The following is a 70,393-nucleotide window of genomic DNA, read 5'->3' on the forward strand; positions in this document are numbered from 1 at the left end:
GCTATGAGATATGCAAAAACGTTAGCTAGTAACTAGCTAACGTTTGCATATTCACTCACTCACGGAGCTCACGCATGGGCTCCGGAGCCTCAATTCGCGGCCAGGTGACTGGCGACACCACCCTCCGGAAGCTTCTAAGCCAGGTGAGACCAACGAGACGCCTGCAAACTGCATCCCAAGGCCCAGCCCCACGGCCTCACGCCTCTCTAGGTTAGGCCCCGCGAGCCCCGCCCCGCCCCGCCCCCGGCACTTCCAGGCCCCGCCCCATGCAGTTCAGGCCCCGCCCCTCAGGCCCCGCCCCTTCCGCCGCCCGAGCCCGGAGCGTGCGCGCACCGAGACGCCTTGCGGGAGCGAGCGCGTCAGGGAACCCGCGGGCCGAGAAGCGCAGCGGGTTCGGAGACTAGCGCCCGCGGCGCAGGTAAGGCCGGGCCGGGGCGGTGAAAGGTTTAAAGTGTTGCCGGGGAGCGGAGGGAGGGAGGGAGCGAGCGAGAGTCTGGGCCTTCGAGGGTCGCTGCTCCTGTGGGCACGGGACAGGGGAGCGGGCGTGTCGGGAGGCGGGTGGCCCGGGTGGGTGGGGGTTAGAGTTAGGCATGGTGTTGGGGGAGGGGCTGTGGGCGCGGAGGTGCGGTTTAGCGGGGCGGGACCCGGGCCTCGGGCTTGTGAGAGGCCGGCTAGGGAGGGGTTTGCAGTTTGGAGCCGGCGGTTGCTCCGGAAGGAGTCTGGGGTTTGGCTTCTGAGTTGGGGAGGGTCCAGGAGGGAAGGTTATCCCAGGTGCCGAGGAAAGGCCGTTGGGAGAGGCCTTCCCGGTCTAGTAAAGATGGACCTCTTTGGTCCAGGACGCCGCAAGACTTAGAAGTCCTTGGCTTCCGGTTTTCAACCCTTTGGAAGCTGCCTGCTTTTTGTATTTTGAGATCCTCTTCAGAATAGTAGCGGGGCACAGGTTGCCACTCGAATAGATTAAATTTAGCTACACGTTCACTAATTGAAGTGAATTGAAGTGAAGCTAATTGAAGAAGCTAGCTTCACTAATTGAAGTGAAGCTCATTGAAGAAACTTGTGAGCAAGTTGTGAAACAGGTGATCCTCCTGAGAGTCAGGTAAAACACTGGCTTTGCAGCTCTTACCCTCTTCTGTGCCAGTTCTGGCTATAAAGAGGACTTTATTCTGAGCGTCAGGTTGCATCTACACTTCTTTTCTTTTTAAAAGTTTTGTTAAATGCAAATGCCATGTGCTTTCTTACCTGCAGTCAGTTATTTAGGCACCAGGGGTGTTCAGGGTGCGGTAGTTCATCATGTGCTGAAGGGTGATGGGACACAGTTGCTTGGTGATGACGCAGCTGCTTTGAACACTAATCTTTCCACTGTACCTTTATGTAGATCTGACATCTCTTCCAGATAACTTGAAATAATTAGTGCAAACGTGCTTATTTTAGTAGTAGTATTACAAGTCTACTCTTTATCATTTGAGAGTTTCAGGATGAGAAGTCATTACATGAGTACGTGAAGTTATATAAATGCATCCACCTGGAGGTTATTCATTGCAGGATTCCAGGATTGGAAATAACAGTAGAGAGGACCGGGTCCAGCTGTCCTTCATCTTACATAGTTAAGGAAATTGACAGCCTGTGAGGTGAGATTTGCCCAAAGTCACTGAGATGAGGCTAGGAGTTTGGTGTTTCATCTGTTAAATCTGTTGTGTTTTTTTTTTTTTTCTCTCCTTTCTATTTGGTAGAAATCAGAGAGAGAGAATGGTTTTAGCAAATGTTTGTGGAGTGGTTGAATTCAGCCTCCCTGTGGCCCTGTTAACTGTGGCTTCAGCTGTGCACCTGATTCCAGCCATCAGCCTTATGAGATGCTCTCTGAAAAAGTTTTCCTATGTACTTTTCTAAAGGTAGCCAGCAGTGTTTAGTTGTTACAGGAAGGAGAAAAATAGCATTTCATCTACATGGTTATAAGTATCAGCTGGACCAACTAAAGTGGGTTGGCCGCTGACTTTGCTGGCTGTCCTGGTCAGGTGCTTGGATCCTACAGAGTTTATGGGGACTGACAAAGTCATATTAAGATGCTTGCTTTTCCTGATTTAAACTGAGAGTTTATCCAGGAGGTGTTGTATGTAGTGTTAAGAACATGGGTTTGCAGTCATGCAGACTTGAGTTTCAGTCCTACCTCTGGGGTTGGGCAAGTTGCTTATCTATTTTGATCCTAGGTTTTAGTATCTGTGGAATAGATGTAATAACCCTATCTTGTACATTTACAAGAATTAAATCAGGTGTATGAAAGGTCTGGCACTTAACAGGCCCTCATTAAATAACTTAGTGTTACTGTCTGAATTTTACTACTCTGTGGATTTTTAGTGAAATTTCTTTTGTGAAGGAACAACAGCTAAAAAAAAAAATAATAAATTATGTTAGAGTGAGAGATTATTGGCCTGGGAAGTCTAAATTATGGACCGTGATCTAGTTATTTAATCTTTGAGTCTCGTTGTGCTCCTGTGTAAAATGGAGGTGTAAGAAATTCTATAAATTGGGGAGTCACTGTAGAAGTATTCTGAGTAATGAGAGACCTACTGGCTAAGATCTGAAATTCAGATGAGGGTGTAATGGTGGAAGGGAGGGAGAAGAGCTGTTTAGCTGTCGTTAGGGTGTATGGATAAGGTAGAATAGATTTGAGATTGAATATTTTCTGGGCCAGAATATTTTGTGAAAGAGCGTTAGTATCAACAGATCCCTGGGACTTCTGCCTTTCTGTCTCGAGGTCTGACTGCATTTATTTGTCTAGGCTACCCGTGGAACATAAGCAATGGATTCCTTGGACCATATGCTGACGGATCCCTTGGAGCTGGGCCCGTGTGGAGATGGCCACGGCACGCGGATCATGGAGGACTGCCTCCTGGGGGGCACTAGGGTTAGTCTGCCCGAGGACCTTCTGGAGGATGTGAGTAGTGACAGCGGCACCATCTTTTTCTTTCTAGCAGTTCCTCTCAGCCTTTTCCACACTCTGCAAGTTTTCAGTCTTTTGTGCTCCCTTCTTTCTGATTTTCTACATTGCAACCAGAGTGTTTTTTTTATTTTTAAGTTTAAGTCTGTTTAATAGTCTGATTAAGGAAGAAAGTATAAGCTACATTCTGCATGTTTAATAACATGTAACTCTATAATGACATACGCCATATTTTGACAAGATAATTTTCAGCAGTTAGCAAAAGTTTTATATTTAAGGGCAGAATTGTGTATATCTTTACATTAGAATGTTTACCCATGTTGTGAATCATGAAACAAAACGCAAACATATTATCTCTGTCCATAAGGTAACCAACTTGCTAGTCAGTTAATAGTACCTTCCCTGGGATAGCATTAATGGTGTGCTTTTGACCACTTTTCACAGGCAGTCATCATGATTATTATGGTGGCATTTATTTAGTGCTTATTATGTGCAAGGCACTAGGTATGCTGAAACGTGTTTATCCTCTTGTTTATCTTGCCATAGTTCAAACATATGGACAGGCGTAGAGTATCATATGGCGAACATCTGTGCATCATTCGGTTTGGGGAGATAATTTCATTTAGTTATATTTGGTTCAGGTTTTTCTTTCATAATGTGTCAAAAATTGTAGATAAAATTAAAGCCACCATTTTGCCCTTATTCCCTCTCCTACCCAAAGTAACAGGTACTGAACTTGGTGTATTATCTTTCCCATTCATGTTTTCTTTGCATGCTCTTACAAGTAAACCTCTTCGTGTCATTCATTCAGCCAGCAAACACTTGTTTTATTGAAATACCTACTTTATGCCAGAAGCTGAGCTGCCAGGAATCAAGTGGTATGCAGAAACAGGTTTGCAGGGGGAGATCTTGGCCAGGGAGCCAGAGGAGCTTTGGTGCCTGCTTGCTGAGACGCCTGGCAGGTGGCTGGTTTCTGGGTTCTCTCCTGCTTAAACCCTTCGGTGGCTCCCCATTGTCCTTAGGATAAGGTTACAAGTACTTGACATGCTTATAGGTCCCTTGCTCCTCTCTCTGCTGTCTGCTGCTTCCCTTTCCTTCCCTGTTGTTGAGCTAGCCAGACGTTGCCTGAACTCTTTTTTTATTTTTTATTTCATTTATTTATTTTTAAAATTATTTATTTATTTGGCTGCATCGAGTCTTAGTGGTGGCACGCAAGACCTTTGTTTCAGCATGCAGGCTCTTTTGTTGTGGTGCACGGGCTCTAGAACGGGCAGGCTCAGTAGTTGCAGCACGTGGGCTTAGTTGTCTTGTAGCACGTGGGATCTTAGTTCCCTGACCAGGGACTGAACTTGAGCCCGGCAGTGAAGTCCTAACCACTGGACCATCAGGGAATTCCCAACACATCTCTCAAGTTTTTTTTTTTTTTTTTAAGTTTATTTATTTGTTTATTTTATTTTTGGCTGTGTTCGGTGTTTGTTGCTGTGCGTGGGCTTTCTCTAGCTGTGGCGAGCGGGAGCTGCTCTTCCTTACGGAGTGCGGGCTTCTCATTGCGGTGGCTTCTCTCGTTGTGGAGCACGGGCTCTAGGCACGCGGGCTCAGTAGTTGTGGCTTGCAGGCTCTAGAGTGCAGGCTCAGTAGTTGTGGCGTGCGGGCTTAGTTGCTCCGCAACATGTGGGATCTTCCCGGGCCAGGGCTCGAACCCGTGTCCCCTGCATTGGCAGGCGGATTCCTAAGCACTGTGCCACCAGGGAGGCCCTGACCTCTCAAGTTTTGAGAATTGAGTAAAGATCAGAGGAATTTTAGTTTGTTTAAAAAATGTAAAAACTTGGATGATGGTGATTTTTGCACAACTTTGTGATTGTACTTAATGCCACTGAACCATACACTCAAAAATGGACAAAATGGTAGATTTTATGTTATGCATGTGTTATCCACTTATGCACAAAAAACTTAAAAACTTCATTTTTTTTCTTGCTCACTTTTCCTCCTGCTTTTCCTGATTCTCCCAGCCCGAGATCTTCTTTGACGTAGTCAGCTTCTCAACGTGGCAGGAAGTACTGAGCGCCTCGCAGCGCGAGCACCTCCAGCAGTTTCTGCCCCGCTTTCCTGAGGACAGTACTGAGCAGCAGGATGAGCTCATCCTCGCCCTGTTCCGTGGGGAGAACTTCCGCTTCGGAAACCCTCTGCACATCGCCCAGAAGCTTTTCCGAGGTGTGTAGCTCAGCATTCTTGTTTTGAGAGGACTGGAGGGTGGGAACACACCCACTTCTGTGCATACTCCTTTCTTCGTTTTATTCTATTTTTATGTATAGACACTGACTCCAAGTCCTTTCATGCAACACTTTGCTGCCTAGGCCGTTCTTTTTTTTTTTTTAATAAAAATTTTTAACTTACATAGGAAACATATAAATCATAATTGTAATGCTCATTGATGTGTTATATGAACTCAGCTGTGTAACCACCACCCAGATCGAGAAGTAAAACATTATTAGCATCTTAGAGGCACCCTTTATGACTAGTCTTCAAAAATTATTAGAAACAGTTTACCATTTGGTTTATCACATGGATGTATGTGTGTGTGACGCACATACACATATTTTTTCCTGCAGAAAACCTGACACTTTACCACCAAGCACCTCAGTGTGTATGTATCTCTTAGCAAAGACATCCTTCCACATAATCACAGTCTTAAATTCACCCCCAAGGAACTTTACATTGAACAAGTAATAGCCTAGAATATCCCATATTCAGATTTTCTCAGTTGTTCCCAATGTCAGTTGGCCTTTATTTATTTTTAACATCTTCATTGGGGTATAATTGCTTTACAATGGTGTGTTACTTTCTGCTTTATAACAAAGTGAATCAGTTATACATATACATATGTCCCCATATCTCTTCCCTCTTGCGTCTCCCTCCCTCCCACCCTCCCTATCCCACCCCTCCAGTTGGTCACAAAGCACCGAGCTGATCTCCCTGTGCTATGTAGCTGCTTCCCACTAGCTGTCTACTTTACATTTGGTAGTGGCTATATGTCCATGCCACTCTCTCGCCTCGTCACAGCTTACCCTTCCCCCTCCCCATATCGTCAAGTCCATTCTCTAGTAGGTCTGTGTCTTTATTCCTGTCTTACCCCTGGGTTCTTCATGACATTTTTTTTTTCTTAGAGTCCATATATATGTGTTAGCATACGGTATTTGTCTTTCTCTTTCTGACTTACTTCACTCTGTATGACAGACTCTAGGTCTATCCACCTCATTACAAATAGCTCAATTTCGTTTCTTTTTATGGCTGGGTAGTATTCCATTGTATATATGTGCCACTTCTTTATCCATTCATCTGATGATGGGCTCTTAGGTTGTTTCCATCTCCGGGCTATTGTAAATAGAGCTGCAATGAACATTTTGGTACATGACTCTTCGAATTATGGTTTTCTCAGGGTATATGCCCAGTAGTGGGATTGCTGGGTCATATGGTAGTTCTATAAGGAACCTCCATACTGTTCTCCATAGTGGCTGTACCAATTCACATTCCCACCAGCAGTGCAAGAGGGTCCTCTTTTCTCCACACCCTCTCCAGCATTTATTGTTTGCAGATTTTTTGATGATGGCCATTCTGACTGGTGTGAGGTGATACCTCATTGTAGTTTTGATTTGCATTTCTCTAATGATTAATGATGTTGAGCATCCTTTCATGTGTTTGTTGGCAATCTGTATGTCTTCTTTGGAGAAATGTCTGTTTAGGTCTTCTGCCCATTTTTGGATTGGGTTGTTTGTTTTTTTGATATTGAGCTGCATGAGCTGCTTGTAAATTTTGGAGATTAATCCTTTGTCAGTTGCTTCATTTGCAAATATTTTCTCCCATTCTGAGGATTGTCTTTTCATCTTGTTTATGGTTTCATTTGCTGTGCAAAAGCTTTTAAGTTTCATTGGGTCCCATTTGTTTATTTTTGTTTTTATTTCCATTTCTCTAGGAGATGGGTCAAAAAGGACCTTGCTGTGATTTATATCATAGAGTGTTCTGCCTATGTTTTCCTCTAAGAGTTTGATAGTGTCTGGCCTTACATTTAGGTCTTTAATCCATTTTGAGTTTATTTTTGTGTATGGTGTTAGGGAGTGTTCTAATTTCATACTTTTACATATAGCTGTCCAGTTTTCCCAGCACCACTCAGTTGGCTTTTAAATAGTTGGCTTTTAAATCCAGGATCCACTCAAGATTCATGTGTTGTGTTTGGATCTTCTGTCTCTCAGTTCCCTGAATCTAGGGCCCTCTGCCTTTTTTTCCTTGTCTTTCAAAATACACTTGTGAAGAGCCCAGGACACTTGAATTGTAAAATGTCTTGCTTTCTGGGGAGTTGTTGTCTTGCTTCGTCATAATTAGTTTTGGGTTAAACATTTTGCCAAGAAAGGAGATGGGAAATGTCATTTCTTTCTCATGCCTCCACTCAGGGGATATGTGATGTCAGTCTTGCATTGTTGGTAGGGAGGCTTTTGATCACTTGGCTCTGTGGTATCTGCCAGAGCTACTGACTGTAAGGGCACCTTTTTCCCCCTATAATTAAGAAGCAATCTGTAGGGTGATATTTAGGGTGATATTTAGGGACCATGTGATAATCTTATTTTCCAAAAACATTTGTTTTACCCAGCGGTTTTAGCATCCACTGACCCTTGCCTGAACCGGTCATTACATTGGGGATTCCAGAATGGTTTGGGGCCACTTTTCAGTCACAGTTTGCTCTCTGTCCAGTGGAGAGGAGGAGAGGATGCTTCTTCCCTTCCCACTTTCTGGGGTGACTTTGCTTTGGCTGGAGGCCCTGAAAGATAGCACATCTTGAGTTTGTGAAACTGGACAGCTTGACAGCTGCAAAAAGACTGGAGGGAATAAGCTTATCATTTCAAACCGCATTATCTTAAGGTTTAAAATGAGCATTCCCTCCTTTGGTGGATCATTAAGGAGGAGTTCCCTTCTGGTTGGCCAGTGTTTTATGTCGCTGAAGCCAGGGTCTCAGGTGGGATAAGCTGGTAGGCCTGGTTGGTAGTAGAGGCCATATCAGGGACTGTGTGTAACGCTGGCACGTTTCCTTCCAAAACAATGTGGTGGTCAGGTAAGGATGCAACCGAGGAATGCAAGACAGAAGTTCTGCAATGTCTGGTGTCATGTTTCAGGTCCCGCAGTGATGAGGACAGTTGCGTTACCACGGTTATTGTGGTTATGTGTCTTGACTGAGCTGGCATTGCTTTCAGTGTGCTTTTATTTTTGCTTATCTTTTCTGGTTCTGTTTTAAAAGCTCACCTTTTCCATAAGTTCCAAGTGCTTGTCGAGCTCCCTTGACTTCTGTTTCCTACAGGAAAGAGTTGTCATGAGCTTCAGCTTCCCACTTGCAGCCTCCCCCCAGCACACTGTAGTCGTTTTCCTCCTGACCTACTTTTGCTTGTCTCGGAGGAAGGATATTTTCCGTCTGTTTAAGGTTAACCTCTGCTCTTGATCCTCTCATGTTTTACGTCCTCCAGGACCTCGTTTCTCAGTGAACCGTTCTACCGTGTGTACTTACTCCACTCCTTTTTCAGCCTGTAGATGTGGTCATGGGTCTCACACTAAAAGAGTCCTTAACCATCTGTCCCCTTCACTGTCCTCTGTCATTTTCCCTTTTCTCCGAACTTCCTGAAAGGCATCCATAGCCGCCGTCCGCTGGTGGCTGTTCCCTATGCCTGCCAACACCTTCGACTTTCTAAATTTTAAATTTCAAACCTACAGAAAAGTTACAAGAATTTATAATTGACACCCGCATACTCCTTACCAGGTTCACCAACTCTGAATATTTTGCCACATTTTTTTCTTGTCAATATTGTACTTATTACCACTATTTTTATTTTTGCTGAACCACTTGAGAGTATTGCAGACCTAAGACTCCTGATTTTTCAGCATTCATCTTTGAAGAACAAGAACATTCTCTTAAGTAACCAGAAATGATCAAATTCAGAAATATGGAAAATACTGTATTTAATTTAAATTCTGTACTTAAATTCTGTATTTCAGTATACAATTTAACAGTGACATATTGTTATCTAATGTGTGGTCCGTATTCCTGTTTTGCTAGTTGTTTCAGTGCTTGCTTCTTCCTCTGCTCCATTTCTTTTCAGTGAATGTGTAATTTGCAAACCAGCATATGGCTTTTCTGTTCTCTCCTTAACCCCTTCTGTAGCATTTGATGCCTTGACCTCCATCGTGAGACTCCCCCCCCTTTGCAGCTGTGGCCCTCCCCGTCCTGGCTTCCTCCTGTGCCTGAGACGCCCTCCCCGCACCCCTCTCTCTGCTGAGCCCTCATCCGCTCGCTATTCCTGCCTCTGCTCCTGCCGTTAGGCCCTCTCTCCCTCCCCGCCTGCCTGCTCTCACCCACCAGCTCTTCTCTGGGGGCTCTCGCCGGGGCTGCTCTAGCCACCATCTCCACACAGCCACCAGCGTGAGCATCTCAAAACTTTGCTTTTCAGAGTGTTTACCAATTGCCTTCACTTGGAATAAAATTCACAGCCTACCAGGCTCTGTTGCCCCCGGTTTACTGACTTCTCCTGGTGCTGCAGTCTCTCTTGCCGCTGCTCTCTGGCCCAGCGCCGCCAATAGAAATGTTACGTGAGCCACACGTTCAATTAAAAAATTTCCAGTACCAGGGCTTCCCTGGTGGCGCAGTGGTTGAGAGTCCGCCTGCCGATGCAGGGGACGCAGGTTCGTGCCCGGTCGGGGAGGATCCCACGTGCTGCGGAGCGGCTGGGCCCGTGAGCCATGGCCGCTGAGCCTGCGCGTCCGGAGCCTGTGCTCCGCAACGGGAGGGGCCACAGTAGTGAGAGGCCCACGTACCGCAAAAAAAAAAAAAAAATTTCCAGTACCCACATTAAGAATAGTAAAAGCAGTTTAATTTTAATAATATATTTTCTTTAAGTTGATGTACTCAAAATGTTATTTATTTTTTAAAATAAATTTATTTATTTAATTAATTTATTTTTGGCTGCATTGGGTCTTCATTGCTGCACACGGGCTTTCTCTAGTTGCAGCAAGCGGGGGCTACTCTTCGTTGCGGTGCATGGGCTTCTCATTGTGGTGGCTTCTCTTGTGGCAGAGCATGGGCTCTAGGCACGTGGGCTTCAGTAGTTGTGGCACGAGGGCTCAGTAGTTGTGGCTCACGGGCTCTAGTGCACAGGCTCAGTAGCGTGGCGCACGGGCTTAGCTGCTCCGTGGCATGTGGGATCTTCCCGGATCAGGGCTTGAACCCATGTCCCCTGCACTGGCAGGCGGATTCTTAACCACTGCGCCACCAGGAAGTCCCTTGAAATGTTTTTGGTTTTTTCTGCGGTACGCGGGTCTCTCACCGCTGTGGCCTCTCCCACTGCGGAGCACAGGCTCCGGACGCTCAGGCCCAGCGGCCATGGCCCACGGGCCCAGCCGCTCTGCGGCATGTGGGATCCCCCGGGACTGGGGCACGAACCCGTGTCCCCTGCATCGGCAGGCGGACCTCAACCACTGCGCCACCAGGGAAGCCCTCAAAATGTTATTTTAAAGGAGCATTTGGCTATCTTGGTGGGGGAAACTAAAGACTGAAGGAGGGTAACTTTGGAGAAGTACAGAGGCAAAGAAGTAGAATTTTCCTCCAATTTCTATGTATCAGCATCAGTCGCATTGAACTCTTGACTCTTTTCTTGAAGGTCAAATTCCTTATTTCCGTGCAACAGGCAGCGTAATGCGGTGGCTAGGAGCAGCTCTGGAGCTGGACTGCCTGGGTTCAGACCCGATTTCCCTTTTTATTAGCTGTGTAACCTTGCGCAAGGTATTTAGTTTCTCCATGCTTCAGGCTGTTCAGTAAAATGAGGATGCAGTAGTACCTTCTTTGTGGGGTGGTTGTGAAGATGAAGTGAGTTAATATATGCACGGCCCTCCTTATATGGTGACAGTTCCGTGTCAGGTCCTGTTCTAAGTGTTTGCTGTTATTCGTTACCTCGGAATATCATTAAAGTGGTTGGAATTAAAAAAAAAAAAGAGGAAACGCCGTGTACTTCAGTGCCTCATTTTAGCCTTCTGAGGTTAGCTTTTCCATCTTTCCCCTTAGTTCACTTTGTAGCAGCCTGCTCAAATCTAATATTCCAAAACGGACCTCTGTCATCGCGGCTCCCGCAACGGTACGAGTTGCCCGTGTCCAGTGATGTAGGTACCACGCTCGCCTTCCTGCCCCAGCGTCCAAACTAACAGCAGGTCTAATCTTTCTCCCTCGAAATATATCTGAAGTCTTTCTACTGCCGTTCACATAACCACTGCTCACTGATCAGATAATATGTGCCAGCCATTCTTCAGGGTTCTGGAGATACAGTCATGACCTTACATTCTACTAGGGGAAAACAAGGTAATAGACAAGCAAGTGTTTGTTGGTATCACGCACTATGAAGAGTGAGGAAGGGTAATGGGACTGGAAGTGACGGGAAGGATCTGGTTCAGAGGTGGTAGTTGGGCAGGGCTTCTCTGTGGAGGTGCGTTTGGACAGAGACTCAATGAAGGTGTGACGAGCAAGCCGTGAAGTACTGGGTGTTAGTAGGAAGCCTTGCAGGCAGAGGGGACTTGAAGGACAAAGCCTTTGCGAAAAGTACGGTACTTCAGGAAACAGCGTGGGCTGCGGCGGAGTGAGCAAAAGGGAAGCTGGTGGAGGATGAGGCCGAGATACGTGGGACCCACAAGGAAGGGCCCTGCAGGCCTCCTGGTGCCTTGGCTCTACCCTGGGTATGGAGGGAGAGGTCCGACCGGGCCACTGTCGTCCCTCTCCTCAATCACTGCAGTGGTTTTCTTCTTCCTCTTTTGCTCTCGGCCGTGTTATTCTCCTGCTTTAAACCCTTCAGCTGATTTCCACTACACTCAGGATGAAGTCCAGACTGTGCTGTGGTTTCTGTGTGGTGTGACGTCTGCCCAGTTTCACAGGTCATCTCGGCCCCTCCTCAGCTAAGTCCCTCTGCTTTCTTCACACCAACATTTCTTCAGGGGTTGGAGTGGGCACATTCTTCCTTGCTTCAGGGCCTGCCTTAGCACATGCTGTTCCTTCTGCCTTTTCCCTATTTTTATTTTTAAAATTCCTACTTGCTTAATTTTCCTCCCAATAAATTTTTTAAAGATATAGAAAAGTTGATAACCAATACGTATGATGCACACCCGTAAACCTTACCTGTGTTTACCAGTTGTTAGCGTCTTCCCACAGTTGCTGTGATCGGGCCTCATTTCATGTCGCCTTCCTTAGGGGATCTTTTCCCGATGTCACTCTTCGCTCTCTTTGGTTGTTTTAGGTTGGTTTCCTGGCAGCACGTCAGAGAGTCGAGTACTGGCTTACGTGCTTTCTGTCTCTCCCCCTGGACCGTAGGCTCCCCTTTCCCCACACTATCCTCCCATCAGTGCAGAGCTGGCCGCCTCTCCAGCCCTTGCTGATGGGTGGCTGACAGATATGCATGGCTGTGCCTGTTCTTTGCAGATGGACACTTCAACCCTGAGGTGGTCAAGTATAGGCAGCTGTGCTTCCGGTCGCAGTACAAACGCTACCTCAACTCCCAGCAGCAGTACTTCCACCGGCTGCTGAAGCAGATCCTGGCCTCGCGGAGCGTAAGTGCCCCTGGGAGCTGCGTGGGACTCACACCTGGTGACCCAAAGGGGCGGATCAGGGGCAAGAACAAAAGATACCACTGAGGAAGGAAGCTGCCCATCAAGCCCCGACACGACCAAGTGCATCCTTCCTTCTTACGATACATTTTAAGATGCATCCTGATTTCAGATACGTTAGAACAGGAACAAAAGAAGGATACATCTTAAAATTGATGAAATACTGTAGCTTCTGTATTTACCCAGAAAAAGAGGCAGCTTTCAGATCCATGGTGGGTTGTGCAGGAGAAGCAGCTTGCACTCAGGTTCATGTTCGGGTGCCTGATGGGTGCCAGGCTCAGCGGCTCTGGGTCTGGACCAGCCTTGGGATGCCTTGGGGCAGAGTAGTTCTGGCTCTTAGTGGTTCTTTAAGCCTCGGTATGGAGATACTTCGGGGTCTGGTGTAAGTATTCATTCTTGATGGAGCAGCACAGCACTCAGATTGGGGATTTTCCATCATAATCAGCACAGGCCCCTTTTATTTGGAAGGAGGGAACTGAGCTTGCTAACAAAGAAGAGAAGAAAGCGTAGACTCGGGGAGCATGTCAGGACAAGCTGTGGCTGAGGCCGTGCCCCCATCCCATCCGATCTCTCCCAGGATCTCCTGGAGATGGCCCGGCGAAGCGGTCCCGCCCTCCCCTCCCGGCAGAAGCGCCCCTCACCATCCCGCACCCCCGAGGAGCGGGAGTGGCGCACCCAGCAGCGCTACCTGAAGGTCCTGCGGGAAGTGAAGGAGGAGTGTGGGGACTCGGCCCTGTCATCGGACGAGGAGGGTATGTGTCCTCCGTGCCCCGCACCATCTGTATCTCATCGGTCCGCACCTGCAGCTGCTTCTCTGGTTGGAGGCCGTGGTAGCCATTTCCCCGTGAGGAAGCCATCCCTGTGGTTTGTCAGGGCGCGTGGTGACGCTCAGCGCCGTTGGGTGGCTGTGACTGCACACCTCGCCGCCCTTGATGCTCAGGCACACGCGGGGCCCTCCCGACAGGTGCTCTGGTCCAGTCGGCTGCTCGAGAGGACCACTGTCCCCGCAGGAGAGTAGTAGTGACTGTGACCTCTGCAGTGTGACCCGCCTCTGTTGAAGTCTCTCCTCCCGGAAGAGCCGTTGCGCTGACTCAAGTGCTGCAGTCCGTCTGGGGAAGGGTCAGGAAGCAGTGGCGGAGCCTGGCCTCCCTCTTGTTGGCTTAGCCTTCTTGAGCCCAAAGAGCCACTTACCCTGGCTCCCCTGCTGGAGGCCACAGGCAGGTTGGATTTACAAGAAAACTTTTCTTTTGCAGATCTCAGCTCGTGGCTCCCGAGCTCTCCAGCGCGCTCTCCTAGCCCTGCGGTGCCCCTCAGGGTGGTGCCCACGCTTTCCACCACGGACATGAAGACTGCAGGTGAGTGGGGCTTGGCGTGGATCTGAGGACTGCCTCGGGGTGGGAGACTGGGTTCTGCCTGCCAGGAAAGCAGAGCCGTGTTCCTTAGAATGAGGAGACCTGGGGAAGCTTTCGTGTAGCTCCACTTCTCCGCAGGTAGGTAGGCCAGCTGGCCTTCTGTCCTTTGTTTTGAAAATTTCTCTTAGGAGCTGACCAGCCGGCATTCTGGCCTCAAGAAAGCAGAATCTTAAAATAACAGTATCAGGACTTCCCTGGCGGTCCAGTGGTTAAGACTCCATGCTTCCACTGTAGGGTCTCGGGTTCGGTCCCTGGTTGGGGAACTAAGATCCCACATGCTGCCCAGCGCAGCCCCAAAACAAACAAAAACGACAACCAAAAAAAAACCCCCAAAATAATCCTAAGGGATAATTCAATAATAGAACAAAAGGGGTAACCAGAGGCACAGCAGTTTCTTGGCATGTCTGTGAAATTAGAGACTATTTTTAGTTGGGATAGGAGTCAAAGAAGAATGTTCAGAAACTTCTAGGTGTTTTAGGAGCAGCTGAGTACCGAGGTCGTTGTTATTGACGAGTGTACAGAAAAGCTGCAGAGTTGAGCCTGTGACTGTTTCAAGATTGTTGGTACTTGAAGTACACAGGTCAGGAGGGAAGCTCAGAAAATATCTTACTTTCAAACATTACCAGTGACCAGAAAGATGTGAATTTGAGCATTGTGGAAGTGAATGACCGTCCATGTGGTTTGGTTCCTTTTCTCTCAGATAAAATAGAACTGGGGGACAGTGACCTGAAGATAATGCTAAAGAAGCACCATGAGAAGCGGAAACACCAACCAGTAAGATTGGAGGGGGTGGTCAGTAGGTTTTCAGTCTAATTCCCCGGATCAGCTATCCTGGGATGATACAGGGAGTCGCTACGTTATTAGTCCCCTTTCCTTATCCTTGTTAGGGGACAGGAGCAGCATGGGAGGCCCAGTAACACTGAAGATGTGTGGAGAAGACAGATGCTTTGACTTTATAAGGCACGCTTACCGCCGTGTCTGATCCAGTCTTTAGGACGACACTGCCGTGTGAATCCTTTCGTCCGTTTAGCAGGGCTTGGAGAGGCCAGGGAGCTTGTCTGACGCCCAATGGCCAGTAAGTGGCAGAGCCAAGCGTCAGAGCCTGTGCTTTTCCCAGGTTTTACGTTTCTGTTCCTTCGCTCCACCAAATGGAGGTAACGCTGAGCCAGAGACCATGGTGGAGGAAGGAAAGTCAGTTCATCAAGGCAGAGTGGTGAGATGGGAAGAGTCTCATGTTGGGGTTAGAACCAAGTTCTGTCTCTCTCTTTTCCACTTACTATGATGTCGGGCAAATCCCTTAACTTCTCTGAATCCCGTTTTCAGTCTTTGTAAAATACCACTTAGCAAGACTGTTTGAAGAGCGTATAAGATAAGGAACACAAAAGAGCTTTATAAACTAAATGCCACACATGAAGGATTGGAACTCAGTTCTCCCCTGCCCCATTATGAAGAGCCATAGTTTTTATCTCTGTACGTTTTAAATTCAACACAATTTCCTCAAGTACACGTAACATCTAGTTTTATCTGTAAATTGGGAAAATCAGCAGTTTTAGCTCCTCTTTTGGACCTCCATAACGAATCTCTGAATATCACATCTAGGATCACCCAGACCTTTTGACGGGGGACCTGACTCTCAATGACATCATGACTCGAGTAAATGCCGGCAGGAAGGGCTCTCTAGCAGGTAAGTGACGTCCTCTGTAGGTGGCCATCGACTGTGGTGTTAGATTACACAGGCCTCTCTACGTATTGCAAAAGGAAAGGAAACCACAGCATCCTTCTTGCTGATAGCCTTTATATCGTTACTGCCTCTTATGGATTTGTAGGTGGAGAGTGAATATAAAATCAGTACAGTGGATCATTGACTCTTTAAAGCACTCATTGAGTTTGGTTTAAAAAAAAAATCAAAACGAAACTATATGTCTTATTACTGAGACTTTTCTTTCTTTTGCTGGTGGGCCTTGGGAAAATAATATACAGATAAGACTCCTCATTTCCTGATGTAGAAAATGCAGTTCTATGACTTGAGTTACTTTTTTTCCCCAGCACTATATGACTTGGCTGTCCTTAAAAAAAAGGTTAAGGAAAAAGAGGAAAGGAAGAAGAAGAAAATAAAAATGATCAAATCAGAGGCAGAGGATCTGGCGGAACCCCTAAGCGGTACTGAAGGTCTCCCAGCCCTCTCACAGGCACCGTCTCCACTGGCCATACCCGCTATCAAGGAGGAGTAAGTGAGCAGTGGGGGTCATGGCTCAGGGCTGTCCCCAGAGCTGGTGCTTCTTGAGAGACCTAGGTCCCAGGGGTCCTGCTGGGGAACATGTATGGTGTGGGCTTTCACTGAGCTTTTTTATGACGCCTTGGAGGCTTGGAGGACCTAAAGCAACCTAGGCATGTGTTCTTGGTTGTTTTGGTGGTTCTTTTTTTTTCTTAATTTATTTATTTTTGACTGCATTAGGTCTTTGTTGCTGCGCGTGGGCTTTCTCTAGTTGCGGCGACCGGCGGCTACTCTTCCTTGCAGTGCGCGGGCTTTTCATCGCGGTGGCTTCTCTTGTTGTGCAGCACGGGCTCTAAGTGCACAGGCTTCAGTAGTTGTGGCGCACGGGCTCAGTAGTTATGGCTCGCGGGCTCTAGAGCACAGGCTCAGTAGCTGTGGCACACGGGCTTAGTTGCTCCACGGCATGTGGGATCTTCCAGGACCAGGGCTTGAACCCGTGTCCGCTGCATTGGCAGGCGGATTCTTAAACCACTAAGCCACCAGGGAAGCCCTTTTTGGTGGTTCTTATATTTTTCTTCCCTCATTAGGCCTCTCGAAGACCTCAAGCCTTGCCTTGGAATCAATGAAATATCTTCCAGCTTCTTCTCTCTTCTCTTGGAGATCTTGTTGCTGGAGGGGCAGGCTAGCCTTCCTATGGTAAGAATTTTGGAAAAGCCAAGTGTGTAGCAGTTTCAGATTGTAGAAATCTTCAGCTCTGGGTTCCCCGCGAAGCTCCACAGCTGACTTGCTTTGTGACTTGAGCAGACTGGACAGACATAGCCAGTTTGTTCTGGCACAGCCTTGGAATCGCTGGCGTGGAATAGAAATCTAACCGGGTTCTGCCTTTACTCTCCCTCAGCTAGAGGAGCGAGTTTTGGACTGGCAGTCGTCTCCAGCCAGCTCCCTCAATAGCTGGTTCTCTGCGGCCCCCAACTGGGCAGAGTTGGTGTTACCAGCCCTGCAGTATCTTGCTGGAGAAAGCCGTGGTAAGGTACTTTGTTCTGTAGGGCCCGGTGTTTACCCCGCTTTGTCTAATTCTCATAGTAGACTGCAGCTTTACTGGTTACATCCGTTGTGGCTTTGCGTGATGCGATGCCATGCCTTGGAGGTCTCTGCTGTCCTGATAGACCATTAACATACAGAAGTTATCTCGGAACTCAGGGGTGTCAGTTATTCTGAGTTTAGTAATCTCTCTGACCTGTGTGGTTTGTTCATGGGATCCATTTCTTGCAGCTTTACCTTCCAGCTTCTCTCCATTTGTTGGCTTCAAAGAGAAAACCCAGCAGTGGAAGTTGCTTGGTGAGTAATGCACGTCACCTACCTGTCTTGGTAGGTTCTCTTTCTCTCATTTTCTCCCCGAGCTTCTTGTGCCTTCCAGTCAGTGTGTGCCAGGGGAATGTTGAAAAAGGCAATATTAAACCTTATTTTGCTCAGTAAAAGAGTCCTTCAAGAAATTCTCGGGGTCTGAGTTCACCCCCGTTGGGGTTGGCTGAGGTGGCATTTGCCCTTCAGTTCTGCCGCACTCCGGGGCTGGCTGAATTGAAATCTGTGGGATGTTTTACAATAGCGCCTACATTTACGTCAGCCATATCTGTGGTTTTAGATTAATTTGTAGTAATATAATTGTTTTTCTTTCCTAAAATGGGTTTTGCTATTGAGGATAATGTGTTGGGCAGCCCTCAGTAAGCTACTTCTAAAGAACAGGTTCTTTTTCTTATAAATTTGTGAAGTTCCACTTACTGTGTAAGTTGTAGTAACATGTACCTGAAATAACTTGGTGATGAGAGGAAGATTCAGTGTTGATTTCCTGTGGAAATGGACAGACCTTTCTCCACTCTGTCCAGTGGTCTATGAAGAGAAACACGGAGAGAAGGTTGTGGAAGTAGTGGATGCGTTCATTGCTCGCAACATGGATTAACCTTCTAGGTGTCAGGCACTGTTAGGTGCCGGGGGTGAGGTAGTGGTTTGTGAGGTAGACAGCGTGCTCCCCTCGTGGAGTTTGGGGAACAAATACTCATTCGAATGAAGTGACAAACTTAGCCATTCTGTAAGGGAAAAGTGCCGCTAGGGGTGGGCGTTTGTAAGGAGGCCTGGGTGTGGCATGCGTGTGGAGTCCGGGAGGGCCTTCCTGGGGAAGGTCGTTTGAGCAGCAGTCTTAACAACCACTAGGGATGAGCCAGGCAGGCGGAGGGGAGGCGGCTCCCCATGGGGGGGCCGTGTGGGTCAGTGACTCAGGGATGGTTCCCACGGAGATCACACAGGCCTGCGCAGAGGGTGTTGCACCTGGGTAGAGAGGCTGCATGAGTTCGGGAGCTTTAGGTGGTAGAAGCCGGAGGATGTGGTTGTGGGTTGGGTGTGGCGCGTGAAGGAAGAGGGCAGTCAGGTGTCACTTCTGCTGGATTTGTACCCGGCGGATGGGGTCCGCCGTTGACGCAGGCAGCTGGGGAGGACGCCCGGGCCGGGGTGGGTGAGGCGCGGGAGTGTCGTCGTGCACGTGCTGCCCTGAGCTGCCTTTGGGGTGTTGAAATGGACACGTGAAGTAGGCAGTGGGTTTAGAGTCCAGACCCACAGTCAGGGTAGAAGGCTGTGGGCACATGTGCCGTGAGCGAAGTCAAAGGCATGGGGAGAGTGAGGAGGAAAGAGGGCCTTGGGCTAAGCCTTGATGAGCTCCGAGGTGGCGGAGGCTGAGTGGGGACACGGGAGAGGCAGTGACCGCAGAGTCAGGCGGAAGCTGTGGGGTCCGAGAGTCAGGAGGTGGGGAGTGGTCATTAACCTTCATTGTTCCTAAGGTTCAGGAAGGTCGAGACTGCATTTGTGGGCATGGAAGAAATGATGGCTCCCTTGGAGGAGTGATTCCTTAGTGGGGTGATGCCGGTTGCGGGCAGAGGTGAGCTGAGGCCGCTCGTGAGGCTGGCTGCAGCTCTTCCCGCCTGTCCGGCTGGTGGCGGAGAATCGGCTGGGGGAGGCTGCCCTAATAGGACCAGGTAATAAGTGTCTCAAGCCTGTGGGCCAGATGCTTTCTGCTGTGGCTACTCAACTCTCCCCTGTGCACGGCAGCCAGAGACGGGGTGTAAACAAACGGCCACAAAACTTTGTTTCCAGAAGTGGTTTGCTGACCTTCACGTACACCGCAGAGGTCTGCACGTGCTACCGATCAGGTCCCCTTTCCTGCAGGCAGGAAAACGTTTCCCAGTCCCCCTGGTTAAAGAGACAGTGAGTGTGGACAGCGCTTTCTAGAGGTTTGGTGGCGGAGGGGAGCAGAGGAAGCGGGGCTCGTGGCCAGGAGAGGACTTAAGTGTCGGTGGAGAGGGACAGGAGAGGAGGGGACACCTGTCATAGGGTGAATTTTTGGGGGCAGGGGCCGGGCTCAGGTGGCAGAAGGCAGCACATCTGTCCGGGTGGAGGAGGAGCCGTGGCTGCTGGGTCGCGCCGTGGGGAGTTGAGGGGGTGGGTCTGTGGCCTTCCTGTGGGAGGTGGGAGGCCTGCTGTGCGCGGGAAGGGCGATGGAGAAGGGGGGGCAGTTGCTGTCCAGCGGGCAGGGAGGCCGGCTAGTGCGGGGCTCGCGGGCAGATTGAGGGCCAGTGACGGTGGCTGTCCGCTCATTGATAGAGGTGTTCTCTGCCTGTCTCTGGGCCTTGTCTCCGGCAGCCGGCAGCTGCCCGAGTGGAGAGTATGGCTGGTTTAGGACGTGAGCTTTGCTCGACGGAAGTGATGCAGAGATGGAAGGGACAGGTGTTAGGTATTGCTGTGTTGCTCGGCTTGTCGTTGAAGTGACGGGTGTGGGCCCTCGCCGAGTGGGGGAAGTGTGAAGGGAGGGGCTGAGGGGGCCGGAAAGTGGGGTGTCTGGACCAGCAGTGCGGTGGAGACCAGGTAACGTTTTGGTGGGCGAGGGTAGACGGCGGGGAGGGGAGGGGAGGGGAGGCTGCTGCGGCCAGAGAGCAGGATGCGGGGTTAGTTGAAGGTTCCCAGTCCTGGCCGTGTGCTGCCGCCAGTTGGGAAGCTTTTTAAAAGCGCTGGTACCTGAGCCTTACCCACAGGGGTTCTGATTGATTGGTTGAGTGGGGCCCAAGCCTTGGCATTTTTAAAAGTTTCCAGGTGATTCTTAGGCATAGCCAGGGTTGAGAAACTGGATTAGGCATTTTGAAGAGTCCCGTTTGGGGGAATGACAAGGTCCAGTTGTGATAGTGGGAGTGAGAGGCTGGAGTGGGGGGAGGAGGCCCTGAGGTCACGCGACTGAGGAGTTAGGGTGCTGGCTGGACTGTCCATACGGATGTCCATCCGGACCCTTCAAGTTAATCCAGCAAGGTGAGTGTTTAATCCCTTCCAGTTAATTTCAAGGTAATTTCTGTGAGTGGTGTCAGACAGGGGTCCAGTTTCATTCTGCCTGTGGATGTCCAGGCAGACGGGTATTGTGTGTACAGGACTGTCGCTATGGGTCCAGATGTAGATACAGCAAGTAAGGAGGAAGTGGCATCCTTAGGTCATATCCTTAGATCATATTATTATTTTTTGCCTTTTTGTTCTAATAGGCCAGTCCCAAGATAATGAAAAGGAGTTAGCTGCACTCTTCCAGCTGTGGCTGGAAACTAAAGACCAGGCCTTCTGTAAGGTATGGTTGTTGAGAACTCCCAGCTTTCTCGTGCTGGGCTTCCAGAACCCTGAGTTAGCCAGAATCCTTCAGTCCATTTACCTGTTACTGCTTTCCTTTTCTCCAGCAAGAAAATGAAGACAGCTCAGATGCCACAACGCCTGTTCCTCGGGTGTGAGTATAGTACCTTAACGGAGGATGGTGCCCCAAGAAAGCATCATCTGAGTACTGCCCTGGTTGTGCTGACACATCCTTGTATGTTAGAGCCAGAGTGGGCTTGAGATGCCGGGATCCACTGGTCCTTATCTGCCTCAGCCTCGCTAAGAGGCAGCACGCTCCCAGCAGTAGAAGTGTTTTCCCCATGAGTCTCTGAGGAGGTGGGATCCACCTGTAGGTGCATGCTTTTCCCCGGTCCCCCCTTCAGTTCCCGCTGGAGAATGGGTTATCCAGCCCATCTTCCTCATTTTACCTACAAAGAAAGGGAGGTGTGAGGTTAAGGGACAGGACCCAGGCTGGGATTTAGGTCTCGACCTCGTCCTGAGCCTTTGTATCTCTCATGTGACTGTTTCCAGTCTGTCATGGTCCCTTTTCTTTCTCCCCAGCTTTGTGGAGATATAATTGACAAAGCATGGTGTAAGTTTAAGGTGTACGGTGTATTGATTTTATTTATATATATATATACACACACATATATGTACATATATATAGTGAAGTGATTACCACAGTAAGGGTAGTTAACCCATCCGTCACCTTACATAATTACCAGTTCTTTTTCTGTAGGGAAAACATTTAAGATCTTTCTTAGCAACATTCAAGTGTATGATGCAGTATTGTTGACTATAGTCACCATGCTATTTGTTAGATCCATAGAACTTTCTATAACTTTAACCAGTGTCTCCCCATTTCCCCCATCCCCTGGTAACTGCCATTCTAGGCTCTGTTTCTGTGAGTTACGCTTCTTTTAGGTTCCATGTGTAAGTGAGATCGTACAGTGTTTGTCTTTCACTGACTTATTTCACTAAGCATAATACCCTCTAGATCCATCCATGTTGTTGCAAATGGCAGAATTTCCTACATTTTTTAATGACTGAATAACATTCCGCTGTGTGTGTGTGTGTGTGTGTGTGTGTGTACACACACACATTTTCTTTATCCATTCATCCATTGGTGGACACTTATCTCTCACAATTGTTTCCATGTCTTGGCTATTGTAAATAATGCAGTGAACATGGGGGTACAGGTATCTCTTTGAGATAGTGCTTTCATTTCCTTTGGAAATATTCCCAGAGGTAAGATTGCTGGATCATGTGGTAGTTCTGTTTTCAGTTTTCTGAGGAACGTCCACACTACTTTCCCTAACGGCTACACCAGTTTGCATTCCCACCATAGTGCACAAGGGTTTCCTTTTCTCTGCATCCTCGCCAACACTTGTTATTTCTTGTCTTTCTGGTAATAGGTACTCCAATGGATGTGAAGTGATATTTCATTGTGGTTTTGATTTGTATTTCCTTGATGATTAGTGATGTTGAGCACCTTTTTGTGTACCTGTTGGTCATTTGTGTATCTTTAGAAAAATGTCTGTTCAGGTCCTTTGCCCGTTTTTTAATTGGATTATTTGGGTATTTTGTTTTTGAGTTGTAGGAGTCCCTTAAATATTTTGGATATTAACCTCTTACACATGTATGTTTTGCAAATATTATCTGCTATTCTGTAGGTTGCCTTTTCATTTTGTTGATGGTTTTCTTTGCATAGAAGCTTTTTTTAAAAAATAAATTTATTTAATTTTTGGCTGCGTTGGGTCTTCATTGCTGTGCACAGGCTTTCTCTAGTTGCGGCGAGTGGGGGCTACTCTTTGTTGCGGTGCACAGGCTTCTCGTTGCGGTGGCTTCTCTTGTTGTGGAGCACGGGCTCTAGGCACACGGGCTTCAGTAGTTGTGGCACACAGGCTCAGTGTTGTGGCTTGCGGGCTCTAGAGCGCAGGCTCAGTAGTTGTGCCGCACGGGCTTAGCTGCCCCGAGGCATGTGGGATCTTCCTGGACCAGGGCTTGAATCCGTGTCCCCTGCATTGGCAGGTGAATTCTTAACCACTGTGCCACCAGAGAAGGCCCCTGTACAGAAGCTTTTCTTTGAGGTAGTCCTACTTGTTTATTTTTGCTTTTGTTGCTTGTGCTTTTGGTGTCGTCTCCAAAAAATCATTGCCAAGATCATTGTGCAGGAGCTTCTTCCCGATATTTTCTTCTAGGAGGTTTAGTTTCAGGTGTTACGTTGAAGTGTAATCCATTTCAAGTTAATTTTTGTGAATGGTTTAAGGTAGGGGCCCAGTTTCATTCTTCTGCTTGTGGTTGTCCAGTTTTCCCAGCATTGTTTATTGAAGAGGCTGTTCTTTCCTCATTGAGTATTCTTGGCTCCATTTGCCAAGTATTAGTTGACCATATATGCAGTGGTTTATTTCTTGGCTCTCAGTTCTGTCCCACTGGTTTATGTGTCTATTTTTATGAGAGTACCATACTATTTTGATTACTGTGACTTTGTAACATAGTTTGAAATCAGCATGTGTGATGTTTCCAGCTTTGTTCTTTCTCAGGATTGCTTTGGCTGTTTGGGGTCTTTTGTGGTTCCATACAAATTTTAGGATTGTTTTCTTCTATTTCTGTGAAAAAAGTCATTGGAATTTTCATAGGGATTTCATTAATCTATAGATATCTTTGGGTGATATGGGCATTTTAACAGTATTCTTCCAATCCTTGAACATAGAGTATCTTTTTACTTGTGTCTTCTTCAATTTCTTTAATCAAAGTCTTGTAGTTTTCAGTGTAGAGATCTTCCACCTCCTTGGTTAAACGTATTCTAAGAGTTTTATTGCTTTGATGCTGTTGTATAGCTCTTTAGTTAGATTTCTGAACACCAGTACTCAGGACCAACCTGGAAGTGGCAGAACCATTGCCTTACATAATAGAACTCAATTTCTTTTTTTCTTTTCTTTTTGTTTTTGGCTGCACTGCGTGGCTTATGGGAGCTTAGATCGCCAACCAGGGATCGAACCCAGGCCCCAGCATTGAAAATGCAGAGTCCTAACCACTGAACCACCGGGGAATTCCCTGATCTCACTTACTTGGTACTTTTGCCTAGGAAGCAGAAAAACCACGCTTGTCATCGTACAAATTTGAAGTCCTTTGTTCCTCTAAAGCTGAATTCTTTGTTACCTTTAGATTAGGCTTACTTAGCAACAGTACTGAAAACAGTAGGTAAAACATGACGTCAGTTTCTTTCCCACCTACCCAGTACCTTTCTGGACTTCTAAGAATCAAGTAATTTTGCAAATACCAGCAGGAGCTACTTGGCAGGATTTGGAAAGTGGACTTCTGACCTTTGCAAGATAAGAGCACTAATGAACAAATAGAGCACTCGTGTTGCAAAGGATGTGGTTCTGGGTGCTGGAGAGGGGGCGATGGACCCAGTGGTTTGGGGTGCTGGAGAAGGGGTGATGGACCCAAAGGTCTTTGTGTTCCAGAAGAACTGACTATGTGGTGCGGCCCAGCACGGGAGAGGAGAAGCGAGTTTTTCAGGAGCAGGTAAGAAAAAGCTGGAACCCGGTGTAAATCTCTGTATCTGTGAGGCCATGAGGTGAGAAGCTCTGAGCCTGACTGTCCTTGAGTCCAAATTCTTGGAAGCAACTCACACCCTTAACCTTGCTATTCCGTGGGTTGGGATTGCTTTTGGGGGCAGAGCTGGTGTGAGGAAGGGAACGAAAAATGGTCTGGTGGTTTTTCTTCAGATACAAGACAACACATTTACCTCCTGATCCGTTCGCTAGTGACTGGCGTTTGGGGACCATCCTTCTCCCACTGTGGCCGGCTCAGTGTTCCTAGTGGAATAGCCTGTTTGCTTTTTGCTTTAATGTCTCCGGGCTGACCCCTTCCTGTACGGGGTGGCTAGAGAGAGCCCCTGTGACTGACTCAGGAGCCTCGGCCCTTCTTTTGGCAGGAGCGTTACCGGTACAGCCAGCCCCACAAGGCATTCACCTTCCGCATGCATGGCTTCGAGTCCGTGGTGGGGCCCGTGAAGGGCGTGTTCGACAAGGAGACATCGCTCAACAAGGCGCGGGAACACTCCCTGCTGCGCTCCGACCGGCCAGCCTACGTCACCATCCTGTCCCTGGGTGCGTGCCTCCGTCTTCTCCCCCCCCCCCCCCCCGCCCCCATTGCAAAGGCTGGAGGGTCAGCGTAGCTTCAGGAAGCTTTGCAGTTGGGGACGTGGAAGGAGGGATTCTGCCCCAGAGATCTACACAGAATCCGTGTTTCCTCCCTGGGGTCTGGGCTCATGTTTACCTTCCTTCAGGAACTGTTCACAGGCTGCTAAACAGTTAGCTTAGGTGTCGGAATTTGCTTCCTCCAGGCTAGGATTCCTTCAAAGGTGATGTTTTTAACCTTTTTTGTGCCACAGATTGCTGGCAGTCTGGTAAACTCTGGACCCCTTCTCAGAATTAAGTTTTTAAATGCCTAAAATAAGATGCACAGAGTTACAAAAGAAACCAGTCATATTGAAATTGTTATCAGAATATTAAAACAGATTTATGGTGCAGAAATGTATGTTTTTGGGCTTCCCTGGTGGCGCAGTGGTTGAGAGTCCGCCTGCCGATGCGGGGGACGTGGGTTCGTGCCCCGGTCCGGGAAGATCCCACGTGCCGCAGAGCGGCTGGGCCCGTGAGCCATGGCCGCTGAACCTGCGCGTCTGGAGCCTGTACTCCGCAACGGGAGAGGACACAACAGTGAGAGGCCCACGTACCACAAAAAAAAAAAAAAAAAAAAAAAAGACAAGATCTAGTGGCAGGTCTTCTAACTCCTCTAGTTCCCAGCTAGTGATGAGTGGAAATAATATTTTGGGTTGTCCACAGCAGCTGTGCTGTGATAAGAAAATGTCTGATTTCCATTACAGCATCATGGCACTGCCATCATATGGTTGGCAACATATGCCAACAGAGGTTATGCCAACCTTGGTTCACAATGGAGGGAAATGCTGAATTTCAGTTCCAGTTGTAACTTTTTTCTGCCTGAGTTCCTGGGCGCACTGAACTCTCAGGGCTCCTGGGTCTTCAGCCTCGGCTGGAAGTGTGGAGGGTGTGGGAGAAGCTGCTTGCAGAGGGCCATGTCCACCTGCTGGTCAGCGGGTGGGGGACAGCTCTCCTGGGGAGCCCTGCTGACGCTCGGACTTTGCTGTTTCTGGTGTCAGTTCGCGACGCGGCGGCCCGGCTGCCCAACGGGGAGGGCACGCGGGCGGAGATCTGTGAGCTGCTCAAGGACTCCCAGTTCCTGGCTCCAGACGTCACCAGCACTCAGGTAGGAGGGGAAGGGCTGCTCGTGTTTTGTTCCAGGATGGATTTAAGGGAGCTTACAAGGAGATACAAGATAGAATAACGTAAAAAAAAAAAAAAAAAGAAAAACAACTGATGGGGAATTCCCTGGTGGTCCAGTGGTTAGGACCCGGCACTTTCACTGCTGAGGGTCCAGGTTCAGTCCCTGATCGGGGACCTAAGATCCTGCAAGCCGTGCGGCGCAGCCAAAAAAAAAAAACTGATGGAGAGGAAAGGAGGCCGTCTTGAGAAAGGAAAGCACTGCTGCCCCTCGACCTTGCCATTGGCGAGGCTCTCCTTCTCTCAGCTCACCATCTTCAGGGCACAGCACCTCCATCTCTCAGGACTCGTAGTTTCTTGTTTTGCCGAGTGATGGGGTTAGCCATTGGGAGGTAGGATGTGTGTGTTAGCTGTGCCTCTCACCCAGGGATTTTCCCCGAGTCTGAGCCTGCGTGGTCCTTCCTCCTCTTTGTCCTGGGTCTCAGGTGAATACAGTGGTGAGTGGTGCCCTGGATCGGCTGCATTACGAGAAGGACCCGTGTGTGAAGTACGACATCGGACGGAAGTTGTGGATCTACCTGCATCGGGACCGGAGCGAGGAAGAGTTCGGTGTGTGCCCAGCCAGCTGAGGGCTGCCTCTGCCCTCCTGCCCCAGCTCCACTCCTTCTCATTGGCATGCGGGCAGGACAGAGCTGTAGAGGCGGGTTAGCGCCCTGGCTCTTGGTAAGACCACCCTCCATACTGTGCTGAGGTTAAGCTGTTGCTGAAGCTTCCCACTCTTGTCCACAGAGCGGATCCACCAGGCCCAAGCAGCTGCAGCTAAAGCCAGGAAAGCCCTTCAGCAAAAACCCAAGCCCCCATCCAAGGTGGTAAGTGACCTCGTGGGATGGCGGCAGAGGGGCTGTGGCATCCCCGTGGGCCTTGCTCACGCCCGCGTCCGTGCGCTCCCTGTCCTTGTGTAGAAGTCCAGCAGCAAGGAGGGTTCGGTGAAGGTCCTCGGCGCTGGCCCTTCCGAGCAGAGCCAGCTGAGCCTCAGCGACTCCAGCATGCCCCCCACCCCAGTCACGCCTGTGACCCCCACCACTCCTGCTCTGCCCGCCACGCCCATCTCCCCCCCGCCTGTGCCGTCAGTGAACAAAAGTGGCCCCACGACTGTCTCGGAACCCGTGAAATCCACTTCAGGGTGAGCGCTTCCATTTCCTCTCCAGCTTTCTCCCTCCAGGGTTCTTTTGAATCCGTGTCCTAAGTTGTCTGTGTTGTTTCCCTGTGTGTTCTTTACAGTGTTCTTCTCGTGTCTTCGCCAACGATGCCACAGCTGGGAACCATGCTCTCCCCGGCGTCCAGCCAGACTCCACCGAGTTCTCAGGCTGCTGCCCGTGTCGTGAGCCACTCCGGCTCGGCTGGACTCCCCCAAGTGCGGGTGGTGGCCCAGCCCAGCCTTCCTGCTGTGACTCAGTCAGCAGGGCCGGCACCGACGCTGCCACAGATTCGCGTGCCGGCCACGGCCGTGCAGGCCAAAGGCGGGCCCCAGGTAAGGAGGGACGGGGCCCAGGGGCCGGGGTGATGAGTCTGCCAGGCAGTCTGGGTCAGGACCCAGGACCCAGGTTACTGCTGCTGACGATGGTGTTTATCACAACAGCTCATTTAATGTTCAAAGCCTGGTAAGCAAGTTACCAGTTTTGTTTTATTGAATACGTGTCGGGAATCAGAACTTTGGGAAGTTTAGTGATTTACGCAGGATTGTGACATCAGGACCCTGGTAGATAGAGGTGGGATGTAAATCCAGGCCTGTGATTCTAGGTCTCAGGCTCCTTCCCTTGTGCCTCTAGGCTTAGTCAGGCCACTAACTGCTGTGCTTTAGACGAGGGTCTCCTGCCTCAGGTCCCTCTGCTGTAAAAGGGGTATAACGTTTGCCCTCAGTTTGTAGGGGTGAAATGAGATGTTAAATGAGAAAGTATTCCTGAAAGTTAAGATGTTCTACCTAAGGGTAAGAACTCCGCACTGTTCATTTTAGAGGGTAGTGTGCCCTCGGCATTGTTAGATTAGAAGCCCTCTTACAGGAACGCTTCCTGGGTGGTGACAGGTGGAGACCACTCCACGTGCTGGTCTGCGGCTTAGTGTCTAATTAAGCTCTTGCTCTCCTGCCCTGAACTAGACAGTAATGGCCACCGTTCCAGTCAAAGCTCAGACTGCGGCGGCCACCGTGCAGCGACCGGGGCCGGCGGGGCTCACAGTGACAAGTCTCCCTGCCACAGTCAACCCTGCGAGCAAGCCGGCCACCAGTTCTCCTGGGGGCTCTGCTCCAAGCACCCCCGCGGCTGCCGTCATTCAGAACGTCACAGGACAGAACATTATCAAGCAGGTAGGTGCACGGCTGTCCAGGTGGGTCTGAATCCTTTGTCTAGAATCAAAGGATAGTTGGAGATCTTAGTGGCTTGTGACCTTTGATCCTTAGTTCGTAGGTATTTCAAGCGTGAGTTTCCAGCAAGGGCAGTGCAAGCTTGGTAGGTGCCAAAGAGGTTTTTTTTTTTTTTTTCCTGTTTCTTTCCATGTAATTCAGCATTAAGTAGCTGAGTTTCTTGATTTGGAGTAGACTCTTCATGAATTTACTTAGCTAAAACCCTATAGAATAACTTGAATGTCATTCTCATAACACCACAGGGCAGGCACTTTTGTTATCCCTGTTTTACTGTTGAAGAAATGGGACCACTAATGATGAAGCAACGTTATTTTTTTCATCAGATGTTTATTGGGTGCTTTTTGTGTGCCGGCCACTGTGCAGGGTGTTGGGGGCTGAGTCTGTGCATCACCTAGACCAGGCCCCTGCATTTCTAAGGCTCCTAGTGTCATAGAGAACACCTCTCTAGGGAGAAGGCTTGTGAGAGTGGTGAGCAAGGCTGGAGAGTGTGCGGAACCGTGCTTGTCCGGGGTCAGGCATCCCAGGCATGGGAACGGCACGTGAAAAGGCCTCGAGTTGGGAATGTTTGAGGAACGACAGGAACGCTGTTGGAGTCTCCGTGAGCAAGTGCGCAGGTGTTAGAAGGCGAGGTTGCCAGTGGTTAAGTCACGTCAGACTTTGCTTTTAATTTAAATGTGATGGGAGCCATCGGAAGATTGTGAGCCAGGATGACTTGACCTAGTTTACATTTAAAGAAGTCTAAAGTCCATTCCACTGCTTTTGCGTGGAATGGACTTTAGGGACCAAGGGTGGAAGCAGGGAAGCCAGTTGGGAGGGAGTTGCAGCCGTGCAGGTGGGCGGTTGGCTGGGCTTCAAGCAAGGGCCTGGCGGTAGAGCAGTGTGATTTCCTGGTGGTTTGAGGACAGGGTCAGGAATGACCCTGTGGCTCTTGGCTTGAGTGACTGGGTGGGCGGGACTGTCATTCACTGAGACAGAAGGAAACACTGTGGTGTGGAGACCAAGACAGGCTGAGAGGAAAGTGTGCTCACAAAGTCCGTAGCAGCACCAGGCGTGTGAAGGGCAGTGAGACGAGGCCTGAGAAGTGACCACTCAGTGGACATGGATAGTGAGTGAACTCGACTGATGGCATGAGTGGTCCAGTAGAGGGGGGACGGCTCACGAGACACAGAGTCCCCCGCCTAGAAGGATCGCACCTGTTTGCACGTGGACATTGGCCGTAGGTAGGAGTTGGTATGTGAACCTGGGAAGTCTGGCCCCGGGGCTCATGCCCTTTAGTGCCGGGCCCTGCTGCTGCCTCAAAGTGGAGGTCGGCACAACAGTGAGGCGTTTTTGAGACTGTAGGGGAAATGCTAGTGTGTGTTATAATATTTACAGGTGATTATGTGGTGATGATAGGGGATTACTTTTACATTTAGAAGTCCTCTTCTAGGTTAGAGACATGTAGGAGTCCAGTCGGCCCTCTCCTTCCTTGGGTTCTGCCTCCACGGGTTCAACCAACCACTGACGGAATTTTGATTTTGAACCCGCAGGTGCGGAGGGCCGACTGCCCTGTGCCATTTTATGTCAGGGACTTAGGCAGCCCTGGATGCCCAGGGACCAATGTGTTGATCAGCAAAACGATACTTATTGGTTTACTTTAAAATATTCCAACTCGTCCCTCCCCCCACCCCAGCTCCCTGAAGAGTGGGGAAAGATAGATAAAATTGGCCAAGTGATAACTTTTGAAATTGTGTTATGGGTGCATGGATTTGTTAGACTGTTTTCTGCTTTGGCGAATGTCTTCCATTTTTCAAAAGAGCAAGTTAGAAAAATACATGAGACCCACATTTCCCGCAGTGGAGGTTCCCCCAGTCACGCTCTGGAAGCATCTCAGCCTCGTGAACGCCTTTGTCAGTGCTGTTCTTCCCCTCCAGGTGGCAATCACTGGGCAGCTCGGCGTGAAGCCCCAGACGGGCAGCAGCATCCCTCTCACAGCCACTAACTTCCGTATCCAGGGCAAGGACGTGCTGCGGCTACCGCCCTCCTCCATCACCACGGACGCCAAAGGCCAGACTGTTCTGCGGATCACTCCAGACATGATGGCCACGTTGGCCAAGTCCCAGGTCACCACAGTCAAACTGACCCAGGACCTGTTTGGGACAGGCAGCGGCCCCACAGGCAAAGGCATCTCCGCTACCTTACACGTCACTTCCAACCCAGTCCACCCAGCTGACAGCCCTGCCAAGGCCAGTCCAGCCAGTGCCCCCTCATCCACTCCACCAGGGACCACCGTAGTCAAAGTGACTCCTGACCTCAAGCCAACAGAAGCCTCGAGTTCAGCTTTTCGCTTGATGCCAGCGCTTGGCGTGAGTGTGGCTGACCAGAAGGGGAAAAACACAGTGGCCTCATCTGAAGCCAAACCAGCCGCCACCATCCGCATCGTGCAGGGCCTGGGGGTGATGCCCCCCAAAGCAGGCCCGACCATCACGGTCGCAGCCCATGCCAAGCAAGGGCCCTCCGTGGCCAGTGGGTCTGGAACTGTCCATACGTCCGCGGTGTCCTTGCCCAGTGTGAACGCTGCCGTGTCCAAGACTGTGGCCGTGGCTTCTGGAGCTTCCAGCACCCCCATCAGCATCGGGACGGGAGCCCCTGCTGTGCGGCAGGTCCCTGTCAGCACCACGGTTGTTTCCACGTCCCAGGCTGTGAGTAATATTGGTGGTGGAGACCAGCCCTTCTGCTTGGGAAGCTTCTCTTGTTGGGAGTCTGTCTCCTCCTCTGACCCAAACAGGCTTATTTACTAAAATACTTTGCTGTTTAATTCTGAGACAAATTTACGAAAGTGTAGCATGGGCATATGTTCTCATAAAAGTAAAACAGTGCAGGGGATATTCGTGTGCATATGGCTGATTCACTTTGTTATATAGCAGAAACTAACACAACGTTGTGAAGCAACTCTACTCCAATAAAGATGTTATAAAAATAAAAAGTAAAACAGTGCGGAGGTACACGGAGTAAGTATGAAGTCCTCTTACCACCTCCGATTCTCCTTTCGTGAGGCTCATCACTCGTCGTGTTTTGGCATTTATCCTCCTAGTTCTTTTTCTGAGCATTGTCGTATATATTTACGTGGTTTTAAAATCCCTCTGAGAGACCTCAGTCTGTGATTTGCTTTATTTAAATATTTTAAAATGTGTCTTGGGCCTCATTCCAGATCCTACGATACTTAGTATCTTGTTAAAAACCATTGCTACAGTGCCTGTTTGTGTATGTGAACATGTATCAGTATTTCAGGAGCAGAGGTTCCCGGCATGGGTCGGGGAGGTACACATTGAAAGTTCTGATACTCCAGTTGTATTAGCAGAAAGGCCACACCAGCCTACACTCCCCCCATCAGCTAGTTTCCTGTTTCCCTCGTACCCTAACCTCGTGCTGGATATCCTGTTTTTTTAAACTTTATGTCCCTATCTTACTAGTAAAAAGAGAGTTCTTTTTCTGTTTCCTGGATCTTTAGTGAGGATGGGCAGCCATTCGTCCAGAGGTTGGCATGGGCTCTCCAGGGGTGAATCAATCTTTGCCGGTTTTCTTCTGGGGTATTTGGCCTTTTCGTATTGTGTGAGCCGGCACCAGCCTTTGTATCTTCTGCATGTTAGTTCTTGTATGTGTAGAAAATATTTTCTTCCAGTCTGGCAAATTTTTAACCTTGCACGTGAAGCCTTTTGCTCTGCAGGTATTTTATCTGATGAGATCCATCAACATTTTCTTTTACGGCTCCTAGGTTTCGTGTCTTGTGCCTTTCTTACTCCAGGGTTATAAAGATGTCAGCCCTCATTTTCGTAAAATATTTTTAGAGTTTAAAAAAAGTGTAATTGAGAAATCCATTTGAAATATATTTTTGTGAATGGCATGTGGTATAGGTCTCATATTTTTCAAATTATTCCAACATCAATGACTAGTATATCTCGTCCCCACTAACTTGAGGGTACTACCTTTATCATAAACCAAATTTCCATATCAACAGGTGTGTTTCTGGGTGCATGTGTTTATTCTTCGACCTCTAGATAAGGGGCACTGTTCTGTATGGTGGGTGCATCTGGACAGTATAAAATACAGTTTACTTTTCTAAGCAGGCAATGTAGTAAAACCTTACTAATTTGGATAAAATCCAGAGGATTAGTGGGAGGAAGGAGGACCTACATGGTAGTAAAGCCAACCAGCCAACCCTGAAGTGCAGTGTCGCTTTAAAGGAAATGTTTGTTTAGGTTCTCGTATCAGAGAAGTTAAAATAAGAAAGCAAGGAGACAGTGTTTACTTGATGCACTTTTGTTTCTCTTGAGTCCTTCTGAAACAGAAAGGTGAATCCAGCGGTATCTACCCTGTTGTCATCAATCAGGGTCACTGTAACTGGAGAGCATTTGGTGGGGCAGGAAGTACTGAGTGGTGCTGCCTGTCTGTCTGTCTAGGCAGCTGGTAGGCTAGTTCATGGAGGGACACGAGTTGGTGGACGGCTGGTCTGAAGCGGTCTTGTTCTCAACACTAGGGATTCTTAGGACGACAATACAACCCTAGTAGGTTCCCTTGGAGGCCCCATCTGGCCGTGTTCTCTTGCCCACTGACATCTTTCCGTGCTTTCTAAGGGGCTGCAGTTGAGCTCAGCTGTGGAGATCACTGTGGTGCCCTGGTATACAGTTTTCCTCCTGAATGCCTGGCTTCTTTAGAACCAGCTTGCCTGTGGGAAATGTTGATTCCTTTTCTTTGCATCTTGTTAGCTGCCCCTCTTGAATCATTTTTTTAAAGTTGTATGTACACAGGATCCTACTGTATATAAATTTTATCATCAACCAAGGGTTAAAAACCAGGCAACCTACAAATGGGCTAGTGTAGTGGCCGAACCCCAGCCATCATGAAATCCCAAAGATACCAGGTCTTTCCAGCTCCTTTTGTCTTCCTCTGGGCCTTCTTATTAGCTGTGGGTTGGACTTTTCATGTGGTTGAGTTTATTACTGGTGTCTGCTGACTAACCTCCCTTACCTCTGGGAGAAGCAGAGCACTCGGGGAATGTGTCCTGCTGTGTGCTCCCCAGCAGTGCGCCTGCTCGAGGGGAGCAGCAGTTATGCACCTGCTGTATTCACTCCTGAGTGCCTCTGTCCTTGCTCAGTTCCTCCGCCTGGCTGTGTCCCCGGTGTTGGGGGTACGTGGATGAGTAAGACCCTCCCCTCTGGGAGCTCAGGCTCATACTGTGCCTGAGGGGACACACGCTTTCCTTTGTGGTTCGGGCACATGTCTTGCCCTGATGACGGCAGGTGTGTGCGGCTGCTCTGCTTCCTGAGGCAGGAGAGAGGAGGCTCATGGCAGCTGGGTGGCACTGGGTGATGTTGGGTGACGCTGCGTGGCGGTCTTTTCTTCCATTCCGTAAACCCAGTTGCTTTTTCTCTCTAGGGGAAGCTGCCTACGCGGATCACAGTTCCACTCTCTGTCATTAGCCAGCCCATGAAGGGCAAGGGTGTGGTCACAGCCCCCATCATCAAAGGCAACCTTGGAGCCAAGTAAGTGCTGTAGAGGGTTGGGCGGGCGGCAGTGGGGGGACACCTAGACATGCAGGGGAAGGCGGCTGGTTTCCCGGGCTCCTTTGTTGTGCTCAGCAGTGAGTCTCGAGCACCCCGCATTGTTTTAGGTGCTGTGGATACAGCAGTGATTAAAACAGACAGAAGTTGGTGCTGCCTTCAGGCTTATACTGTAGGGTGAGTGGGGAGAGGAATAGTGAGTTAAAGTATTGTGTGGCCGGTGACGTGCTCTAGGGAAAGCAAGGGGGAGGGCACAGGCGGAGCTGGATGGGGGTAGTGGGTGTGACATAGCTGGGGGCAGTCCCCAGCATGGGCGTTAGGGAAGGCCTCGCCTCAATGTCTGAGCCCTGGGCTGTGATGGCTCAGAGGTGAGGGCCTCCTGGGGGCCTGGGTGTCTCGTGGCTCTGACTCAGATCGGGATGGAGGGCATGAAGAGATGAGTCTGCTGCTCCCAGGGTGGCTGCCTTGGCAGGGCTGGGTTTCTGGTCAGGAGTGCACACCTGCTGGGGCCCCGTCCGTTACTCCTGCTGGTCACGGAGCAGATACAGGGCCATTTCATCCAAAGCACCGGGAGCCTTTGGCCTTGCTCTCTTCTCTGACACGGGAAGCATAGAAGCTGGGAGAAAGGTGGTCTCGGCAGCCGTTTCCATTTCAGTCCAGAGTGCCGGGGTTTTCCGCTGGCCCCAGACCTGGCCTCATGCTGGCCCGGCCCGGCCGTGCCTCACTCGTGCTTCCCCTCCGCAGCCTTGGCGGGCTGGGCCGCAACATCATCCTCACCACCATGCCAGCAGGCACGAAGCTCATTGCCGGCAACAAGCCGGTTAGTTTCCTCACCGCCCAGCAGTTGCAGCAGCTCCAGCAGCAGGGTCAGGCCACACAGGTGAGGTCCGGGCACCCGTTGCGCGTGTCGGGCTGCCCTCCTGCCCTGTGCTGCTCGTCCTCAGCTGACGGGCCGCGGGCAGTCTGCCGACCAGACACTCTTTCTGCAAACAGGTGCGCATCCAGACTGTCCCCGCGTCCCACCTTCAACAAGGAACAGCTTCTGGTTCCTCCAAAGCCGTCTCCACGGTCGTCGTGACCACGGCCCCATCTCCTAAACAGGCACCTGAACAGCAGTGATTCTCAGGGAGGAAGACGGTGGCCGCAAAAGCCACACCCGGTCGGCCTTCTGGCTGAAAGGGAGGAGCGGGTGGTGCATCACCCCCCGGGCACGTCTGCCTGAGAAAGGCCAGCGGAGGGACCATGGCAGCCCGGCTGCTGCTCGGCGGGGAGTGCGCTGCGCCAGGTGCGCTGGGGTTCCGAGGTCTGTTCTGTCTGGTCCAGGAGAAGCTTCTCTGGTGGGGTCGTGTGAGCGCGCCGTGGCCACACAAGCCCAGCTGTTTCCTGGAGCGAGGCTCTGAGGATGGGCAGACGGCGAGAAGGTGGGCAGACGGCGAGAATGTGTGCAGACGGCAGACGAGGCTCGTGCTGTGCGGGGTTTATTTAGCTCTGGTCTTCTCTGTGGCTGGTGGTTTAGTTAGGAGCTCTGTGTCCAGACGTTTTTATGTAACTTATTTTTTTAGAGAATATCTTGTACATCCTTATCAAGTAGAAACCTGGGCTTAGCTTGCCCCCTCCCCCTCAACTGATTATTTATTCTTTTGACCAGAATGAGAGAAGAGCAAGATTCTTAGTAAGTTGGAGGCCGACTTGATCTCTGCATGGTAACAGAGAGGCCGTGAGGTCGGGGAGAAACATGGGAAGTGAGGTCACGTGGGCCCCTGAAATGGGATTAGTCTGGCGGCCCCTCTTAAAGACGGGCTGTCAGGATCTTGACTGTGGTCCATACCGTCACCTGCAGACTTAGACCCCCTTATCGAGCGTGTCCCCACGCGAGTCCAGGGCCAGCGGACAGAGCAGGCAGACGCCAGCAGAGGTGCTGCTTTTGCAGCACAGGCTTTATTGCAGTTCAGAGGTGATGTGTTTTGCTTTGTTCCGGAGCAAGAGTCAGCAAGCCATGCCCCTTGGGCTGGCTACCCAGTTTTGTAAATAAAGCTTTATTGAAACACAGCCCGTGCCCATTCATTTATGTACTGCCTGTGGCTGCTTTCAGTTAGAAGGCAGAACTGAGTAGTTGTCATAGAGACCGCACGGCCTCAAGCCTGAAATGTCACCTATTAAGTAGAACTTTGCTCGCTTCTGCTCCAGAGTAGAGGTGGGGAGAAGGGGTAGGGGGTGGGTGCAGCCACGAGGCAGCACCATCCACAGAGGAGGTGGGTCTGGGTTTACAGTCATTTGCTCCTGGCTGCTTCACGGTTCTCAGCCTCCCTCGAGCTATAGGCAGAACTCAGAATATTTTAAAATGTAATTAAAAGCACTGATTATTGACAGTATATGCCTCTTTCGTATTGGAGCAGGGGTTGGGTGGTGAAGCTTTTCTGTAACGACAGGACTTCCCTGTCTTTTTTGAAAGTATCCAGATTATTAAAAATGTATCCCTAACTCATGGAAATTCAGTGATGATCTTTGACGGGGTCTCTGTGAGGAAGTGGAGTTGGAGGGCAAAGAATTGGAGTGGCCTCCTTTGGAGGGGTTGCTGGGTGGAATCTGAGTGATCAGGCAAGTTGCAGTGGTGCAGAGAAAGAGTGGCTCACTGGGTACACAGACATTTGATTCGTAAAGCAGTTCGGTAAAATAGACATGACCATCTGTGTTCTAACTGTGAGAAAATCCAAGCCTGAGTTGAAGTTAAAGAGAACCAAGCTGTGAGTGCAGTCTTTTAATTCAGGTGCCCTTTCTGCTGCCTTCCTGTGGGGACGTGGCTGTGATGTGTCCTGGTGAGACGTGGGGACCGTCCGGAGCTGAGAGTGGTAAGCCTGGATTATAAAGAGCAGAGGTGAATTGGCGGGGGTGAGATTGAGCTTTTGGTGGGTGGTAGAAGGCTGGCGCAGAAATAAGATTGGTAATGGGGAGAGGCGGAGACTGCAGGGAAGGAAAGACTGGTTTTTGACCTGAGTGGAGGAGAGCACGTCTGCATGGCATTATTTCCTTGAGCACATGTCACGTGAAAAGCCCGTGTGCCGGTTTCCAAACGAGAAAGAGGTGGAAACTTGAGGGATCCTGGCTCTGGCATTTACTGCTGGTTAAAACAAACCCCTTTTGAATTTACTTAACAAATGATTTCATCATTTGTTCAGCCTCAACCCTAAGCTCCACTCTTACTTGCTGAAGTCACTTGACTCTGCCTGTCCCCTTCGTGCGCGCAGATATTTACATCCTAGCCCGCGGGTTAGTTTCAGGATGCTGGTGGTAAGTGTGACCTGGTGCTTCCTGCCCAGCCTGCCCTTGGGTCCCAGAGGATGGCACCCCCTGCCGGAGCTGCTTGGGTGACACCACCGGCATTTGCACCAGGCATGGTTCCTTGCGTGCAGACCTCAGGGGTCTTGTAGAGACATGGTAGCTGGTGGGTGTTTTGTGGGGAACAATTCCAGAAGAACCTGGTTCAGAGGCTCAGAGGCTAGTGAAATTATTCAGACCATGTATCTGAGACTAGATTTGGTGAATGGCATTGTGATCGGCTTGTACTTTGTCACCACATCTGAGAATATTTATGCAGGTTGATCACTTCCATGAAGGTATACCAAACAGTGCTGTGTCAGGTGCATCAGAACAAACTGTAATATTTTGTGTCTGACCGTCACACAACCCCTCACTGTCTAGAAAATGCTGTACGTCCTTAAAGTGTTCTGTCCCCTCCCCACTTTAAAAATCTAAAGTGGAGGGCTTCCCTGGTGGCGCAGTGGTCGAGAGTCTGCCTACCGATGCAGGGGACACAGGTTCGTGCCCCAGTCTGGGGGGATCCCACATGCCGTGGAGCGGCTGGGCCTGTGAGCCATGGCCGCTGGGCCTGTGCATCTGGAGCCTGTGCTCTGCGACGGGAGAGGCCACAGCAGGGAGAGGCCCGCGTACCGCCAAAAAAAAAAAAAAAAAAAAAAAAATCTCAAATGGAGAGCTTTACTGTGAAACTAAACGTGCGACTGTGTTCCTTCTTCCACCTCCAGCCCCTGAGGCAGGAACATGTTTTACGTTAGTGGCCGACAGTAGAACTTGCTGGATGGAACATGCTTCATTCGCGACTTGCTAAGTGAACATTTGGGTTCCTACTCAGCAGGCAGGCCAAAGTGGGTCCTGAAAGGGGGCTCCCGGGTTCTCTTCTCAAAATTCAGTGTCTTCAAGTAGCTCATTCTTAATCCCTAAGATGTGGCTTCGACCCTGAGATGCTGGCTGACCGTGGGAGGTTGCCCTTCGTGTAAGTACAGCATTCCTTCCAAAGAGCATACGTGCTTCACACAGCTGATCTCTGCCATGTCGGTGTGAAGTAGCGGAGGGCATAGCGGGAGAGAAGCTGGCCTCTGAGTCCTACTTGAAGGCTGGCTTTAGGACTTCGTGGTTGTGTGGCCTTAGGCTGATCCGGTTCTCTGAAGAGCCCTGATGTTCTTGCAGTACAGGTGGTTGTGAGAGTCAAACGAGATAGAAAGCAGTTTAAGGTCTGGGAAATACTGTACAAATGAATGGCACTGTGGGTCCCTATGACCTTTCAGATTTGTCCTAACCCACTTTTATCAGTTTACAGAGCTTGATTAACCGTCCGCGTTCTTTCGTACTCTCACTGTCTTTGTGCCTGGATTCTCTGTTCCTGGAATGTGCTTTTCTGTAGGGCACCCCCCAAACACACACCTTCTCCTTCCCTCCTTCGTTTCCCATGGTATCTGTACTTACCCCTTAGGGCACCAGTCACCGTGCACATAACTGCTTATATCTCTCCCTTTAGACTGTGAATTCTTTGCTGGACACATATTTCGTTAATCCTTACAACCATTTCAGTGCTGGTGCAAAGTAGATGATTAATAAATATTTGTTGAACGAAACATAAAGAAAAAAAAAAGAACAGGTCCAGAACCAAGATTCGAGTGTCAAGACTTTATGTCACTAGTTCAAGATTCACGTCCTTTGCAGGATTCTTACCTTTTGCTTTCAGCTATGTTGAAATTCAAGGCCTTCCATAACCTGACATTTTTCTCTCCACCTCATTATAGAGGTTTCCTGTCAGCACCCTCTTACTAGGGTACTTTTGAGAAGTCAGAATATCTGGGCTCCAGCTCTCAGCTGGACCACTCACTAGCTTCTGATTTAACCAAAAAAATCACCTTTGGCCCAACTTCATCACTTATCAACAGTGAGTGGTATTGCAGTATTCTGGAACATTATGATTAGTTAGGAGATGCTTAGCGAGTCATATTTAAAAATACCAAAGCTCGTGAATTATTTTACTTTACAAAATACGGATTAGAATTATATCTCTAAAATAAAGCCTCTGTCATTCACCTTCTGATAAGAAAGTACCTGCCTTCTTGAGGGAAAAAGGGCTAAATTATCAAAAGCAGTAAATTCTGCTGGATTCATATTCTGAATTCACCCATGAGGTCACTTCCTGTTCTGAAACTTTCAGAGTCTGAGTTCTCTTCACACTGAGACACAAATAAAGGCTGGCTTCGTCTTTCTCTACAAAGTATACCACAGCAGCAGAGACTTCAGTTGGTTAAATGAGCAGGTGCAAATATACAGACCCTTGAGAGTGGATCACAATGGGGGTTTCAGTGAAGGAAGGGAGCTGCCCCACTGACCACCAGCTGTGCCCCCAGAGGACACTCCGTGCTCCGTTGGTGACCGATGGCCGCCCTAGTCCTCATCAGAGCCGCTCAGGAGGGCCTTCTGGCAGGTGTGATCTGACTTCAGCTTGTGAATCCCAATGATTTCTCTGTCTCCAGGCCTCTTTACCCGTGTCAGGAAGCTGTAACGGGGAGACAATAATTGCAGATGGCGTGAGCCCCAGGTTGCCTCATTCCCTCACCCGAGGCTGCGAAGGCGCCCGCTGGCCTCAGAGCGTGTTTATGTCTCTGTCAACACTGTGGTGCCTCACCTGCATCTCTGATTCCTCAGGCAGCGCTCTTTGGTGGTGAGAGGACTCCCAGTCACTTACAGGTCAGTGATGTGACTGAGACTCGAGACTCAACTTAGTTCCCCTGCCCCACAATTTGCTGATTCCCTGACCGGGCAGTAGAACTCAGAGAGACCATGGCCTGCTTTCCCTTCTGTTTGGTCTGTGTGGAACTCTCTCTGGGTGAACTCTGTCTCTTTGGGTAGGGAAATCAGCAACTAGGAAAGAACAGGGGGGGCTCTGACGACACAGAACTAGCAGGACCGGGTGTGCAGTGGTTAAAGAGCTGGGCTCTGCCGTTTACCCCTTGGGTGACCTCGATCCAGTTAGTCTTTGGAAGCCTTGGTTTCCCCGTCTATAAACATCACGTGCATCCTTTGTAAAGTGAGCGTTAAGTGGGGTAATTTACACACTTTAAGTGCTGACCACAGTGCTGGGACACAGTGCCTAGGAATTACTAGCTACTCTGGTAACCTCGGGAGAGCGAGCGCTTGCTGCTGTGGTGTCTTACCTGACCGTCACATGTCCCTGGGAAGTAGGGCAAAACCAGGAATAAGGTGTTGGGCTCTGAATGAACCAGGGACACAGCAGGGACTGCGGTTCGGTACTGATGGCCTAATGCAGAGTTTTTCCTTTCAAACTACGGACTTAAAATCCATCAGAACTGAGTTTGAAACCTGGGTCTGTGAGGTCGCCGTGACCAGACAGACGGTCCTTTAACTTCTCAGACTTCGTCAGCCTCACGTGCAGGCATAGAGTGCCTTGCACAGAGCTTGGCATATAGTTGGCCCTCATTAGGTGGTAGACGTTAGCACTGCTTAGTTATGAAGGGTGGGGCGTGGAGGTAAAAAGGATGCAATGTAATACATTTCGGGGACGGGGCAGGTCAGGACAAACTTGGCAAAAGTCATCTTCTCTTGGACATACCAGTAAACCAGCGAGTAGCTGATGGCCACAATGCAGAGGGCGGCCAAGTAGTGCCAGCAGAAGCACATGGTGATGAACATGATGTTGGCGTCATCCTTCTGGTCCCATTCGGGTGCTCCAAAAAGCGGGAACAGCACAAACCCGATCTGGTGGATTACACAGAGAAGCCAGCCTTGTCATTAGGTGGGCCTGAGAAGCCCCCTAGCCTCCTGTGGCTGCCAGAGTGTCTGTCGTTGCCCAGACAACTCATTCCCCATGCCTCTGTTAGCATCGAACAGCCTCTGCACAGGAAATTGCTCTGTTAGCTCTGGTTTTAGGTAGCCTTACTTAAAATTTCAGGGCCCACGTTTCAGATGAACAGTTTTAAGCAAGTAGAGGCTGTAAGTGGTGTCAGTAGCTCTGCTGGGAAGGGCAGGCAGGTAAATAAATCCTCAGCCTGCTCGCTACCTGTGCTCTGTTGATGAAGCTTGTTTATGTGTCAGCAGGATATCGATGGCTAAAGTCACGTAGGTCAGGGGTGGGCGTGGGCAGAGAAGTGGCTTCTCACCCCCTTCGAGTGGTGTGTTGGTGCTGCATCTCCTGGATGCGCTCGGCGGGCCTGCTTCGTCCTTGCACCAGGTGAGGAGCCTGGTTTTGAATAATTACCTGCCAGAACCAGGTGCCCTGAAGGATAACGAGGCTGGTGCGGAAGAGTTCCAGCACGATGTTGTCCCGGAGGATCACTTCCAAGGTGAGGCTGACAGCCCCTGCGAACACGGCGCACAGCAGGAGCGAGTGGATGTGCTGGTCCAGCGGTGGCCGGTGGTGGACATGGTGGTACAAGAGGAAGCCTGTGTGGAGCAGGGGATGCTGTCGGGCCCGCCCCCGCCCCAGGGGGTCCGTTCCCAGCTTCAGCCTGACTAGGAAGTGTCTGTCTGGCACTTAGGAAGTCAGTTTATGTGACAATCTAGGGCAACAAACCGATGCAGGGGTGTGTGTGTGTGTGTGTGTGTGTGTGTGTGCGCGTGCGGGTGTAAGCGGGTGTAAGCAGCAGGGGATGAATCCTAACATCTCTTTACCGAATTTGTGGTAGGTAGGTTTCAGTCCAGGATGGGAAGGTGAGATGTTGCTGATTTGTGACCAGTTGTGTGTTTGTACTTGACGTTCAGTTTTACCCTCATTCAACCTCTTTTCAGTTCTTCCCGAGGTTCAGAAATCAACGAGGGGTTGGATTACAACATGCTTTCTCTCATCCAGTTAACATGAGTTGCGTTGGGAGATGTGTCCTAGCCACTGGGTGGGAGTCTGGACAGTGACAGCGCAAGGTTGGGGTAGAGCACGGAGAACCTCTCCCCTAAGCAGAGGGTCACCCCCGTGCGTGATGGCACCCCGCCAGTACTTCGTGCGGAGGGCGGGGCGGGGGCGGGCGCTGGGCGGGCAGGGGGAGTTGGTGCTCTGCCAGCCAGAGCTCTGGCTAAAAGCCTCGTGCTTTCCTGTGCTGCTTTATGGAACGTGCCACCTGTACCGTCCAGAGCACAGGATCAGGTCCTGTGTAGGATTCTGAAGCTCAGAGACTAGGGTTCTCTGGGGAAGATGATTACATTTGCAATATTTCTGATCTGCTGTGCTCCCGTCCCTCTAAGTCTCCGTCCACACCACCCAGTCACCTTCATTGGAAACTGCCACAGCCATGACCAGTCTGTCCAGCCCCAAGGGGATGTGGGTGATGAGGTAGGTCAGCATGTCCACGAGTCCCGAGACCCCAAAGAACAGGTACATGGTGCTGTGCTGCCAGTTCATGAGCTTTACCCAGTGGTCCTCGTGGGACAGGTGGAGGTGGGGCCCGTCCGGAACAAACTGCTCTGCCAGCATGCCTGCAGGGAAACGGGAGTGGAGGTTAGGGAGGGAAGAACAGCTCCAAGACAAATAGACGGCGAAGTGACCCCGAGTCATGGCGAAGGTGGCCCACGGCTCTGTGGACCTACTCTGCTGCCTCAGATGCAGCTGTTTCGGGATAAAATACGTATTTGCTGGGGAACCTGTGCAGACATGTTGCCTTTGTTGCCGTTCCTTTGGGGGAGGGGGGAGAAACGGCGATAGGAACGCAGCCACACAGGTCCCCAGGACATTGTCCAGCAGTTGAGATGACAGCAAGGCATTGCCTCTTAAGTGAGAGTGTGGCTGATGCACTCTCTGGGCGTTCCCTCTGCCAAGCGGGCCGCGAGGTGAACCTGGAAAGGGACAATTAGGTGGAAAATGATAGAATGCCAGCGAGACACACTGCAGGTGAAGATAGCCGTGGCAAGCCCAGCGGCTTCCGGGTGTGTGCTTTTCCTGCGCCCGGGGCGAGCTCGGAGCTGAGGGCCCTTCCCATGGCGCTCGGCCTCTGTCCCAGACGCTGGGAGAACAAGGCCAAGACCACACCTTGGTGATCCTGGCCACCCTGTAGCTCAGGAGACGGGGCTGGCACACAGGTGAAGCAGTGCCACAGGGCAGCTCTCACTTCTTGGGAGCAAAAGATTTGCCTTTTGCCTGGTGCCCAGAATGTTCTCGGAGCCTAGAATAAGTCCTCCGTGACAACGTTCTGGACCGTTTCCCAAACATTTCTTTCTCAACCCAGATCCCCACCTCCTCTTTTTTTTATTAATATTTATTATTTATTTACTTATTTGGCTGCACCAGGTCTTCGTTGCGGCATGTGGGGTCTTTGTTGCCACGTGTGGGCTCTTGGTTGCGGCATGTGGGATCTAGTTCCCCGACCAGGGGTCAGATGCAGACCCCGTGCATTGGGAGTGCAGAGCCTTAACCACTGGACCACCAGGGAAGTCCCCAGCCCCTTTCTGAATTCATGTACAAAGGATGAAGGTGCTGGTGGAAGCAACCCAGGAAAAGGACGTCCCAGTGACAGGAGAGCAGAAGGCCTCCGAGAGCAGGGACTGTGTCTGTTCCCCCCACTCCACCCCACCCGGCACCCAGACAGCGAGCTCCTGGCACGTGGCAGAGGCCCCAAGAGACCGTTCTTGGATGAGTATTAGTTTCACATAGCAAGGAGGCTAAATACCATTTTTCTAGCTTTTCTAAGGCCAAGTTGATGCTGTCCTTTACCGTTTAAGCCACATGGGCCCTATCATTTCGCAGCTTCAGAGAGACGACAAAGCCTTTCTGATGCCTGGGTGACTGGTGAAGGGGACATTCAGCTAGACTGTGACCTTTGCTCACTCCACGGGGAGCTACTGCCCTTGCTTCCGTTCCTTGGAGAAACTGTAGGCCAAAGGGGAAAGGTGGCAGAATGTAGCTGCAGGGTGAGCTCCCTCCTCACTCACGTGATGGGCCGGTCCTGACAAGGAATTCTGCCTGCTCTTGACACCGCTCGTTGTTCTGCGAGGGCCACCAGTGGGCTGGATGGCTGTCAGGTGACCATGGGAGTGGGTGGGTTTGTTGGAACGGGGCGCAGTGAAGGAAGGTCCCCCTCAGGCAGCTGTCGGTTGGCTTTTCTCACTCTCTTCCACTGCTTCTCTGACTAGCCTTCCAGCATGAATCCCCATCTCTAAGCACTTGAGATTTGGGGATGGAGGGTACGAGTTGGGTGTTAACCACTCCTGAGGTTCTAGTGGAGGGAGACAGCTGGGGGGAAGAAAGATGACTTTTCTAAAACTAAGCTCCGTTTAGTACCTTCTCATAACTCACGTACATGAGCTTAACTCTAATTTGTTCTTATTTTCTCTTTCTCTGTTTTGTCTTTTTCATAAAGTATGTCTTCTATTTCTACAACTTACGCCTGTGTTCTTACAAATTATACCTGTATCCTCCTAGGGCAAAGAATGCTGCAGTCTGTGTGGTAGTTTTTCATAGTGTGAAACTCAGAACCATGATGTAAGGTGCTATTAAACTGTCAATGTTACTAAACTCGGTACACAATAGATGCTATGGTAAAATATTTAGTGCCCCAAATTCTCGTTATGTTACCCTGCCAGTGGAGACATCCATTTTTCACAGGGTCCAGGAAGTGGGTTACGGGTTCTGGGTATGACAAGGAGATCCCTGGCCAAATGACCCCCTTCCTTACCGATGACTGAAAATAAAGTTCTGATGGCGGCCTCAGTGACCTCAAGACGCTGATAGTGGTGAGTCAGTCGGCTGCTCTTCCCCTTTTGGTGAAAGTACTTCAGTGGGTACTTCACTGACCACCACAGTCCAACTATCAAGAAGAAGCTCCCTGGGAGAGCGTGGCCCTTGAAATTTGCCATCGGGGTCCCAGGATACCTAAACAATAAAGGGACAGCTGTTAGGTGGCTGAATGGGGAAGACATAAATGGATAATTCGGCAGGAAACACAATCCGTGGCCGGGGATTCCGAGCTGTAAGCCATATTGAGAAGGAGCCCCTTATTCTCATAGAATAAGCCTGTGTTACGTCATTGAAGTCTTGTCCGCTCAGTGAGTTACAAGCCCAGGAGAATACCACTGGCCCTGAGGCTTTAGAAACGTGGGTAAAATAGGAGGGAGGAGAAGGAGGTTGGGTAAATACTTCCTGATCTTAGAGTAGAAAAGCCTTTCTAAACATAGAGGTAAAGGAGGGAACTAGAAAAGAGAAAGTCATCTGCATAAACATTTTACATATAAAACACATTAAAAGGCACACCATTTGGGAAAATGTTTGCAATAGCTGTGATAAATGGATATTCCACTACAGAGCCTTTACAAGTTAATAAGAAAAAGACCGTAGAAGAATGGGCAGAAGACACAAACCACATAATTCACAAAATAACACAAATTGATAAACTCACTGTAAAGATAACACAAGTGAAAAAATATTTCTCACCTAATTTGAAAATTTGAGGGTTTTTATGCAGCCCTCTAAGTATAATTGAATATGGTCATTCAGATTTGGTAAAATGACAGGCTATTCAGCCAGAGATGTGTGGAGAGCCTGTATCAGCCCTTCCATGACTCATTTCTAGGGTTTTCCCTGTTAAATTCCTGGTTGGTCTGCTGCTCACCCCAGCTGTGCATTTCCCCTGCTCATTCCCGAGTGTTCATTTCCATGCTTAGCTTGTGAAGCCAAGCGTTTCTGACCCCCCATCACTGCCCTGAGCTATGTCTGTTTCCTGGCAGCCGAGCAACTTATTTTCATGGCCAGTACCAGCATATTTAAAAGTCATTGAGGGCTTCCCTGGTGGCGCAGTGGATGAGAGTCCGCCTGCCGATGGAGGGGACACGGGTTCGTGCCCTGGTCCGGGAAGATCCCACATGCCGTGGAACGGCTGGGCCCGCGAGCCATGGCCGCTGAGCCTGCGCGCCCGGAGCCTGTGCTCTGCAACGGGAGAGGCTACTACAGCTAGAGGCCCGCGTACCGCAAAAAAAAGTCATTGAGTGAGGGGGACTCTTGTTAGGGTGTGGCCGCAGAACCCACAGCCTTCCACTGTTTAGCTGAACTACTTCATAATACTGCCGCCTCAGCATCCTTTTGTGTGGCCAGTGTCCTGGAGGGGCCTTGAACTGACACCGGCCCCTCCTGTGAGCATGCCCTTGAAACAGCTGCAGAGTCACAGCGTTAGTCTCTTCCACGTCCCAGGGCCTTCCCCCTGGTGGACCCCTTGGATGAGCCCCCTGCAAAACTTACGAGAACCCTGGTCTTTTTGGTTTGAATTGTGCAGTCTGGTTTCCCTGGGAACCCTGAAGCACTCCATCTGTGGACCTTAATAAAGGCGTATGTCCCAGTCTGGCCTCCCTCTGCCTGCACCCTGCCTTGACCTCCCACCCTGTACTCCTCCAGGGCTGTGAGTAGTCAGCTTCTCTATTTCGGTTCTCTTGCGGGCTTTTGTCGGACTGAGGCTCACGATGCGACATCCAACATTCCAGGACCCTTATTTAACAAGTAATTTAACAATCACCACAGCCCAATTTGTTGTCTATCTTTGGTCAATTTCCAGTTCCCTGCAATTGTTGGTTTTGATAATTTTGTCTAGTGCTGTGCTTATATTTTTGCGGGGGGGGGGGGGGCGGGGTGGGTGTTTTGCAGAAAGGAACTGCCTGTCTCTTTATGCTGCCGTAACTGGAAGGCCTTCTCATTCTTTTTTAATCCTCTACTGAAAAACATTAAAAAAAAAAAGCTCCACTTTTCATTTAATGTTTAACACAGGTCCCTTTCCAGGTCAACCTGTTACACTCCTTTGTTTTCCTAGTCAGAAGTGCAGAAAAACCAGCTTTACAAATCCTCTCTGCCCTTCCCTGTTTTTCTGAGAGGCAGAACCCTAAATGGAGGCACAGTCCTTGTCTGCTTGTGTGGCGTCCGTACCAATTTGTCAAGCCTCACCCTTGCCTTTTACCTGGTTTAAAATTCATGCCAGTGGATCGTAGGGCCTGCAGCATGTCTGAAGAAACTCCTTTTAACTTTCTGGAAGGCTGAGGACGTTGATTTGATGGGGAAGAGGAGCAGGGGAGGTAGATTTCTTCCATTAACAAATTAATAGGTTATTCAATTAGCTACATTATAGAACGTCTAGAGAGAGAGGACGGGTCCAGTTTCAGAAAAGGAACAAGACAGTAACTTCAAACAGAACAATAAAAATTTAGACTTTCAATAATTTGGATAATACCATTCAGATAAAGTCCCTGAGAAGTCTAGCTTAAAAAATAATTTAAAAATATTAAATAAGAAAGCAAACCTTTAAGGGGTGAGTGCCCTTGAATACACAGAATGGTGTGGCCATTGCACAGTGAGATACGTCAATCTACAGAAAAGCCACAGGTAGGAAAACATTAGAAAGTGCTTCCACAGAGACAAATTCCCTTACTTTTAATATGTTTACTCTCTTTTAATATTACATGAGATGGAATGGGAGTATGAAGGGAGAATTAAGTGTTTTGAGGGGTAGCAGCTTTGCGCTAAAGCTGGAAACCAAGCAGGCTAGAGGTTTAGGCAACTTTTCATTTCACGTCTGGGGAGATCACTGGAGAAGGAACATTGTCTGAGTAAGGTTTCACCAGCTTTCCTTGTACTCCTGGTTTTTAACCATTTCCCCCAGTCTGCATTCCCTTTTTTTCATTTAAAGTAATTGAAATGGAAGATAAGGTAGAAGGTGCCAGAGGAAAAGGAGGTGAGAGTGGGGAAGAGTGGGGAGCACGGAAAGAGGAGGGAGGGAGAATTGTAGGAGTAGGGGGTGATGGTGCAGAGGAGAGGAGAAACTGTGGTCGGTGCCATTTGCCTGTAGTTAAAAATAAAACGGTGTGGTGCCTTTTCTTTTTTAATAAATCCAACATTTCCCCCTATTTTAGATGGGGAAAGTAGGAACTGTGAAGGAAAGGGTGTATGTAGATGAGTGACAGGGTCAGAAAAAGGAGCAAGAAAAGAGAATTTTGTTCCTCATGTGCTTTGTCTTTGCAACCTCCAAAATTAGCAGGATCGAGGGCTTGGCATTCATGGCAGGGGAAGAGTTAAAGCCAATTTCCTCATTCCTCAGGATACAGATACATAGACTACCAACTACACAGCCTGGATCTCTGCTTAGTTCCAGTCACACCTGTGACTTACATTATCTTCACCGTGGAATGTTATGTAACCACTAACAAGAATGAATTAGCACTATACCTCCTGTTCTGGGAGGTTTTGCACGAGTTACTGTTGGGGGAGACATGAAAGGTGGAAAAGACTGCTTATAATGCGACCCTGTTTTGTGCAGCAGTGAACGTTCCGCGTATCTGTATACACGTGTACAGGTGTATGATTTGCATGAACGGGGAAAGCAGTGTGGAAGATAATTCGAGGGTATTTCGTGTTCATTGAGCACTTCTGGCTCTGTCTTCTAGGCATGTGGTATGGTTGCACTTTCTGGCTCCCTTGCGGTTGGGTGGGGTCTTGTGAGTTGTGAGCGTAGGTGACGTGTTACTTCTGGGCTGACCTGTGTAATTTCCAGTTCAAGACCCCCAGAACAGTCACCTCTCCCTTATCACTATCAGTATTCACGACGGTAGCTCCTCCGTCAGCCTAGATCCCAGAGTGAGGAGACACGGAGCAGAGCCCCAAATCAGCCGCGATGAACACATGGCATGAGAAGTAAACGGGAAAGCATCACTGAGCTCCGTGGACCGTTATTATCCAGCAGAACCTAGCCTGTTCTGAATCATACAGCTGTATACTAGGCTAACGTTAACAGGTGGGACACTCAGGCTTTTGTAGTTTTTTTTTTTTAAATATTGAAAATCTTTATTAAATCCAGGGAAGAAGTAGTTGTGGTGCCATAAGAATGGCAGAAATTGTACCAAAAAGGTGCCAAAGACAATTGTGGTAAATTCTCTCTGAGCTGCCCTGACTCGTCACCTCCTTTCCTACCTGATATCACATAGATGCATTTTCTCTCTTGAAATGGTTCTTCCAGCCCCACCTTACTGTCCTGCCTAAAAAGACAACCTAATTCGAATTCAGGCACCCAGGGGTCTGTTACATTGCAGGGCAAACCTGGAGGTCCATTTCTCGAGTCCAGTAGTTCTCTGTGGGGGACCGTTTGTCTGAAGATTGATTGATTGATGGCTGCGTTGGGTCTTCGCTGCTGTGAGCGGGCTTTCTCTAGTTGCGGCGAGCGGGGGCCACTCTCCGTGGCAGTGCGCAGGCTTCTCCTTGCGGTGCCTTCTCTTGTTGCATAGCACGGACTCTAGGCACGCGGGCTCAGTAGTTGTGTGGCACACGGGCTTAGCTGCTCCGCGGCATGTGGGATCTTCCTGGGCCAGGGCTTGAACCCGTGTCCCCTGCGTTGGCAGGCGGACTCTTAACCACTGCACCACCTGGGGAGCCCTGCTGACGTTTTTGACGGTTACCGAGCGGCTGGTGGTGGTGTTACTGGCATCTGGTGGGCGGAGACCAGCCACTAGACATGACATCTTATAGCGCACAGGACAGTCCCCCACAGCAACAGATGTGCAGTCCTGAGCTCCTAGTGATGGGGTTGTGAGGCCCTGCTGTATTCGACGTCAGCTTCCTATTCTCCTTTTTTCTGGAAGGAAATAGAAATTAGGCTGCCTGCCTTTCTCTGTTATTTATGCCAGGGTGTTCTTCTCCCTTCAGAACTTTGCGGAGTATAAGCCCACTTCCCTAACAGTTTTTTTCTTGGCTGTCCATATCCTTTTGTTTTTTGTTTTTTGTTTTTGTTTTTTTAAATAACAGCTTTATTGAGATATAATTCACATATCATACAATTTACCTAAAGTGTAAAATTCAGTGACTTTTGAGTATATTCACTGAGTTGTGCAACCATCACCACAGTCAATTTTATAATATTTTCATCACCCCCAAAAGAAACCTTTCACCCATCAGTCACTCCGTTTCCCCCAATCCTCCCTCCTGTCCCCCACAGCCCGAGGCAGCCACTAATCTACTTTATAGATTTGCCTATTCTGGACATTTCATATAAATTGAATCATACAGTATGTGGTCTTTTGTGCTGGCCTCTTTCACTTAGCATGTTTTCAAGGTTCATCCCTGTTTTCCAAAGTGGCTGCATCACTTTACAATCCCACCGACAAGGTATGAAGGTTCCAGTTTTTCTACATCCTTACCAACACTTAATTATGTCCATCTTTTTTAGTTCAGCCGTCCTAGTGGGTGTGAAGTGGTAGCTCATTGTTTTGTTCCATTTTGTTTCCCTAATGATTAGTGATGTGGAGCATCTTTTCATGCACTTATTGGGCATTTGTATATCTTCTTTGGAGAAATGCCTGTTCACATCCATTGCTCATCTTAAGTTGGGTTATTTGTCTTTTTATTGTTGGGTTGTAATAGTTCTTTATATATTGTAGATACAAGTCCTGTATCAGATACATGATTTGGAAATATTTTCTCCCTTTCTGTGGGTTGTCTTTCTTTATTGTGTCCTTTGAAGCTCAGAAGCTTTGAATTTTGATGAAATCCAGTTTATCTTTTTTTTTCTTATTTGTACTTTCTGTGTCATATCTAGGAAACCAGTGCTTAACTCACCATCATGAAGATTCACTCCTATGTTTTCTTCTAATATTTTTATAACTTTTGCTCTTATGTTTATGTCTTTGATCCATTTTAATTAACTTTTTAGGTACGGATCCAACTTTATCCTTTTGCATATCTAGTCATCCCAGCCATTTGTCGCAAAGTTTCTTCTTTCCGCCATTGAATTGTCTTGGTGGCCTTGTCTTCTCTTTTACTCTTGAAAATGGATTTCATCAATCTTCAGGGGAGGGCTTTGCCTATAATAATGTCAAACTGTGGTGAAGAAAGAGTAATTTAGCTATTGTGACACATATATTAACTTTTTTTTTTTTTTTTTTTTGCGGTATGCGGGCCTCTCACCGCTGTGGCCTCTCCCGTTGCGGAGCACAGGCTCCGGACGCGCAGTCTCAGCGGCCACGGCTCACGGGCCCAGCCGCTCCGCGGCATGTGGGATCTTCCCGGACCGGGGCACGAACCCGCATCCCCTGCATCGGCAGGTGGACTCTCAACCACTGCGCCACCAGGGAAGCCCCCTATATTAACTATTTTAATAGAGTGGTGGGACAGTAAAGGGAGGACTCCAGTTCAGCCTGAGGGAAAGAGGAGGAAGATTACAGAGGGAAGTGTCACTGAAGCTTCCTTGAAAAACAGGTAAACACAGGTACTATGCGTGGAGTTCTAGGCAGAGCAGACAGCACATGCAAAGGCTGAGAGGCAGCTGCAGCTGATCATCTCTGCGGCTGGGTGGAGCTGCTCACTGTTTCTGCCCTGCCATCCCCACCGTCTTTACCGAAAACACCAGGTGGCTTTCTCTTCCATGGGGGGAATGCATTAAGCCTCGAAATTCGATTGGGGATGGAAAAAGACAGTCTACTTATAAAAGTCAAAGACCTTGGCTGAGTCCTGTAAACTCGCTGAATCTCAGTACCCCTCCTTCTGAAAAGGGACATTGATGTCTACCTCACAGGGATCTTGTGAGGGCTAACTGAGAACGTCTAGCAGCTCACTAGGACAAGTGTGTGATAAATGTCAGTTTCCGCTCTTCTCTGGTGCTCTTATACCCATTCCCGCAGTCCATGGGGGAGAAACCTGGGCTTCTCTCTTAGGAGAAGTAAATGATTGAACCAAAGCTGCTGTCCTTTGCTTTGAGTGGCTGACCCTAAGGTGGGGAAATCACTGTTGAACCTTTACCTCACCTTGGAGAGGGCGGTGGTTGAGTGTATTTTTTTTTTTTTTTTAAATGGGAACAGGAAGTGTGTTTGGTTAGTAGGGAGCAGGTTATGGGAAGAATATGGCATATTCTTTTACTGCAGAACATGGTTTTTATACTTTCTGAATCTGTCCTTGCCAGCGGAAACACTCAGATGGTTTCTGGTTTGCGTTTACTTTGGAATACAACCAACCGTGCCTGACTGAGCTTTCTGTTCCTCTGCAAATAACAGGGTTGATACCCCTCATTGTTCTATGAGCTGCTTGTTAATAGAATGTGGAAGAAGCACAAGGTGCAGTGTTGAAAGTTCCAACAGGCTGATGTGACCATGGCTTAGTCCTGAACTTCAGGCACGGTGTATCCCTGCTCTACACTAGCCTGAGAGGCCTTAAGCAACTCTGAAGTCCATCACTTGTCTTCAGATTTTGACAGCTACTGTGTCATTGTTATTTTCTCTGTGGGGCGGGTCCTTGAACAGCATGGTCAGAAGGAGTAAGACCGGAATGAGTCTGAACCTTGTTCTGGCATGAATTCATGATGATATGGAAAAGATCACCATGAACAAGAGCTCAGTGACCTCCCAGCTCGGTTGGGTTCCTAAACAAAAGATGTTCTCATTTCTGCTTGCCGCCCCACCCCCTGCCACGTGCACCTATGAAATACTAGAGTCAATGCTGCGTGCTGAGTAAATAATCAAATGAATAAGAAGGGATCCCTCCCGTCAGGGAGTTTATAATCCAGCAGGGAGCTATATACTTGTGAAAAATTGAACGTCATGAGATATACTGACAGCAGTGCTTGGGGACATGAGTAGAAAGTGAATAACTTTCACCGGAGAATCTGAGAAGGCTTCACGGAGGAGGCTGGCGTTGGATCTGGGCGTTTCTCGATTGCCTCTTTCAAACTTTCGAGAATTAGGCGATCTTACTGGAATCTTGAATTAAGGACTGAAGAACAAGTCTTGGCTAAGTTCCATTATTTCTCAAGCTCTAATAAAGAACTTTGGCCTCTGAGTCAGAAGACCTGGGTTCTAGTCCAGGTTTTGCTGTGAACTTACTCTATGATCTTGAGCACGATACGTAAGCTCTCGGGATTTCCTTGTTTGTTAAATGGGTATAGTTTGGAAGAGGTAACCTCCATGGCCCTTCCTAGTTCTAAAATCTCTCTTCTGAAATGAAAAATGAAAAGGAATTAGAGCAGGTTGAGTCATGGCAAGGGAAAATGGAACTCAGGTTATGGATGTCAACAACAGAGATGCAGTTACCAGTTGCCGCTTCAGCATACGTTAGAGTAAAAGGGGCATCTCTGGACTTGAATGGTTGGCTTATTTTCCAAGCAACAAGCAAAAAAGTTTAGTATATTTCCCTGCGTTCCCTACTTTCTGCTTCACTAGCAGCCCTTCTTGCCATGTGCAAGTCTTCCTCCCGTCTCCCGTAGACTAGTCTTTGAAAACGCATAGCTTCCCTTAAACCTGAGTTCGGCCAACTCCAGGTCAACCTTTTCTCTCATTCTGTTAACACTGAGAATGGAATATTTCCTGCCAGGTCAGTAAACAAAGGATGTCACCGTGGTCAGCGATTGCAGCCACCACAGACAGTGAGCTGGTGAGCCCTGAGGGGACTCAGGATGAGAAAACACAGGATACTGGCCCCAGACAGCTGAGGTGCACATCAAAGGAATGATTTCAGTGAGCTCAGACTCTTGCATCTTCCCATCCATAGAAAAAGCGCTAAATTCCTTAACTTGGGATATCTGGTTTTCTTTAATTTACAATAATTGTTTGACGTTCAGACTACCTGCCATTTGTTGCAAAACTCCTATATATCCTAGCTCTCCCCTCACCTCCTTGGAGCACTTCTCTCAGGGTTACTTGAGATGCTGCCTCGTGGGCTTGAAGTGCTAAAAATTCCCACCAAATAAAACATAACTCGCAACTTCTAGGTTGTGAATATTTTTTAAGTTGACAACATCATTGAGACTAAGGCATCATCACCTCAATTTCCTCTCCTTCACCTACAAATTCATACATACCCACACCCATTCTTCTCCTCAGACTCACCCCTCCTCTCATGGACCATCCTCCATCTGTGCTTCTGATTTCATCCTCACCTGTGCCCTCTGGGCCTCGTTCTGTCGATGTGAACTTCTCTCACCCTTTATAGCCTTTTCCCCTTCGACTATGACCAGGCCCAAGACTTTTTCACACAAAATAATAACAGAAAAAGGAAAAAGAACAACCGTGTGTCCTTCTTCCTAGTTACTATTTCAGTCATAAGAATAATACATCTAATGTATATAAAAGGTACAAAGAATAATTTAACAACTGTGTCCCACGAGCCAACTTAAGAAATAAAACATTCCTAACATCCTTGGGGCTTCCTATTCGTTGACCCCTCCACCCCTCCTTTTTTTTTTTGGCCGTGCCATGCGGCATGTGGGATCTTAGTTCCCTGACCAGGGATTGAACCCATGCCCCCTGCAGTGGAAGCGTGGAGTCTTAAACACTGGACTGCCAGAGAAATCCCCCATTGACCCCTCCTTGACCATCTCCCCTTATTTCCCCCTGAGAAGCAACCATCATCATGAATTGTGTGTTTAGCATTCACTTCTTTCTGCTTTACTATATACTGCATACATTTACTATGTACATTATCTCCAAGCAACATATAATTTTGCAAAATTTTATGCTTTATATAGTCAAAATATGTGGATCTTTGGGGAGAGGGATAAATTGGGAGATTGGGATTGACATATACACACTACTGCATATAACATAGATAACTAATAAGGACCTGCTGTATAGCACAGGGAACTCTACCCAATGCTCTGTGATGACCTATATGGGAAAAGAATCTAAAAAAGAGTGGATGTATGTATATGTATAACTGATTCACTTTGCTGTACACCTGAAACTAACACAACATTGTGAATCAACTATACTCCAATAACAATTAAAAAACAGAAAACATGTAGATCTTTTCCTCATCATCTCACCCAGTTAGTAGCCAATAAATAACTTTGATAATTATTTACAGATAATTAAAACAATCTTTAATATTAAAAATTACTTGAGAAGTCATTAATTATTGAACTCAATTACCACTTGAATGACATTTTCTTTGGATAGAAAGGAATTTGGGTGGTTTTGTGTAATGCAGTCAGATATTGTCAACATCAGTTAAGTTTCTTGAAAAAAACCTGGAAAGACAATTGCTGACTCCATTTGGTCCTCCCTCTTCACCACCACACTGAAATTGTATTCAAATGCCCTCTATTGTTTCATCCAATGGAAATCTCTAAAGTAGTATCTAATAGACCTCTTTTCTGTTCCCGAGGCTACTCTGTAGTTGACACTGTCAACTAGTTACTTATCTTTGATATTATCTATGCCCTTTGGCTTTTGTAATGCATCTCTCCTGGCTCTTTCTGTTCATCTGCCATAACCTTCTTCCTGTCCTTTAACACAAGCAGCCTCGGGTCCATTTTATGTGTCTTCTTGTCTCAAGAACTCACACCTACCCATGGTTCATCTTCCACGTGCACGCTGATGACGCAGGGACTCTGGCCCTGACCGCTGAAATTTCAGACTCGCATATCTAACCACCTGCTGAACGGACAGACATGAATGGAAACACAAAGCTGCTTCTTGGACACCTCAGAGTCAACATGTCCCAAACTGAATTCCCCATCTTCCTTCCCCACCAGATCATCTTCTCTTCTGTATTCCAAACTCAGGTAATGGCTTAGCATCCAGTCACTCTCAAAGCCAGAATCCTGGGAGGGGGTGGTCATCCTAGATTCCTCTTTGTCCTTTGCGCTGCCCTGCAGTGTCCCAGTTCCCCGAGAGACTAGACATTCTGCTTATTTTGCTTCCCCAAATTTTCTGGTGTTCTCCCTTCTCCTTTGATTCCTACAGCAGTGATCTCATTTAGGCTCTCGTGGTCTTTTGCCTGGACTACTGCACCCCCTCTAGTCCTCCCATCCATAAATCCTTCCACTCTGCAGCCACCGTCACCTACTTAAAGTGTGAATCTGACTACAACACGATAGAATTTAGAATATTTCTTTGACTAACCACCTCATGGATTTGCATTGCGTGTCCCCAGGTCTTGGCTGTTGGTGTGTGTATCCAGCTTCATCACCCATTTCTCCCCACCACGACCTTTAAAGTATGCTCTTGACCTGTGCTATTCCCTCCCCCTAGTATGTCGTTCTCATTTCCTCTTCACCTGGCTTACCTTTACTCAGTTTTCAGTAGGTGGGCTTATCTCCTCTGGAAAGCCTTCTGGAACCTCCAGGTCAGGCTATGTGCTCCACCTCTGTGCTACCATACTACCTCAGACATCTTGATTTTTATCACTTACCGTGTCATATTAAAATTACACATTTACACGTCTTATTAGACTATAGCTCCTCAAGAGCAGAGACCTTATCTGCTTCATCTTCAACTTCCCATGGCTTAGCACAAGCCTTAACATACAATTATAGTTCCTGGTCTGAACTGAACTGATGCAACTTAGCTTTGATCCTGAATCATAGGGAAACTATCTCCTAATCCAGGCATTAAGAAGGTTGCTGGTACCATTGCTTTTCCATATAATTTTTCAGCCTAGATAAGTGCTTACAAGAACATCTTACAAGTGCTGTGCCTCTTTGGCTGGTGTGGGGAAGCCCCTTCTCCCAAAGGAATATCTGATCTTACAGGTCCAATACGGCGTACCATTCTAGAGTGTCAGTTTCACCAAAAGATTTTTGGAAAGAGATGTGTTTTGAGGTAGCCTATTTTTTTTTTTTTTTTTTTTTTTTTTTTGGCATTAAGAGAGGCTTCACCTTACGCCAGGCTGTTCCTTGCTAAGCCTCTGTGTCGAGGGAGCATATGTTCTATGGTGAGTGGTAGTGTTTAATAAACACTAATCTACAGGTCACTGTATTACGCTGTAGCCTAGTTCTTGTTCTAGAGCCTTCCATATAAAAATAAACAACCCCAGTGAGACCAAAGCATAGAAACGATCTCAAAAACAGGCAGAAGAGAGAGATTTTTCCTCCTGGGCTGAGTGAGGTTTGAAAAGGTGTCTGCCTCAGGCAGGGTAGGTCTTCAGAAATTAGTACACCACCGTGCTTTGTACAAAATATGCCAGGTGGTAGGTAAAGGAAGGGGAGGGAAGGTAGGAAAACAATGTTAGAACCAAACAAAGAGAAGGTTTGGGTCAAAGTGGGGACCAGATCAGGGAGAGTGGAAGGAAGTGAGGGACAGGACAGCAAGGCACAGAGCACGAGGAGGGAAAAGAGTCAAACAGAACTGTGGCTACAGATGGGATGGAGGTGGGGTGTCTGCCGAAAACCCAAGAAACTATTACATCTTTAGTAAGGTGATAAGGGGGCGTTTTCACCCCTGGAAATTCTACCTGGAGTCCTGAGTTTGAGATCTTCCCAGTCTGGGTTCTGACAGCTGTTTCAGACATCAGATTTGAGAATGAGGTAGAATCCTCCCAGAGGGAGTGACAAAAAGATGCAAAAGGAACAGAGGAAACAGCAAGGGGACAAGTAGGAAGGGCTAATTTAAAATGGATAATGGGGAAAAAACCCAATAAATTGACAAAGGAAAAAATAAATTAAAAAAATGGATAATGGAGTCAATTTAATTCAAGCCATGTATATTCAGTGCCTGTTATGTATCAGGCATTGTTCTCGGCGGGTGGAGGATCAGAGGTAAGACTGCGCCCCAGCCTTCAAGGAGTTTGCAGGCTTCTTTGAAGGTGTCTGAGAAGGAAAAGCCAACAGTAGAAAATCCAGTATCTAATGCTTTCACCTTCCAGTTAAGAGGTCTTTGAAAGCTAAACCAAGAATCATTCCTGTACCTTTTCTGTTACCTGGTGCTATAAAGCTTTCTCAGCAAAAAAAAAAAAAAAAAAAGAGTGACAAATCTGCCCCAAGTTTTGATTGTCACATGTCAGGCTGCACAAGGGGAAAAGGATATGGATTTGGAGAGTGACCTTCAAGGGCAGAAACTCTGTCCCCAGATCTATCACCAAGACATCCTCCAGAGGTATTAGGAAAATATCTTCCCAATATAACCTCCTAAAGAAAAATACTAAGCTAATATACTTTTCCATCATAATTAAATCTTCTCCCAAATGACCTACTAAGACAAACACTATCCTGATACGGAACTTCTCCAAAAGCCCTAATTTATCCTGGATTAATAAGTATTTCCTTGTAGGTGGGTAATGAATGTTTTGCAAATGGTTATTACAAAACAATTACTGATACATGTGCTCAAAGGACTTTCATTGCCCTAGGATCTCAAACTTTTTTTTTTGTAATAGAAAAAAGCTGTGTCTCTGGAAGCCTTCTGATGGTCTCTGTGCTGCTGATAGAAGGTGATGCATAGAGGGGCACAAAAGCACCAGGTACTTCAAAGTGTGGGGGGGGAGTCAAGAACAAATTCTGGTTTTGAATCCTAGACTACCACGGAGCCACCTCGAAACAGGAACCTCTACTATTAAACAAATTACATAATAAACCAGTCTAAGTTATCAATGGCCTTCTCTCAAACAAGAATAAATGGCTTTCTAACGAGAAACTGATTGTACTAGAAAGCTGCTAGAGACATAATGATAAGCCATCAAAAAAAGCCTGCTCTGCCTAATCACTCTGCAGTGAGGCTCTCCCATCTGCAAGACACACTCACAGACTGCGTGTTAGTACAACATTCTTAAACATGGACATTTGAATACTGCTCCCAACGTGAAAGACAGAACCAAAACAACAGAAAAGGGGACTTTGAAAATAAACACAGACATTGTAGGCAGCTGAAGAAAACTTTTAAAATGCAGATATGATAGTTAATTTAATATTTTCAGAGAAATATGAGGAGATACTGCATACATGAAATAAAAACAGGATGCTATTAAAAAAAATTGGAAGTTCCCCTCCCCCCCAAATTAAAGCCCTTGGGAATTAAACATATGATGCTAGAAATGCAAAAATTTAATAGAAGGGTTGGAAGATTTATTAGAACTAAATGACAAGATTCAAGACAGATTCAAGAGATCCAACATCTAAGTAATTAATATAGTTTCAGAAACAACAGAGGGAATTATATAACAGAAGAACTGAAGAATATGATTTTTAGATTGAAAAGGTCTTTAAAGTACCTAGAACAATGACCAAACCAAACAAGAAAAGCCCAGCATCAACTTACAACATCGTGAAATATCAGGACGTGAGGAAAAAAAGAAAAGAAAACCCTACAAACGTCCAGAGATTAAAACATAAGATGCCAAAAATCAGAATGGCATTAGCTTCTCAAGAGCACTAGGAAAAGGTGGAAGGAAATGGAGCAATGCCTTCAAAATTCTGAGGGGAAATTATTTTCAGTTCATCAAACCATCAGTCAAGTGTGAAGGAAGAAAGATGACATCTTGAGTGCACAGGGTCTCAAAAACCAACCAAGTCTTGTGGGGCCTGAATCTTACCCACTTTAAGAAAAAGTCCCCATTAGGAAACTTGCACAAGCCTCTTAGATAGCCTCATCCACCAGAGGGCAGACAGCAGAAGGAAGAAGAACTACAGTCTTGCAGCCTGTGGAACAAAAACCACATTCACAGAAAGACAAGATGAAAAGGCAGATGGCTATGGACCACAAGAAGGAACAAGATAAAACCCCAGAAAAACAACTAAATGAAGTAGAGATAGACAACCTTCCAGAAAAAGAATTCAGAATAATGAAAGTGAAGTTGATCCAGGACCTCGGAAAAAGAAAGGAGGCAAAGATCTAGAAGATGCAAGAAATGTTTAACAAAGACCCAGAAGAATTAAAGAACAAACAAACAGAGATGAACAATACAATAACTGAAATGAAAACTACACTAGAAGGAATCAATAGCAGAATAACGGAGGCAGAAGAACGGATAAGTGACCTGGAAGACAGAATGGTGGAATTCACGGCTGTGGAACAGAATAAAGAAAAAAGAATGAAAAGAAATGAAGACACCCTAAGAGACCTCTGGGACAACATTAAATGCAACCACATTTGCATTATAGGGGTCCCAGAAAGAGAAGAGAGAGAGAAAGGACCTGAGAAAATACTTGAAGAGATTATAGTCAAAAACTCCCCTAACGTGGGAAAGGAAATAGCCACCCAAGTCCAGGAAGCGCAGAGACTCCCATACACAATAAACCCAAGGAGACACACACTGAGTTACATAATAATCAAATTGGCAAAAATTAAAGACAAAGAAAAATTATTGAAACAGCAAGGGAAAAACGACAAATAACATACAAGGGAACTCCCATAAGGTAAACAAGCTGATTTCTGAGCAGAAACTACAAGCCAGAAGGGAATGGCATGATATACTTACAGTTATAAAAGGGAAGAACCTACAACCAAGATTACTCTACCAGGCAAGGATCTCATTCAGTTTTGATGCAGAAATCAAAAGCTTTACAGACAAGCAAAAGCTAAGAGAATTCAGCACCACCAAACCAGCTATACAACAAATGCTAAAGGAACTTCTCTAAGTAGGAAACACAAGAGAAGAAAAGGACCTACAAAAACAAACCCAAAACAATTAAGAAAATGGTAATAGGAGCATACATATTGATAATTACCTTAAACGTGAATGGATTAAATGCTCCAATCAAAAGACACAGGCTTGCTGAATGGATACAAAAACAAGACCTACATATATGCTGTCTACAAGAGACCCACTTCAGACCTAGGGACACACACAGACTGAAAGTGAGGGGATGGAAAAAGATATTCCATGCCAATGGAAATCAAAAGAAAGTTGGAGTAGCAATACTCATATCGGATAAAACAGACTTTAAAATAAAGAATGTTGCAAGAGACAAGGAAGGACACTACATAATGATTAAGGGATCAATCCAAGAAGAAGATATAACAATTATAAATATATATGCACCCAACATAGGAGCACCTCAGTACATTAGGCAACTGCTAACAGCTCCAAAAGAGGAAATCAACAGTAACACAATAATAGTGGGAGACTTTTAACACCTCACTTACACCAATGGACAGATCATCCAAAATGGAAATAAATAAGGAAACAGAAGCATTAAATGACACAATAGACCAGATAGACTTGATATTTATAGGACATTCCATCCAAAAACAGCAGATTACACTTTCTTCTCAAGTGTGCACAGAACATTCTCCAGGGTAGATCACATCTTGAGTCACAAATCAAGCCTCAGTAAATTTAAGAAAATTGAACTCAAGCATCTTTTCTGACCACAACGCTATGAGATTAGAAATGAATTACAGGAAAAAAACCCAAAAAACACAAACACATGGAGGCTAAACAATACGTTACTAAATAACCAAAAGATCACTGAAGAAATCAAAGAGGAAATCAAAAAATACCTAGAGAAAAATGACAATGAAAACATGATGATCCAGAACCTGTGGGATGCAGCAAAAGCAGTTTTAAGAGGGAATTTTATAGCTATACAAGCCTACCTCAAGAAACAAGAAAAATCTCAAATAAACAATCTAACCTTGCACCTAAAGGAACTAGAGAAAGAAGAACAAACAAAACCCAAAGTTAGCAGAAGGAAAGAAATCATAAAGATCAGAGCAGAAATAAATGAAATAGAAACAAAACAATAATAAATATCAATAAAACTAAAATCTGGTTCTTTGAGAAGATAAAATTGATAAACCATTAGCCAGATTCATCCAGAAAAAGAGGGAGAGGACTCAAATCAATAAAATTAGAAATGAAAGAGGAGAAGTTACAACAGAAATACAAAACATCCTAAGAGACTACTACAAGCAACTCTATGCCAATAAAATGGACAACCTGGAAGAAATTGACAAATTCTTAGAAAGGTATAACCTCCCAACACTGAACCAGGAAGAAATAGAAAATATGAACAGACCAATCACAAGTAATGAAATTGAATCTGTGATTAAAAATGTTCCAACAAACAAAAGTCCAGGACCAGATGGCTTCACAGGTGAATTCTAACAAACATTTAGAGAAGAGCTAACACCATCCTTCTCAAACTCTTCCAAAATTGCGGAGGAAGGAACACTTCCAAACTCATTCTATGAGGCCACCATCACCCTGATACCAAAACCAAAGATACTACAAAAAAAATTACAGACCAATATCACTGATGAATATAGATGCAAAAATCCTCAACAAAATACTAGTAATCAGAATCCAACAACACATTAAAAGGATCATACACCATGATCAAGTGGGATTTATCCTAGGGATGCAAGGATTCTTCAATATATGCAAATCAATCAATGTGATACACCATATTAATAAATTGAAGAATAAAAACCATATGATCATCTCAATAGAAGCAGAAAAAGCTTTTAACAAAATTCAACACCCATTTATGATAAAAACTCTCCAGAAAGTGGACATGGAGGGAACCTACCTCAACATAATAAAGGCTATATACAACAAACCCACAGCAAACATCATTCTCAATGGTGAAAAACTGAAAGCATTTCCTCTAAGATCAGGAACAAGACAAGGATGTCCACTCTCGCCACTATTATTCAACATAGTTGTGGAAGTCCTAGCCACGGCAATCAGAGAAGAAAAAGAAATACAAATTGGAAAAGAAGAATTAAAACTGTCACTGTTTGCAGATGACATGATACTATACATAGAGAATCCTAAAGATGCCACCAGAAAACTACTAGAGCTAATCAATGAATTTGGTAAAGTTGCAGGATACAAAATTAATGCACAGAAATCTCTTGCATTCCTATATACTAATGATGAAAATTCTGAAAGAGAAATTAAGGAAACACTCCCATTTACCATTGCAACAAAAAGAATAAAATACCTAGGAATAAACCTACCTAGGGAGACAAAAGACCTGTATGCAAAAAACTATAAGACACTGATAAAAGAAATTAAAGATGATACCAACAGATGGAGAGATATACCATGTTCTTGGATTGGAAGAATCAATATTGTGAAAATGACTATACTACCCAAAGCAGTCTACAGATTCAATGCAATCCCTATCAAATTACCAATGGCAGTTTTTACAGAACTAGAACAAAAAATCTTAAAATTTGTATGGAGACACAAAAGACCCTGAATAGCCAAAGCAGTCTTTAGGGAAAAAAGCGGAGCTGGAGGAATCAGACTCCCTGACTTCATACTATACTACAAAGCTACAGTAATCAAGACAGTATGGTACTGGCACAAAAACAGAAATATAGATCAATGGAACAAGATAGAAAGCCCAGAGATAAACCCACACACCTATGGTCAGCTAATCTATGACAAAGGAGGCAAGGATATACAATGGAGAAAAGACAGTCTCTTCAATAAGTGGTGCTGGGAAAACTGGACAGCTACATGTAAAAGAATGAAATTAGAACACTCCCTAATACCATACACAAAAATAAACTCAAAATGGATTAGAGACCTAAATGTAAGACCGGACACTATAAAACTCTTAGAGGAAAACATAGGAAGAACACTCTTTGACATAAATCACAGCAAGGTATTTTTTGATCCACCTCCTAGAGTAATGGAAATAAAAACAAAAACAAATGGGACCTAATGAAACTTCAAAGCTTTTGCACAGCAAAGGAAACCATAAACAAGACGGAAAGACAACCCTCAGAGTGGGAGAACATATTTGCAAACGAATCAATGGACAAATGATTAATCTCCAAAATATATAAACAGCTCATGCAGCTCAATGTTAAAAAAACAAACAGCCCAATCCAAAAATGGATAGAAGACCTAAGTAGACATTTCTCCAAAGAAGACGTACAGATGGCCAAGAAGCACATGAAAAGCTGCTCAACATCACTCATTATTAGAGAAATGCAAATCAACACTACAACGAGGTATCACCTCACGCCAGTTAGAATGGGTATCATCAGAAAATCTAGAAACAACAAATCCTGGAGAGGGTGTGGAGAAAAGGGAACTCTCTTGCACTGTTGGTGGGAATGTAAATTGATACAGCTACTATGGAGAACAGTATGGAGGTTCCTTAACAAACTAAAAATAGAATTACCATATGATCCAGCAATCCCACTACTGGGCATATACCCAGAGAAAACCATAATTCAAAAAGACACATGCACCCCAGTGTTCATTGCAGCTCTATTTACAATAGCCAGGTCATGGAAACAACTTAAATGCCCGTCACCAGACGAATGGACACTAGTTCCGTAAAAAGGAACAAAATTGGGTCATTTGTTGGGACGTGGATGGATCTAGAGACTGTCATACAGAGTGAAGTAAGTCAGAAAGAGAAAAACAAATATCGTATATTAACGCATATATGTGGAACCTAGAAAATGGTACAGATGAACCGGTTTGCAGGGCAGAAATAGAGACACAGATGTAGAGAACAAATGTATGGACACCAGGGGGCGAAAGCGGCGAGGGGGTGGTGGTGGTGGTGGTGGTATGAATTGGCAGATTGGGATTGACATGTGTACACTGATGTGCATAAAGTGTATGACTAATAAGAGCCTGCTGTATAAAAAAATAAAATCCAAAAATTAAAAGAAAAAAAAAGTCATTGAATTACAAAGTTGGGTGTGAAGGTGAATATTTACATTGAGGAAAGACATCACAACAAACAGGAGCCATGGAGACTCAGGGCTCTTTCTTTTAAAATCTCTTTAGAAAATTGAGCAAAAATGCCTCTCGATGGCAACCTGGCTCCCTGCCCATCCCCGACAGCTTGCAGTGATTTGCAGCCCTCGCAGTGGCCCCATGACTTCATCAGCTCCGGGTAAAGCTGCCTCTGCCTCCATGCATCCTTCCTCAGGAAACTATGCTCCAGCAGAACCAAGGAACGGAGTCCAAGGCATGGACTCCAAGGGACAGGAATCCTGTACAATCCACAGAATGCCAATGAGGGAGCTCCCAGGGTAACAAGGGGCTCAGAGAAGGACCAGTTCCAGAGAATGGGGGGAGCTGGCTGAGCAGGGATTTCCCAAGGGAAAAAAGAAAACTGGCTACTTACTTGGCATTGACTAACTCTACTGAGAGGAATTTTACCATCCTGTCGAAGGTTGAGCAAGAATTAGTACTCAACACTTAAGCAATTGAAGATGTAGCCATGACTAACTCCAGGACGGTAGAAAAGGTGGTACAAGAGAGGAGGTGTAAAAATCATGGTTTATCATATGGCTCAGTTGTGAGTAGTATTTACGTAGTCATAATGCAAACACTAAACATTAGTATATCGAAAAATATTATGATATAACTTGATATATTGGGACTTGCAAGAAAGGGAAGTGAAGGTGAGGTAGAATTATGAGGGTATGAGAGAGCTAAAGCCACATCCTTCAAGGTAGGATGTCAGTAGATACTATCTAGAACTGTGTGTGTGTGGCCGGGGGGTGGGGGGAAGAGCGAGTATTTGCATGTTATTTGGGAATATGATGGTAAACATGAGAAAAATGTAGCCGAAAGCATGGAAAGTAGTTGCCTCTGGGGATGCAGCTTAGTATAAACTCCATAAAAACCTCGTAGAACTTTTAAGACTATACATTTATTTGTTTTGACCAAAATAGAGAATTAAAAAAAGAGAGTGATGCCCCAAGAGGAGTGAGACAGAAAGCTGTTGGAAATAAAATGAAGGTGCCTCTGCTAAACTACCCCAAATTCAGTGTGTTTTGAGTTGTGGTCCTGTGATCACCTGCGTTCAAATTACCTGCAGTGCCAGTTTATCATTCAGATTTATAGACCCATCCCAGACCTAAGTAATCAGCATTTCTCAGGGCAGGACTTGGAACCTACAGTTTCAAAAAGTTCCCCTAGACCCACTGCATTATCTATTGCTTTTTAGTAAAACAAACAACAAAAAATAAATAAAATGAAAAAGAATAACAGATGTAGAAACAGAGTCAGTGACCCATAAAAAGCACCATGGCAGACATTGCTATTTGCTTACCCGATATCCATTCTTCCTAATTAACAGAATCCCTATCTTGTTGTATTGGCAACATGTCCAACGAAAACACTGGATTTTCTCAGGCTCCTTACAGTTTGGGGTAGTTGTGTGACATAGTCTTTATACCAGTGAGATGTATAAGAGGGCCACTGGGTGGAGCTTCCAGGGAAGATCTTAATATTACAGTAAGTTCCCTACATACAAACGAGTTCCGTTCCAAGAGCGCGTTCCTTAAGTCCAATTTGTAAGTCCAGCTAAGTTAGCCTAAGTACCCAACTAACACATTCAGCTATATAGTACTGTACTGTGATAGGTTTATAATACTTTTCACACAAATAACACATAACGTACACAAAAAATAGAACAGTTTTAACCTTACAGGACATACCTTGAAAAGTACAGTAGTGTACAGTCCAACAGCCGGCATCCAGGGGCTGGCATCGAGTGAACAGGCAAGAAGAGATACTGACTGGAGGAGGGAGAGGAGGTGGGAGACGGTAGAGCTGAAGGACTGACAGAGGGCAAGCTGCAATTTCACGTGAACTAACTTACGTGATGGGACATGCGAACACATGTTCGCATCTTTGAAAGTTCACAGCTTAAAGGTTCGTATGTAGGGGACTTACTGTATTATCAGAAAGGGACAGACTCAGCTGGTACATGCCTTCTGCCTTTCTTTCTGTTAAGCACAGAAGAGGTGCCTGTCCTTCAGTGAGGACGAAAGCATGCTAAGGGTGGAAGGAGCCTGCTCTGGCCCTGGACTTTGCACCTGCAGACCTCTGGTTCTCTGAGAAGAATAAACTCCTTACTTATTAAGCCCCCAGAGTGGGGTCTTCTGTGACTTGTAGCTGAATGAAATCCTGCTGACATCTCATACTTGTTCAAATGTGTATTGGATATACTGTATGTTGCACACATTTTTTTGAGTGCCTTGGGCACTGTGCTAGGAATAATACAATGGGCCAGACAAATAAGGCTCTTTCCCTCATGGAACGTGGAATACAGTTAGAGTAGAAGAATCTACAGGTGTCTGAGTCCAGGATTCAGAGGGGCTATAGTTTGCTGTCACAGACCCTAAAGCAACAGAGTCAGTCGAAATAAACCACTCGATTTATGTATGTAGGAAATCCTCAGGGGACCACATGCCAGAAGGAGCAATAGTCTGGACATTGGGAGACCTAGGTTTTCTCTGTAATTCATTAGCGAAGTAACATTTGGGGAAGCTACGTGGGGTGACTGCTTAATTTTTCCCGAATCCACTTTTCTTCTTTGAAAAACAAGAAGATTGGGCTCAGCTCTAAAATATTTTGTGATTACATTGAACAACGATGGCCATGAAATATACCAGACAAGAGTGTTACTAAATTTAAACTCTAAGAGTTCAAGTCAGAGGATATATTAAACAAATCACAAACAACTGCCCACTCCAAATTAAACAAACAAACGAAGGGAAAAAGGACATGCTGGAGGGAGTTCTGGTTTGAGACCCGGCTTTGCCACGTAACAGCTGAGTAACCCTGGGATGGACACTCAGTGTCTAAGTCTCAGTTTCCTCATTTATAAAATATGAAGCAATTATACTCCAATAAAGATCTATTAAAAAATAATAAAAAAATGAAAAGCATACTAAAAAAATATAGGGCTGTTACTCTGACCTCAGAGTGCTAAGGAAAATGCCTGGTACTCTAAAGCCCCATTATGATTTGATACCAGCAAGATATTGATAATGGCTTAGAAATCTAAAGCCTGCTAGGGGAATACATGAGTGTGCTTTGATGTTTTCAGTTTAATTCTTCATTACACAAGGCAGATAGATCTTTTGAGTTTCCTTCTGCCTGCCATAGTGTACCTTGTGACCCATTTTATTTTTACATAAGAGAATAGGCAAGAGAAACAAAAACAGCTAAAGTTGAAATCATCTCTGTTTGTTTCTAGCCCCAGTAAAGGTTGGGGGAAAGGGTTGGCTGGTTAAAAGGGAAGCTGGGTTCAAACGAAGTGTGGAAATTACATCACTTACCTGCGGCCTCTAATTGTCCATATTCAGTATGGTATAGTATTGTGAATAATCTGGGTTTTGCCTTATAACCTGTCACAAGTGTAGATGGGAAATTTGTCTACATATGCAGCCATTAGCCGATGACGCAGTCATGACTTCCATTCTCTTACCCACAATTATAAAAAGTTTTTCAGTAACAGGAACTTTGGCTATGGGAGTGGTTCTACACATGGTAAAATTGATCGTATCCATTTTCAACAAGCAGATGCGTTTGAGAGAAAGAGACAATCTTTTGATTACAACCAACGTAGGTAACACCTGTACTTTGACCAACTGAGCATGGCAGCCAAAGTGAATGTGAAGGTGGTGGGGAGATAAGAAAGCAGAATTCTTTCTTCCTCTTTATCCAACCCTTTTGCCTCAGCCCTTGCCAAATCCTGACAATTTCAAAGTGCTATTTGCTAAGATTAGGCAAGACACATAACCAGGGATATTGGGGAATACTTTAAATAAAGTTACTGGTGCCAAACGTGAGATTCAATAACTTCACCTAGTCCATCACAACCAACATTCCCCAGAAGGGTCGGGGAGGAACCCGCAGAATATAAGGAAAAATGCAGAGTATGTGATAAGTGGTAATACCGTTCCCACCGCCCATGGAAGAAGTGCGAGGAAATCAAAGGTCTTTAAAAAGAAAACTGAGTGCTTGCCTCCTGTAGTACCAGAACAAATAATGCATAACCAGAAATAACGCCTTTTTCTCTGCTTATGTCAGGTGCTTTCCCCTTGTAAAATTAAGGGGCCTTATTCAACAAAGCCCTCATATCAGTTCCATATCTTTTCCAGAAACTTTAGGAACAGAGGGTAACTACATCAGATTATTACGCAGAGGAACTCTCACTCAGGAAGAGCTCAGTCTGAAGCAGGCCGCACCCCCCATCTCAGAGTGTATTATTTTTCTCCCCAGCAGTGTTCAACATGGTACAAAACCCAGAATATACTGATATGTTGCACATCTGGTTAAAAAGAGTACACGTTTCCTTTAACAATAAGACATACTACTTATTGAAGTGAATGCAAAAACACAGGTAAGATTCTTTTGTCACTTTATGAGCCCAGCAGAGCGGTGGGTAGGGCAACGGGGCAGACGGCCAGGGATGTGGGGAAAATGGCAGGTGAGGGCAGTGGTGGAAGAGAACAGGAAGGAAGTGGTCATTTCTGGCTAAAATTTTTAAATTGTTTATTTCATAAGGGGTTTCCATTGCTGAAGCACAACCCTTCTTACATGGAGGGCTAGCTCCTGCCTCCGGAGGTGATCACTCTGGACCCAGACAGGGACACCTAAAACTATTTTCGGGCCCCACTAAACCTCTCCAACCACTGCTAGCCTTCCCCCTTGACCCCTCGCATCCCTCTGCCCACTGGCCTGTCCGTGAAAGCTAAATAATGGCTCAGGGGACATTATCTGTCAGTTGCCTCTCACTGTTAGCCTCAAGGCTTGCTGGCCTAAGGAGAGTATGTGGTGGGCGCATTCGCGGGGGGCGGGCGGCGCCGGCCCGGGGAGGGTCGGGGAGGAAGTGCCGCCGCTGCGAGCCGCGGACTCAAGAGAGCTCCGGTCTCCGGGCGGGACACGAGTCATCACCGCGGGGGGGGGGGGGGGCTCCGATCCTCGGGGCGGAACGGAGGGCAGGGGCTTCACACTTGGAAGCTCCTCTCACCGGGCGACACGGTCGCCCTGCCAGGCCGGGGTCGCGACAATATTCACCCCAGGGCCGCTGGCGATCGGCCACAGGTGCGCGGGCGCGGAGGGAGCCTCCCAGTGCGGCCCCACCTCTGGCCCCGAGGGGGCCCTCGGGTCAGCTTCCCCACCCCTGGACCTCCAGCGCCTCCCTGCCCTCCCCAGCCGAGCCCCCTCCCCTGGCCGAGCCCCTCCGCGTCGGAACCCCTCCGGGCCGAGCCCCCTGCCCGCAGCCGGCGTCTCACCTGCGCCGAGCGCCTACGAGCCGTCAGTCCGTGGCCGCTTTGCGCGCCGAGTGCAGCTGCCACCCCGCGGGTGCGAGCGCCCCTCCCCGCCCCGGCCGCCGCCAGCCGGTCCTCCCCCAACCCCGACCGCCCCTCCCCGCACCTGCCCGGGGGCTGGGCTGCCCGTCTCAAAGTCCGCACTGTCCTCCACGTCCCTGACAACTCCCGCCGGGTTGTTTCCTGGCTCCAGACACTCCCTAAGACGTGTGTTCCAACAAGGGCC

General features: G+C 47.4%; 2 protein-coding genes across 3 annotated transcripts; one reads left to right on the forward strand and one right to left on the reverse strand.

Moving 5' to 3' along the window:
• The first annotated feature begins 2,764 nt into the window (after window positions 1-2,764).
• NFRKB (nuclear factor related to kappaB binding protein) lies at window positions 2,765-35,292 on the forward strand. 2 transcript variants are annotated; one of them, XM_065882121.1, is made up of 25 exons: window positions 2,765-2,932; window positions 4,945-5,146; window positions 12,426-12,553; window positions 13,188-13,362; window positions 13,828-13,965; window positions 14,723-14,796; window positions 15,622-15,706; window positions 16,069-16,249; window positions 16,825-16,933; window positions 17,136-17,262; window positions 17,510-17,575; window positions 20,806-20,885; window positions 20,992-21,038; window positions 24,376-24,436; window positions 24,849-25,023; window positions 26,094-26,200; window positions 26,700-26,823; window positions 27,004-27,083; window positions 27,177-27,397; window positions 27,496-27,745; window positions 28,370-28,576; window positions 30,547-31,314; window positions 34,049-34,155; window positions 34,918-35,053; window positions 35,167-35,292. In XM_065882121.1, the coding sequence occupies exons 1-25, from the start codon at window positions 2,798-2,800 to the stop codon at window positions 35,290-35,292; spliced, it is 3,909 nt and encodes a 1,302-aa protein (XP_065738193.1). In that variant the 5' UTR covers window positions 2,765-2,797. The 2 variants fall into 2 exon arrangements, with proteins under 2 accessions (XP_065738193.1, XP_065738192.1); XM_065882120.1 differs by having other exon boundaries at window positions 2,798-2,932; window positions 13,864-13,965.
• A 4,599-nt stretch (window positions 35,293-39,891) lies between these two features.
• Window positions 39,892-45,303, reverse strand: TMEM45B (transmembrane protein 45B). Its single transcript, XM_065883209.1, has 5 exons — window positions 45,123-45,303; window positions 42,724-42,930; window positions 41,723-41,907; window positions 41,078-41,223; window positions 39,892-40,003 (listed from the first exon to the last, which is right to left on the reverse strand). Exons 1-5 carry the CDS (start codon window positions 45,301-45,303, stop codon window positions 39,892-39,894), a joined length of 831 nt encoding a protein of 276 aa, XP_065739281.1.
• Window positions 45,304-70,393: the final 25,090 nt, after the last annotated feature.

Source organism: Phocoena phocoena, chromosome 8 (genome assembly GCF_963924675.1).
Source record: "Phocoena phocoena chromosome 8, mPhoPho1.1, whole genome shotgun sequence".
Lineage (NCBI taxonomy): Eukaryota > Metazoa > Chordata > Mammalia > Artiodactyla > Phocoenidae > Phocoena > Phocoena phocoena.

Coding starts and splice junctions, on each gene's coding strand:
- NFRKB (XM_065882121.1), top strand. CDS start 2,798: ATGGATTCCTTGGACCATATGCTGACGGATCCCTTGGAGCTGGGCCCG. Junction 16,250..16,824: donor ATACCCGCTATCAAGGAGGA/GTAAGTGAGCAG, acceptor TTCCCTCATTAG/GCCTCTCGAAGACCTCAAGC. Junction 26,824..27,003: donor CCGGAGCGAGGAAGAGTTCG/GTGTGTGCCCAG, acceptor TCTTGTCCACAG/AGCGGATCCACCAGGCCCAA.
- TMEM45B (XM_065883209.1), bottom strand. CDS start 45,303: ATGGCAAATTTCAAGGGCCACGCTCTCCCAGGGAGCTTCTTCTTGATA. Junction 42,931..45,122: donor AACTTTATTTTCAGTCATCG/GTAAGGAAGGGG, acceptor GTTTCCCTGCAG/GCATGCTGGCAGAGCAGTTT. Junction 41,908..42,723: donor TGTGGCAGTTTCCAATGAAG/GTGACTGGGTGG, acceptor TGCTCCACACAG/GCTTCCTCTTGTACCACCAT.